This window comes from Trifolium pratense, linkage group LG6, assembly GCF_020283565.1.
Source record: "Trifolium pratense cultivar HEN17-A07 linkage group LG6, ARS_RC_1.1, whole genome shotgun sequence".
NCBI lineage: Eukaryota > Viridiplantae > Streptophyta > Magnoliopsida > Fabales > Fabaceae > Trifolium > Trifolium pratense.
Window position 1 is genome coordinate 5,423,699 of NC_060064.1, and position 72,089 is coordinate 5,495,787.

At 34.0% G+C, this 72,089-nt stretch overlaps 4 protein-coding genes across 9 annotated transcripts in view; 2 read left to right on the forward strand and 2 right to left on the reverse strand.

The window, feature by feature from the left end:
- The first annotated feature begins 8,731 nt into the window (after positions 1-8,731).
- Positions 8,732-12,048, forward strand: LOC123890315 (BTB/POZ domain-containing protein At3g05675). Of its 2 annotated transcripts, none has more exons than XM_045939898.1 (3): positions 8,732-8,790; positions 9,973-10,031; positions 10,468-12,048. In XM_045939898.1, exons 2-3 carry the CDS (start codon positions 10,020-10,022, stop codon positions 11,776-11,778), a joined length of 1,323 nt encoding a protein of 440 aa, XP_045795854.1. In that variant the 5' UTR covers positions 8,732-8,790; positions 9,973-10,019; the 3' UTR covers positions 11,779-12,048. The 2 variants fall into 2 exon arrangements, with proteins under 2 accessions (XP_045795854.1, XP_045795853.1); XM_045939897.1 differs by lacking the exon at positions 8,732-8,790 and adding an exon at positions 9,635-9,889.
- A 2,568-nt stretch (positions 12,049-14,616) lies between these two features.
- Positions 14,617-21,372, reverse strand: LOC123890316 (BEL1-like homeodomain protein 1). Of its 5 annotated transcripts, XM_045939900.1 has the most exons (6): positions 21,002-21,224; positions 20,557-20,607; positions 19,157-19,999; positions 16,268-16,641; positions 15,864-15,924; positions 14,617-15,773 (listed from the first exon to the last, which is right to left on the reverse strand). In XM_045939900.1, exons 3-6 carry the CDS (start codon positions 19,952-19,954, stop codon positions 14,988-14,990), a joined length of 2,019 nt encoding a protein of 672 aa, XP_045795856.1. In that variant the 5' UTR covers positions 19,955-19,999; positions 20,557-20,607; positions 21,002-21,224; the 3' UTR covers positions 14,617-14,987. The 5 variants fall into 5 exon arrangements, with proteins under 5 accessions (XP_045795856.1, XP_045795859.1, XP_045795857.1 ...); XM_045939903.1 differs by lacking the exon at positions 20,557-20,607 and having other exon boundaries at positions 21,002-21,372; XM_045939901.1 differs by having other exon boundaries at positions 19,157-20,607; positions 21,002-21,212.
- A 39,411-nt stretch (positions 21,373-60,783) lies between these two features.
- LOC123890317 (aluminum-activated malate transporter 8-like) lies at positions 60,784-63,790 on the forward strand. The gene is made up of 6 exons (XM_045939904.1): positions 60,784-61,161; positions 61,427-61,567; positions 61,771-62,043; positions 62,278-62,384; positions 62,471-62,614; positions 62,848-63,790. The coding sequence occupies exons 1-6, from the start codon at positions 60,873-60,875 to the stop codon at positions 63,337-63,339; spliced, it is 1,446 nt and encodes a 481-aa protein (XP_045795860.1). The 5' UTR covers positions 60,784-60,872; the 3' UTR covers positions 63,340-63,790.
- Positions 63,791-67,522: 3,732 nt separating this feature from the next.
- Positions 67,523-72,089, reverse strand: part of LOC123890318 (digalactosyldiacylglycerol synthase 1, chloroplastic) — a 6,847-nt gene continuing 2,280 nt past the window's right edge. The window contains exons 3-7 of the mRNA XM_045939905.1: positions 71,247-71,334; positions 69,714-70,183; positions 69,172-69,438; positions 68,662-69,011; positions 67,523-68,409 (exon numbers count right to left, since the gene is read on the reverse strand). Of these exons, the coding sequence (XP_045795861.1) occupies positions 67,875-68,409; positions 68,662-69,011; positions 69,172-69,438; positions 69,714-70,183; positions 71,247-71,334 (1,710 nt within the window). The 3' untranslated portion in view covers positions 67,523-67,874. The remainder of the gene's footprint in view (positions 68,410-68,661; positions 69,012-69,171; positions 69,439-69,713; positions 70,184-71,246; positions 71,335-72,089) is intronic.

Here is a 72,089-nt window from a genome sequence, read left to right on the forward strand (position 1 = left end):
TTTTCTTGAAATAAGTTTCATGGGAAGAAGTAAAAATAATTTTTATTTGTTATTGATTATGGGGAAAAGAAGATAGAGAGTGAATTAAATGTAATTTCTATTTAATTTCATGAGAATAAGTAAAAATATATCTTGAAAATGATAAAAATTAGTTTTTTTAATTGCTTATAATTTGAGATATGAAAATGTGATTTTTTTTCTTCTTCTTATAATACGAGACGGAGGGAGCATAGACATAATAAATGGTTCTGTATGTTTAATTTTTATATTTTAAATAAATTAACATTTTATAAACATTCATCATGTATAATTCTTTTTTTTTTATAGATACAAAATTCTATAAAAGAAAAAACTAATGAATGTCTATAAAATATTGATTTAAAAATCTTATCAAAGAAAAATATTGATTTAAAATTGTTTTGTACTAGACATTTGAGATGGACTTAGTCCAATGTCACATCCATCGACCTAGTGTCAAATTTATCGGTTTATATATACAACCTTTCGCACCTCACAATATATGTCTCACTTCTCGACCTCCACCTCAAGGTATAATGATTTTGGTGTCGAAGTGTTCTCTGTAGCTACCCCCTTTTTTTTGCATCGTCGGTCATTTTCACGCTCGAATTCCGACCTCTTGCTCAGAACATTCCTTCCATCGGTCCATCAAGCGAGTTCTATATCCTACAATATCTTTTATTTTCTTCCGATAAAACTTAAGATATGTTACGAACAAAAATAATAAAAAGAAACACCCAGAAAATATTTGATATATTCGTTATATATCTTTAAGGCTTTTGAACTCTCATAAATTTTCTACTTTATCATAAAAAAATCATTTAAATTTTTAATTGATATTAAAAAGTCCTTTTAATAAATTTTCTTAACAAGTTAACAAAAAATTCCTTCTTTTTTTTTTACAAAAAATCTATCAATTTTTTATTATAATTAATAACAATAACACTTTTTTTTTTCCTTTCACCATCAGTTTAATCTGATTCGAGGGTCAGTTATGGAATCAAGTGGTTTCAGTCCCTCCCGATCGCAGTTACAGGGGATCGAACCGTGATCCTCCCTACTAAGTTCAGCGTCAATCATCACTGAACCAACTAACGATTGATAAAAAACACTTTTTTAAAACAATTGAAGTATAAAAGTTTTACATAACAGATATACATTATAAATAAATTTTTAATTTTCTTAACCAGTACGTGTGAATTCACTAAATAAACTTTAATATTTAGGGTTTTGCTAACTAGTGCCCCCGGGACACTTTTTAAGCATTCCATTAAAAGAAACTTTTAATTCAAAAAATTAAACACTCCAATTTCCAATGCGTTGACTTTACGTATTTCCATAAAAATTCAATAAAAAACTTACTATTTAAGGGCTTAAAGAGTGCCTCGGGGGCACTATTTAGCATTTGCCTAATATTTATGCATGTGTGTCTATAAATATTTGAAAAAGAAATGTAATTAACTTCTTTAAGTAATAATACTAACTTACTAAGTATCAAGGCATATTTAGTCAAAAAAAGAAGAAGGTATCAGGACATATTGTTTATTCAAAAGGAAAAGTATCACGATATTGTTTATAAAAAAAAATAAAAAAGAAGAAGAAGTAGAAGAAAGTGTATGACGATTAGTTAAAAGGAATTGCAGTTTGATCTGAATTGTTTGTTTGTATTTGGCTGCTGGTCGACAAAGATAAAAGTTGATTGACTTTGTTCGAAAAATAAAAAACAAGTTTATTATAATTCCACCATGTTGTGTTATACGTGATGTACTGATGGAAAGGATAAAGAAAACAACAAAAAACGCAAGTGGCTGTGGAAGATTCCGTTTTACTGTTCCACAATCGGAAAGGCCGACTAAAATGTTACTCCCACCTTCCCTTAATATAAGTTGTCATGAGAGTTTTTCATGCATATTAAGAAAAATTGATAGTGTAATAAATATGTATTTTTTGTATATTAAAATTATTAAATTGTTTTTAATGAAAAGATGTATTTGTAGTTGACTTTTCGGATTTTAATTTAAAATAGAGTTATGTTCGGAAAAGTAATAATAAATGTGTCTAAGGAATTGAAAATAGACTTATATTTAGAAACAAATTTTATATTTGAAAGGATGCTTATTAGGGACGGAGGGAGTATTAGCTAGCTCATGGCATCAAATCGGTGTGCCTTGTTAGAAGTCACACATTGGCTAGAGATATGACATAGATAACATTTATAAGTGTAGTGCAAACCTCAACTCTCAAGCTAGCTTTTGTGTTTGAGTATATGCCTCCTAAATTCTAATATGGTATCAGAACCTATATCCTAGATCCATTTGTTGTTTGTTGTGGAGACCTCCCATATTTGCGGCACCCATTGTTGTTGATTCCACGTTCCAGCTTGTTCAGTCCTGGACGTGAGGGGGTGTGTTAGAAGTACCACATTGGCTAGAGATATGACATAGATAGCATTTATAAGTGTAGTGTAAACCTCAACTCTCAAGTTAGCTTTTGTGGTTGAGTATAAGTCGTCCAAATTCTAATATGCCTCTCAAGCTACCTTAGAGACTTTCTCCTTCATCCCTTTCTTGTGAGTTTGAGGTATCGTATTTTGTCCCGCATGTGATTTAATTAGTATATATGATAATTATTTTGAAATTTTTATCAGTTATAATTTGTCCTATCTGATAGCACAGTGTTTGATTTATTTAGTACATTATAATTATTTAAGTATAGATTAATGTAAATTTTGATATTAAAGTTATCCGGTATATGGTAGTTAAAATTTATCCCGTGTAAAATAGTTTTTTTTGGAAAAAATTAGTTAAAATTTGTCTCACATATGTTAATTGTTTTGAAATGTTTATCAGTGATAATTTGTCTCGTATATGATGGTTATTTGGAAATTTATGTCAGTTATAACTTATCCCATGTAAAATAGTTTTTTTGAAAAAAAAATTAGTTAAAATTAGTCTCATATATAATAATTTTTTTTGAAATTCTTATCAGTAATAATTTGTCCCGTATATGATATTTAAAATTTATATCAGTTAGAATTTATCACGTGTAAAATGTATAGATTATATTCTATTAAAAAAAAATGTATAAAATGAGAGAGAAATGAGAAGTTATAAAGAATATAATTCATGAAATTTGAATTCAAATTTCAAATTGTTCTTTGGTGGGAAAATAAGGAGTTGAATATGAGTATGACCCATTGAATAAGTGTATGACAAAGTTGAAAAGATGACAATGGTATGTGACAATTGCATTTAATATTTGACATAAAAAATAGTTTGGTTGATTTGGTTTCAAAAGCAACTAAATTTGTTTTCATATAACCATGACTTGCCAAAAAACAACTTTTTTTCTCACAAGTTTACAAAATGGCTTGGTTGACTCACAATATGGCTCGGTTTAGTTACACAAATTTTGGACATCAAATATCCTTACTTTATACACATAGCAACATTTGAAGCAAGATTATTTGTGAGTTTTTCAGAACAATCAACTTTCTTATATATATATATTAGATTTTGACTATTGTAATTAAAAGAACAAAAACTAAAAAACCACTTATATGTACTTAGGTTTTTAAAAGAAATAATAAGTTGAAAGTGCAAATGCATCCCTAGCATCCAACAAACTAACAGAGTAAATAATTTGAAAGTGCAAATGTTATGCTATTTTGTGTGCAATAAACACGAACAAAACGAGTTTGAAAGAAAAAGGATATAGTAACGATAAAAAGGAAAACGGCAGGGGAAAAGGAAAGCAGTGGGTAGAGAAAATTAAAGAAAAGAAAATTGTTGGTGATGATGATTCTATTAATGACGCAGGTAGTGACTGTCGGCTATGAAATATGTCACGTGCTGGCTAAACTAAAAGTCAACATATTAAACGCATCGAAATTCGACCTTATCCGGGATATGGATCATCATGTGTTGAGTTTGTTTTGAACATTACGATATTGCGATAGCACGACTCTATTACTAGTTATATTAATTTTTAATTTTTTTTTATTAATAAGTTTAAATCAATGGGCCATAAATATTGTTTAACATTTTTTTTAATAATATTATTGACCGCATGTAATAGATTAAAATAAGGGTCTTGTTAACATGTGCCATAAGGGCACATGAGGACACATGTTAAGATATACCAAAATAGAAATTCAACATTTAATGATACAAGAAATTTAATGTTTCAAAAGTCAAAATGCACAAATTAGCATTTAATAATTTCTATTTTTGTTTCCTTAACATGTGCCTTAAGGGCACAAGTTAACATTCTCTTTAAAATAAATGATTGAGAACATTCATTAGGTTCATCAACATTCGAATTATATTGAATGAGTTCATGTTCTTCGAGAAGTTAATCAATCGACAGATCAGATGGTGAATTATCCCTTAATGCTGATTTTTTATTTTTTGAACAACCCTTAATATGCTGATTTTAAAACTTGTAATGTTGTTCCTAGTTTTATTTCCTTATCTTTTTGGACTGACAATGTTTGCACCAGTTTTTTTTCGTGGTTTCCTATATTGTCTAGGTATGGGTACGACACCGGTATCCGGTACTGGTACTAGTACGCGGTACGATATTTTTAGAAAATTTAAGGTACGGGTACGTTAGTATAAAATATGAGAAAAATTATTTTTAAGTGAATTATTATCATCATGTTTTGGAGATTAAATTTTTTTTGTCTATTGTCTCAACTATTTTCATAAAAAATGAGAGATAATTGAAATATAATAAAAGATTATAATATTTTAATAGATTTTTCAACATCCAATATGTTTTTTCTGTATTCATCATCCTAAATCAACCAAATAAAAATGGGTACGGAATCGGTGCGTACCATACGAGTACCATGAAGTATCCGGTACTGATACGTACCTGGTATGGGTACTTCACCATTTTAGGAGTACTCATGCTACATAGATGGTTTCTAATCCACTCTTCTAGGGAGGTTGCCCCTTTTGTTCATAAAAAAAAATGGTTGAGAATTGAGATTGCTCAAAATCATCCAGCCACTTGTGAAAAATTGAATCCAAACTTATTCAATGCTAGGTTTTTTTAGAAACTGAGTGAATATTATTAGGGTTATGCTAACCGGTGCCCCCGGGGCACTGGTTAAGGAAACTAAAAAGGGAAATTTTTAAATTGAAAATAATACTTTTTAGACTTTCGAGGCGTTGACTGCACAAAGTTCAATGTCATATTACTATATTTGCTTCCTTAAATAGTGCCCCCGAGGCACTGTTTAGCATTTTCCATATTATTATCATAATTTTTTAGAAGTTGTTGAGGTGTTTGTTTGTGCACTTAGTGTAATTGTATCACAGTTTTGCTTTGCACCACCTAGTAGTTAAATGTGGTTGCTTTTCCTTTGTCGATTGGTGTTTTTTTTTTGTATGTGTACCTTAACTTAAGGCATATCTTATGTCTTTTAGAAATCAAGGACAGAAATCAAGGACACAAATGGTGCAATTCTATAGAATAAATCTTGTTCAAGTAAGGTAGTATATCTTATGTCCTTTAATAAAGTGACTAATTTATTTTCGGTATAAAATTCTTTGCAATACAAATAAGGAACCAGTTTATCTTCGATATAAAAAAGTTAAATTAAAGAATAATTTAAATATTATTTTTGTTATGAATTAAATTGGACGTCAAAATATTGTGAGACTTAAAAGAGTCTTGCCCATAATTAAAATTCTAATTGCACGTTTTAATACAAAGATAGTCTTTCATTTTTAAAACATTAAACTTTATAATTCTCAAGTGTTCACACTTATTAAAATTTTGGTTCAAATTCAGATTGTTGACCTCAAACATGGTGACATTAAACATGTTTTTTTGCCACCAAAAGTTTTTAAGCTCAATAAACACTACTACCATGGCACCATTAAACATGTTGGCATAATAATGCTTATAAAAAAAATGTTGGCATAGCAAAACCATTGTGATTGACATGAAGGAAAATATTAAAAAGCGTTCTTGGAATAATGGTTAAGGAAATAAAAATTGTAATATAATCTTGAAAGTTGTACACTTAAAAAAAAAAATCTTTTCTACTTAAATTATTTGTTTTTATTATTATTATTTTGTTTCCTTAATATTGTCTCTGACAAAATGAATAGATGTCGGGAAAGACGAAACTACAAAATAAATGCGTCGTATATAAGCGGAACACCAATGAAAAAGCTAAAAACAGACACTACCTAGTACACACTACACAGTCACCAGACCACCAAAGAGGACCATCAACCCGACCCAAAAAGATGCCCTAAGACTATAACTACCGATCTCGAATCAAAAGTGATCGGCCCATCAGAATACAAAAAGTAGTTTCGCGAGCCAAAAATTAATGGGGCAACGGTGGAATGAAATCATATGCAGCTAAGTCCCCAGCTTGCAGTCCGCTCCAAACAGTCAACACTGATGCGGAAAAAGTCGACAAGATACAAAGAAACCTTCAAATCTCAGCAGATTTGGAAAACATATCAGAGCTAAAAAACGAATCCAAGAATGATTTTTTTTTTCTTTTATAAATTCATTTTTTGTTTCTTTTACGGGCTCCCTCCACCAAAGATAATCTTATTCGAAACACTCACATACATTTTTCTCAGTTGGAATTCAAACTTTAATTCGACATATTTTGAATGCTAGTCTTGATCCACATTAGTTAATTTTATTTCTCTCATAAGTTGTTTAAATTTTTTTTTTCAATGAAAAAAGGAGAATTTTTTTAGCATTGCATATAAAATAAAGGGGATGCACAATCGGAACAGTTGGATGCACTAGAAATTCTGTTGAAGGATTTACCCGCCCATTTGATTACTCAAATTTTATTTTGTTGTCTATCATTTTTCAGTGTCGATTTTTTTAGATAGTTATCCAAACTTTTTGAAATTTAATTAGAAAATAAGCAAATATAATTGTTCATATCTTAGCATAGGAAGTTTGTATTATGGGTCTGTTTGGTAAAAATAAGCTATAAGCTAGCTGATAGCTGAAAAGCTAGCTGATAGCTGAAAAACTAGCTTATAGCTGATAGCTGAAAAGCTAGCTTATTGAAATTAAAGTGTTTGGTAAAATTAGCTTTTAAAGTGGTTATTAAATATAAAATTACATAATTGATAGTGGGTAGTTTATTTTTTAGAGTGGGTAGTTATTAAATTAAAGGGTAAAAATGGAATAAAGTGTAAAAAGCTATAAGCTATAAGCTCAAATGCTACTTGAAATAGCATCTGAAAAAAAGCTACAAGCTAGTACAAAAAGCTTGTTACCAAACACCTCTAATTTTTTGAAACAAGCTTATAAGCTCATATAATAAGCTATAAGCTAGCTTATTTGTGTTACCAAACAGAGCCTATGTGTTCATCACCACTGTTTTGACTTTTTAGTCAATGGTGGAACTATCTGCAGATTGACACGGGCCGAGGCCCACTCGGAGTTTTTTTATATGTGAAATTATAAAATTATCCTTAAACAAAACAAAAAAAATCATACGTCCTTGTCATCTCTCTCTCTCTCTCTCTCTCTCTCTCTCTCTCTCTCTCTCTCTCTCTCTCTCTCTCTCTCTCTCAATTCAGACAAGAACCATCAACAAAAACACAACTCATTCTTCTTCTCTTCTTCGATCGACGAGGTAACTTTGTTGTTAGGAAGTTAAATTGAATTATCGCTTAATTTATTGTTGGATACTTTCAAATTGAATTGAGTTATTGTTGATTTATTGTTTGTCAAGAACTTTGAATTGAGAATGTTGTTAATTGATTTGTTGTTGTTGGGTACTCTAAAATTGAAATGAGTTATTGATTTGTTATTGCTATGAATTGAATTGTGAACAATGTTGAATTGTTTATTGATGTTCTCTTTATTTATACAAGTGCTCATCACATAAATATGCTTTTAAAAATATAAAAACATGCTTTTAGTTTTTAAGTGTTTTTTTTTCTTAATTAATCTATTGGTCCCTTAAAGACATTTTAGGTTTTACAATGGTCCCTTAAAGAAAAAAGGTCCGGATTTGTCCCTTAAAGAAAAAAAGGCCCGAATTGGTCCCTTAAAGACATATATTTTTGTCATATTGGTCATTTCCGTTAAATTTTAACTCCAAATATAACAAAAAATTCCAATGGTTAAAATTTTAAAAATTAATAAGGTTTTTGATGGACCACTTACATTTAATGACATCCACAATTCAATCTACTAAAACTAATGTTTTTTGTAAAAAAATTGACGGAAATGACCAATTGAGAAACGAATGTGTCTTTAAGGGACCAATCCTGACCTTTTTTTTTTAAGGGACCATTGTGAAACCTAAAATATCTTTAAGGGACCAAAAGACTAATTAAGCCTTTTTTTTTACCGGCTTTTAGTTTTTAAGTTATAATGTTATAGTACTATTTTACGTTATTGAACTTAGTTTGTTACGTGATTTTTGATTTGGTTTGAATTAGAAATTTTATGTTTAATGTATCAGAGTTTTTATTTTATATTGACTTATGAATTTTTATTTTTTTTAGTGTGTGAAATTAGGGAATATTGAGCAATTATTTATATATTAATTAAAATATATATATTTAATTAAAAATGGTCCGACCCGGTTGAACTCCGGTCCGACCAATTGAACCTTAAATCGATAAGCTCATCGGTTCGATGACCGGTCCGGTTCTGACAACCTTGATGTTTATTGATGTTCTCTTTATTTATACAAGTGCTCATCACATAATTGTGAAAGGAGTTAGATTCAAACATGGATGTACGTAAAATGTTATTGAAGTAAGTACATATTAACTTGAAAGCCTCGTGTTTTTTCCTTACTGATACAAACTTATGTTGACCAGCTTGTTGAAACAAAAAATGCATTAGAAAACTTTGAAGATTTATTTGACATTGAATTTTACCTTAAGATTTAAGATTTACACATGATTCTTAAATAATCAGAAACAAACTTAAAATTTGGTATTGCAATTTCTTTTTTTTGTTTCTAAGTTGCATATCACTTAGATTGCCTAGTCTTCCTAAGAACATAACACATGCAAATTTATTGGTCGCCCTCTCGAGCTTTTTAAATCAAGCCGTAATACTTTGTCAAAAAAAAAAAATCAAGCCGTAATACCGATTTTATATGCTTGTAGAGAATTTATCTTTTATTGTGAATTAGGAGAGAATTTCGAGTTCAAATTTCAAAATCTGCATATATAATAGTGTTCGAGGGACATTTTGTCTATTATTTTTAATCATTATTTTTTTTATAAGATTAATCGCTACTTTTTTTTATCTATACTTATAAATAAAGAAGATACAAAAAAAATTTGGTGTGGATTTTTCATAATACCAACAATACCCTTAATTTTTATTTTTTTTAACGGTAAAAATCTTTTATTAACAAAACTCACCATAACATAAGACATGTCTTTTTTTTAGCAGCAAAAATTTTTTATTAACAAACTTACCATAACATAATGTATGTATTTTTTTTTTTCTAAACAACAAAAATCTTTTATTAACAAACTCAACATTTTTTTATTTTTTCAACTTAGAGACAAACAAGCGCGGAAGACGCCCTGTCTGATCTCTAGATAACATATTACCTAAAATTAAAAATGGAAAAGATTATCTCAAAATTTTGGAACAAGTTGGCAAAAAATAGCAATATAGAAATACCAAATGGGTAATAATAGGAAGGATATGCAAACGCCAGCACGAACCATGAGCTCATCATAAAGATCATCCCTTTGCTTCTTGAAATTCTCACTCACTCTCTCTCTCAAAGGGTTTTTGTTTCATCGTTTCATTTCACCTTTCCCAAACCTTATAACGATCTTTCTTGTAACTGCATTTCATCTTTCGACCTAACTTCTCCAAGATCCAAACGGTTTTCCCTTTCTCATCACTCTTCTACTTTTCACCTATTTCCCTATGTTTCAATCTCTAATCCTCGTTGTTTTTCAATTTCAGGTTACTATGATGTGTACAAAACTTGATTCATAGTCCTCTTCGTTTCAATGGACCCTACTGTAAGTTTAATTTTTCACCTTTCTTCAATTTTCTGTTAATAACAACTTTATCAGTTTATGATGCTTTTTAGAATAGATAATTAGGATCATCCTTTTCAGTTTTCACAGGTTAATTAATTAGGTTTATTCTTTATACTAGGTTAAAATAGTGTTTGTTAAAATTAGCAGTTAAACTAGCTAATTGAATTAGGATTATTCAATTTTATTATTACTTCCTAAATTTATGGTGTTAGTATTGGGATTAAAAGAGTGTAACTAACTTCAATTACTGGATGAAGTTAGTTGTTAGACGATAGTTGAAAGTTAGTTTCAACTATTTTCTAACTAACTTCTTCTACTAACTGAAGTTTGTTGCACTCTTTTTTAATCACAATAGTTAGAGCCTCTTCTCTTATAATGTAATTAGTAATTAGATTATTTATCGTCTTTAATTAAGGATAAAGAAGAGAAGGCTATCTGTGTAATTGGTGACCAATCAACTAGCGATGTTGTGGTGAGGCTACGTACGCAGGAAGGTCGAGATGATTGGTTGTATTGTCACTCAGCTATACTTGTTAAAAATTGCAAGTATTTTGCAGACCGTCTGTCTGAGAATTGGCCAACTTGTCAGATTCTAGGTTCGCGCAACTGTGTTGATGTTAATTGTCAAGAATCGGATTTTGATTACCATGTAAATCTTATTCGACTTCTTTACATTGTTGTGGATGGTTCGGTTGATGATTTGTGGCATGGTGTTAGAAATGCTCTTGGTATTCTCCAAGTGGCTGTTGAACTTGGATGTCCGAAAATTGTTACTGCTTGTGTGAGTTACTTGGAAGCAATGACATGGGAAGAGAGTGAAGAGGAGGAGATATTGAAAGTTGTACCTCGAATGGGATTACAAGCAGAGCCTATTCTAGCTAGAGTTCAACCGGTCAACCAGTTAGCTATTAGAAACATCTTTCTCTCGGCCGTTCGCTTTGCTACATCATCCCCTCCAGCGACAATGAAGGATCTGAAATCTTCAGCACAAGAGCAACTTGAGTACATGCTAACTGAGGATGATGATGCCCCTTTGTTGATCGCTGACGACAACATAAAATTTGAGGTAAAAGAATGTGTAAAAAGACTATTTTCCGGGTTTAACAACTCATTGATACATTTATTCTGTGGTTCCACAGAATCACTTTCTGAGGCAGGGAACATCCTGTTGTTTAAATCCTATTTGACTGATCTGTCATGGGTTTGTCAGATATTGAGTAAGTTGGAAATAATGGGAGATTTTGTTGAGTGTTGGTTTGATGCATCAGAAAACATTGTCAAAGCACTCGAACAAGGAAGTTCTACAAATGAAGTGGTTGAGGTAAAGTTGCGAGCCATTGAAGTAACATCAAAGGTTTTAGAGGCAATTGCTTATGGTACTGTTATACTGCCAACTGCAAAACGTCTTCAGGTTTTGAAAGTGTGGCTTCCATTTGTGAGGGTTACAAAACCAATTATTGATTCTTCTATGATGGAATGTGAGAATGCTGTTTTGCTTAAAATGGATGGCGAGATGTGGCAATCCCTGGAATCCAGCTTTGTCTCTATCATTCTTGCGTTACCATCAGGGGATCAGGCTGAGCTTTTAACTCAATGGTTGGAAAACGAGCATATCCGGTATCCAGATCTAACTGAGGCATTCGAAGTATGGTGTTATAGGTCCAAGGTTGCTAGGAGAAGACTATCATTGCTAGAGGATGATCATGTCATGACACAGTCAGGTTGATGCGTTCCAGAATTCTGTTCCTCAAGATTAGTGTACTAATCTGAAATTCCTGCCTAGGCATTTAAAAGAGAAGAACATCATTTTTTTGCATGTGATTGGAATATTTTTGTAGAGGCATCTAAGTGGAGTTTATCTCCATCTCCATTCACAATAAATCAATGTAAATTGCTTTGAAGAGTATGTAAAACATTGTAGTTCTAACTGTGAAATGTAGAGAATGTATTTTGAAATGATTGATTTCAGAACAAGCAAAATAGAGAATATTGCATAGCTGACTTATACTAATTGACGATTTTGCTTGGACTGTTTGAATTACATGGAGATGTAGCTCGAGTCTATGAGTGTTGCGTAGTTTGCCAGCCGCCCAACAGAACATAATGCATACGTATAAATGTTGTTTTCTATTACGGGAAAAAAGTTTTGACATTTACTTTTGACAGGAAAGGAGAAAGGTGAAACTATGTATCAGAGAACGTTTTCCTTGGTCCTAAGGAGCGTAAATCATATGAAGGTAAAAGATAAAATAGAAGCTGATGTTTGTTTGTGTGAGATGGTGGTGCAAATTTTTTGAATTGCTAGGAAGATTGAAGTTTAAATTTCAGTAACAATGTAACATGCAAACGGTTATGTAGCTGCTGACATGATCGATACATTTTTGGAACTTTGTTACAAATTGCTACTGTGTAGCAGAGAAAGGTTGGTACCATAGTCTATAAGTCGAGTTTCTTCACTACCCGCAACATGTATTGGATGATAGAGACCATACTTTGTTACACTTTTAAGGAGCTGTATGTAGGTGTAAAAAAGTGTTTTAACTCCTTCATTTATAAGTGGTACCATAGTCTATAGGTCGATTTTCTTCACTACCCACAACATGTATTGGAACGTTGAAAAGCCTCTTAGAGAATGTTCCAAATTGACTACTGCACGAATATGCATGCAAAGAATTCCAAGTTACAAAGGTAGTCCTGAAAATACTTTGTATATGAATTCACATGTTTTATATATGTAAAGAGCATGTTTCAAATTATATTTCTATTAGTCAAATGTTATGTGCACCAACTATAATCAAACATGGGATCAGTGTGGGAGTTGGTCTGGTAATTTATATTTAATTTAAGGGGATTTGGAAAGAATTCCAACTTGACCTTGTGGTTTCATGGATTCTTCGATGGTAGGAATTTGGATCCAAACTAAAGCCATCAAACAAGTAGTTGATAATTGAAATTGATGAAAGAGGAATACAACAATATCTCATGTTTGTGTATAATCTTCAAATGTATATGTATCCCCCTCCTTGTAGATACAAAAAAAATGCCACTACCAGGGACTCAGTTCTTAAAAATACAAAAGGTAATTGTTTCTTGATTATTCAACAAAGTATATTGCAAAATATAATTTACATATTCAATATTAGTGTCTCTAAGAATTCTTTGTTTTCAATTGCATTAATAGGAAATTGTAACATACAATATATATTTTAATAATATATTGCAATGCAATTAAAACAATAACATGATGCATCATTCCACCATTACTTGCAATTCATTTTTGTCTCAATTCAACAACAATAAATTGTGTTAGTTTTTTTTTTAATACATTATTATTGTTTATTATTTATTATTAGAGTATATTATATGAAATATGAAATTTTTTTAATAAAGATTGTAGATTTTTCTTATAAAGTGTCACATCATCACAATAACTTATATGTCTAAGTAGAGTCATAAAATTAGAAGTATGATCCCTTTTAATTCATTAGGCTAAGTAGAAGTATGATCCCTAATTGGTTTCAAGCAATCCCTTCTAAACAATATAAGTAATGAAGAATGATCCCTTTTAATTCATTTAGTATTGAAAGAATATATTTCAAGCAAGAGAGACACACGTTTTTTTTATTATTAAATTCAGTTCTTTAAGACATTGATCAAAGAGGTTTGGAATATCAAAGTGACTCACTCGCTTGAAATATAATGATTCCTTTTTTTATTAGTATTGAATGAATTCCAATAGTCATGAATATTTTGTGGTTATATAAATCTTATATATTAGTTGGTCCATTTTAATTTAATAATTTTTCATTTTAGTTAGTTGGTAATGATTTAATTAAAGGAGATAATGAAAAGGTTTTTTAATAGAGATTGTAAACTTTTCTTATAGAGTGCCACATCATCAAAATACTTGATTGTGAACAACTCAACATTCCTTTTACTTGTAAAAGATTCAGTTCTTTAAGACATTGATCAAAGAGGTTTGGAATATCAAAGTGACTCACTCGCTTGAAATATAATGATTCCTTTTTTTATTAGTATTGAATGAATTCCAATAGTCATGAATATTTTGTGGTTATATAAATCTTATATATTAGTTGGTCCATTTTAATTTAATAATTTTTCATTTTAGTTAGTTGGTAATGATTTAATTAAAGGAGATAATGAAAAGGTTTTTTAATAGAGATTGTAAACTTTTCTTATAGAGTGCCACATCATCAAAATACTTGATTGTGAACAACTCAACATTCCTTTTACTTGTAAAAGATTAGTCAAATGTTATGTGCACCAACTATAATCAAACATGGGATCAGTGTGGGAGTTGGTCTGGTAATTTATATTTAATTTAAGGGGATTTGGAAAGAATTCCAACTTGACCTTGTGGTTTCATGGATTCTTCGATGGTAGGAATTTGGATCCAAACTAAAGCCATCAAACAAGTAGTTGATAATTGAAATTGATGAAAGAGGAATACAACAATATCTCATGTTTGTGTATAATCTTCAAATGTATATGTATCCCCCTCCTTGTAGATACAAAAAAAATGCCACTACCAGGGACTCAGTTCTTAAAAATACAAAAGGTAATTGTTTCTTGATTATTCAACAAAGTATATTGCAAAATATCACAACATATATTCCCAATCAAAGATATATTGGTATGTATACCAAATTAAAATTTATGACACCAACCCATCTATCTTATCCCACCTATAAAAATTACAAAAATAATATACAACCTCAACCATATACCATCAAATCCTAAGCTATATGTCTAAGAATTCAAATGGTTCTATGTAGGGTATAAACCTATACTAAAGTAAAATTTCTTCTTTCTCTTTACACTACAAATTTTTCAATACTCCCTTTCAAGAGAGTGTGATAAGAAGAAAGAAATTTCAGTTTCAACAACCACATTGCTCACCCTTCAATGTCTTATTTATGCCACAAAATCTGATAACAATTGTGCAGCAAACCTTTTTGGGTTTTGCATGTTGATACTTTCATATTGAGGAGAGGAAGTGTTTATGGAACCAAACTCATTTGGTTCACTTATGTCAATGCTTCTTCCTAGTTGAATGTTTTGGTTTGGTAGAAATGTTTGATGTTGATGATTTCCTTGTATTGAGTCAAGACCAAGAGTGAGTGAAACACCATTACTTGAAAACCTTGGTGTAAATTGTTCTGAATCAAACCTACCAATATCACCAATTGGGTATTGTCCAAATCCACCCATGAAATTTGTTTGGTTTCCCATAAAAGAGTATCCATCTCTATTCTGTCTCTCATCACCAAATTTTATCTCATTATTTGCCTCATTGTGCTTAACATCAATGAAACTATTAGGATTATGGATAAGTTCATGGTTCCTTGGTTTTTTAGGACTTGTTTGTGGTATACCTTCTAGTTCTGATGATCCAATGAAGCTGAATCCTCCTGATTGGTTTCTAACATTTCCAACATGTGGTGATGTTTGTGGTCTAGAAACAGAAATTATTGATGTGTCTTGGCTTTGGGAAATGTCTTGTGTGGAATTGTAACCTTTAGGTTCTGTTTCAAGACCTTTCTCTTGAGGGGATGGCACTTTCATAGATGAATCTTCATTGCTCTTGCTTGATTTATCTTCTGATCCATTTAGTTCATTCTCCTTCATTTCCTCTAAGTACATTTCTTCAACCATTGGCTTCCAAAGCCTAACTCGAGCATTTATAAACCAATTTGAAACCTGTTATAATCCAAATTAAATTTTATTAACATTTTGAATATGCCAAAAATTGCTCATAAGAGCAAAGAGTTAAAAACTAGTATTGATTACCTGACTCCTAGTAAGCCCTGTTTGTTTTGCAAGCATGTGCTTGTCTGAATCCTTGGGATAACTGAAACCAAATTCAGTAATATTAGCATACAATTTACAAGAGTTTAAAAACTATAGACACTTGAAATTCAAAACTTTTTAAATATACATGATATTTGTTGACTAAGATACGTGTTCAAAAACTAAGGCGTTGGGCTCAAGTGGTTAATGAGCTTCACCAAAGGACGGATTTCGGGAGAACCCGGGATCGATTCTTGGGTGGAACAATTTTTTGATCAGACTTTACTTACCACGCGGCCGAACTCTGGATTATTAGGGTCACCTTCCCTTACGTATTAATCATTCATTGAAGAATATATTCAGAGTCTTTGAAGTTAGAGTAAAAATTAGAAAAGTGTGCTTACGGGTGGAGGAAGTGTTCAAAGAGCCAAGCACGAAGAACAGAAACAGATCTTTCAGGCAATCCTCTTTGGGGTCTCCAAGCATTGTGCTGGATCATTCCCAACTGTTGTAGAGCGCGTTGTTGACGTAGTTGATGATCAACATATTTAAGCCTTGAACCTTCAATTTTACCACCAAAGCAATCTTCTTCTCCTAAGCTCTTATTTGTAGCTTTAATTTGTCCTGTTATGGCATCTTTCAAACACCGAAATTGTTTCGAGATTGTTTGCAGGGCAAGAGCAGTGTATGTCCTCGCAGAACCAAGGCCGGCAGCTTGTTCGAATGAGGAGACCACAACCTCCATTTGATGGTGATATTGTCTGTACCTTTGTTCCACCTTCAACCAACAAAATACAACAAAATCTCATCAACTAACTATATTCTAAGTTACCATTATTTTTCTTCTTTGAGTCACCAATTTAATATTTGAAATTGTATAGATTTCACAATGTCAAGAATGAATTCGTTTTATATCAACATTTTCACGATAGATTCTATTTTTTATGCCATACCATTGATTTTAAAATATTGTATTAGAGTGGAATGTGGAAGTGCATGGACTCCTCTTGGCACTTTAAACAAGTTTTCTTTTGTGAGAAACCTTGCCTCATGTATTAGTTGAGGATTAGTTTAGGGATAGTCTCCCTAATTTTTGTTTTTTGTTTTTTTTTTGTTTTTTTAGGTGGGTAAGGTTTGGCCCCCACTTTGTAAAGTTTTTTTTTTAATTTTTAATATTAAATATGAGCAAAGAAATATAGGATTAGTGCTACTAGATGTATCTCTAATGTCTACTAATTACTATGATGTCTTATAATGCTCTTAATTTACCTAAAAAAAATTATATAAAATGAGGGGATGTGACCAAATAGTGTATTTTTGTTGATTGTTGATATGAAATCAATTTACACCTATAAAACATATCTTTTAAATCTTTGTATTTATTTTTTTATTTTTTTTAATGAAATTAACAAAATGTTAGAAATGATTTCTCACATTATAGTCCATATTTATCATGAACTAAATTGATAGTCAATAGTTTTTGTATTTTCAATAGCATTATAAAGTTAATTTCTCTAATTTTAACTATTGAATTACTCATCTTTTCAAAGGATAGATGATAGTACAAAACAAGAATATATAAATAGGGATTTGCGCCACCCACTATTATTGACTCTTCATAAAAATTTGACTTTTTTTTTGAGATTTGAGAGTCGATTATTTCTTGGGTAGTTGGGTCTTATTAAAACCATCATCATTCCGGTCATTCTCAATTAAGCGAAAAATAATTGGTCGGACACAATCTCAAATATATATCATTTAATTATTTAAAAAATATGTATTTTTCTTTTTCTATTTTCTTCTTTTTATGTAAGAGTGTGACCTTTTCCAATTAAATATCTAAATGAGTCTTGATTGTACACAATTATACATCTAATAGTAAGTAGTATTTCATTATCAAATTGAGCTTCCAATTATAATGGGTTACCAAAGAGCTTCCTCCTAATAGAATTAAGTAAGAAACTTAAGACTTAAGTACCCAACAGATGACCTAATTACTGTGTCTCTAATACCATTAATGGAGCACTATTAAATGGTAATTACCTATTAAATTTAAATAGACAGAGATCAAAAAATTCTTCTACAGTCACAAAATTTTGTTTATATATATTATTTTAGTCACCCTTATATATTTGAAAAAGTGTGGAATAAAAACCAAATTAAATAATATATACTTTTGTAGATGTGATTAAATAGTATGTTCAAATAATTGTGTCGGTCTAAATATTTTTCATAGATAAATACTAGCTCAATTAAATGTCAATTCACATAATTACTTGCAATAGTACCCGTACGTGTACTCTCTCTTACAATTTATATGGTCCACGCACGTACCATTTACTGTGGTAAAATCCAGTGATTACATAGCTCAGGCTAAAAACAAATTATTTGAGTGATTGATAGGTCAGAGAACAAATATCCACTCTATTAAAAAATAAGTGTCATAATTGTAACCAAATTTTTTGTTGTTGTCATAATTCCATTTTCATGTAAAATTTTAACCATCATTATAAATTGAACATCTTATATATATAAAAAAATAGTCAAAATAAGTGAAATGAGTAGTCATGTGTCAAATTGTGAAATTAATTTGAGAGGGAACAAATTTTGCGTGAAAATTTGCGTCGGAACAACATTTATCTTTTAAAAAAAAACAAAAAATGACATCGAGTCTAAGTTATACTTTGAAGAATTGTGGGTAATTTATAATCAATGAATTCAATTATTCAGGTGACTAAATTTGTAAGTGGTATCTACAAATTAACTTTACTTTGCTTTCAAATTTATGTATGTGATTAATTTTTATTAGTTGTTGGGTAAACTATTCACAATTGTCTATGTGAGTTTAACTCAGTTAATAGAAACACCATATTATAGTATATATATGCAAAGACGAGAGTCCGAATTTCGGATACTCCAATTATTCATCTCAATAGTATAATTTTTAATCAGGCTATTTAAAAATAAAAAAACTAACCACAAGTTTTTAAAAAAATATAATTTAGAAAAAATCAAATATTTTTTTTATATGCTAGAAAAAATCAAATATAAATGGTGGGTACAAGTGAAACCACTTAAATACTCCAATGATAGAAAAATGGGTTAGACATACTTTTAGTAGCATTGGATTTTCATTCATTGCATTGCATGATAAATCAATGAAAGCAAGATACGTCATAAGTGTAACAATTCTTCCACTTTAGCAAGAAGAAAAAAAATGACATAGTCTTAATTAATTAACTCGTGCAAAATTAATCACTTAATCAAAAAAGTTAAAAAAAAAAATGAAATACCTCATCAAGCATGGTAATTAGCTTAGCTTTCTTCATCTGTATTTCTTGTCTCTCCGCCGTTGATAGCTCAGTGCTACGCTTCCCACTTCCCTCCCCACCACCAACAGTTGATCCATCTCCTCCACTTCCAACTCCCGACGACTCTCCGATCACCTTATTCAATCCACCACTCTTCTTTCCCAATTCAACACCAACATTAACATTCACAACCTCTTCTAAAAGCTCGTGCGCCGCCCTCAAATACTTCGAACTCAAAACCTGAATCCCTGAATTCCCATTGTTATTAGTAGTAACACCAGAAGCCGGCGTTGATGGCGACCCACCAGACATAGCAGCACCCTCTCGAAATGACATAAACCGTGCTGGCTGTGAAGAGAGGGTTAAATTCAGTCCTTGTTGAGCGCGTGGTGTTTCACGCGCCGCTGTATTTGGGTCAATTGTGTTCCACTGATTGTACTGCATGTGAGGAAGGAAGCCATGCAAGGAAGGTACAACGTCATGGTGGTGCGCGTGGATTTGGTGTTGGTTTCCGAGAGGGATGCCAACGAATTGTTGTGTGTTGGATGGTGGCGCGTGAGGTGAGAAGGAGTTGTTTTCTGTAGTTGTTGAGTTGAGAAAAACAAAGTTACCGGCAGCGGCGGAGGCATGAGTAGGCTGTTGAGCTTGCTGTTGTTGTGAGTTGTCTGAATATTGCATATAGCTTGGATTCATTAGAACAAGTGTTTGAAGTCCGTCGGCGCCACCGCCGCCGCCACCACTTGATTGGATTTCAGAATTACCATGAAAGTATGCTGCCATTGGTGTCTTTATTTTTTGAGTAAAAATATGATGTTTGTTACTTCACTGAAATGAAAAGAGAGACAAGTACGTTAATTAGTTACAATAACCTTTCATACTTCAAATCCAACACACACAACACAACATAAACCACATGTTTCAACACAACATAAATAGAACACAAACAAGTACATACACAAACACATGCAATTGTATAATTTTGTTTTCTTTTTTACTATTAAATCGAATTCAGTACTTCCAAGTTTACAACACACACTCTGCACATAAATCACTCGAATTAGGCCTCGAGTTTCAATTGTAAGCAACTAGCACCGTACCTTCGGCTTTACGATGAATCTATATATAGATCAACACATTGAAGTGATGAATCTACAAATCAAGTTTGAGATTCATTTCTTCTTAATTTTTTGCATGTTTTTTCATGAAATTATCATATAGAGATACCTTAAAAATTGCAAGAAGAAGAAGAAGAAGGAAGAAAAAGAAATAGATGAAGCCTTTGTATAAAAAAAAAATAAAGAAAAGAGAAGAGATAATTGATTTTATAATATACTTTGTATATTATATAGTTCATAATATTAAATATATATATATGTTACTACATAGATGGTGTGACGAATATTGAAAAGCACACGTGCTTCATGATCTTGTAACTGGAAAGAAAAGAAGAATTTAGAATTAGAAATGACCCAAAATTAACCTATGAGAAACAGAATTTGGACACACAGAGAAATTAACATAGACAAACCACACGAACGCACAAGCTAGCACAGTTACTCTCACCTATCAAAGTAAGTAACATATAACATAGCAAGAACACATCAAATCAAAAGCACTTATATGTATATTTTTAGATCAATCATAACCACATGTCAACATGTATATCAAATCTATCTAACTATATAAAAAAAGATAATTTTTTTTATATATATATAAAATGATTATCAAAGACTTAAGAAAAAGATTGTATTTTTAAATATATGAAATTATGGGGCAGGGGGAAATTAATTGATTTTATGAAAACAATGAAGTTTAGTTAAATTTTACCTGAGAATAGATGAGTTGTTGATTTGACCCTCATCTTTTTAAATCATTTGATGCAAGCCAAGCATAAACAAAGCAAACTTTGATGAGTAACAGAGAGAACTTTTGAGGGAAAAAGAAAGAGAGAGTGAGAGAGAGAGAATGGATTTTTTTTTTTTTTTTGTGAGCTTAGAAATCTATATAATGAAAATGCAATCAAGATGTGTCAGAAGATACAAACAGCTGAAAAACGAGGAAACGTCTCCTTCTATAATGCTTAATTAATTAATTAATTTTATTTATTTTTTATTTTTGTGTTTAATTAGAAAAAGAAAAAAGGAGGATGATGATGGACAAGAAAACGGGTGGAGGGATCTGATTGCTCAATTCTCTCTATTAAATATCTCTTTGTCGTTTTCTATAATTTTCAATTTTTTTTTTCTTATTAACTTATTTGGGAATTTTTTGTGGTTGGATGCCTGAGTTTGAAGATAAAGCAATTAAATTTCTAAGGAATACAGAACCAACCACCGTAACACCAACTTTAATGCTTTCATTGCTCAAAATATATTTTCTCCAATTTATTTCCTTCACATATTTGCAATTATTGTTTTTAAATTTCTATCTGATTTAAAAATCGATTAATTCAGGAGACACTAATTTCGCTACATATGAACTAGCGGAGAGTTCATTTAAAATCAGAGTTTAGCTCCATATATGTATCCGTCTAATACAACAAGTTACAAAGTTCAAACTTTTTTTTTTTTTACTAATGAAAAAGTTCAAACTTAATTTTTTTAAAAAAGTACATGTTGGAACAACTAGTAACAAAAGAAAAGAATAACGAAAACAAACGATACTGAACACACAAAAGTTTGATAACAGAGTTTTTCAGGTGGCGGGTACGTCTTCGACTGTTGAATTCAGCACAACACGTTTCTATTAAATGAATGAATGAATTAGAGTTTCAATATTACCAACAATATTTATAATAATAATAATAAGAGTCAGGATCCGTTGACACCAACTAGTTTGACACCAAATGTTACACCTCTCAATAACGTTTTAACCGATATAAATTTTATAAAATCCACCGTTGGATTGAAAGTTTACATCATATAGATCATTTGTGTAAAATTTCAAATAAATCCAAAATCATTTGATATGCTATTGAGACACATAAAGATTAACGGCATTTAAAAAAATACAAAAACCGTTAATTTTGATGTATCTCAATAACATATCAAATGATTTTGGATTTATTTGAAATTTTACACAAATGATCTATATGATGTAAACTTTCAATCCAACGGTGGATTTTATAAAATTTATATCGGTTAAAACGTTATTGAGAGGTGTAACATTTGGTGTCAAACTAGTTGGTGTCAACGGATCCTGACTCTAATAATAATTCCATTCACTTCGCTCTATCATCAGCTCCTGGACCGACTCCAACCTCATACTAATGCGTATGAACCATACTCAATAGCACACTATAAAATCTCAAATCTTAACATATTCTTATATTTTCTTTCTTGTAAGGTACACCATTACATATATCTCTGGTAAACAATGATTACACATTTAGTTAGTTATGATTTATTTACTATATATAAATATGTAAAAGATACTAACACTAGTTTGTTTTTCCTATTGATTGATTATATAAGTTTTATTTATAATCAACACTCTCATTATTAATACTATTTGTTATATTATTTTATAGTTTTTCTTATATTTAATTTGATCTTAAATATAAATAAAAGTTAAAAAATATATAATTTAAATTTAAAACAAATATGTTTTGACTTTTTTTATATTTGAGAAAAGAAAAAATATGAGTCTTTTTTTAAAATAGTAATAATTACTATTCACTATTCAGTATATGATTTAACAGGTTAAAAGTATAATTGGAAAAAAGAGAAAAGAAAAAGAGGGTTTTGACAAAAGCAAGGGGTCCCAATCAAGTGCATGTATGATGTGTATATGAATCATGACTCATGAGCCCCTAAATAAGTGGTCCCAAATACCTTGGCTCTCATGCATCACACATATACTTGCAGACATCACCACAGCATAATTATTCAATAAAATTAAAAATTGTGGGTCTAGAAACTTTCTTATATTATTAATATTTCTACTTTAATTTGTTGTCTTATCCTAAAAAACCCCTAATTTCAAAATCTTATCTCTTTAATCAATTTTTGACAACACCCAAAGGATAACTTACTTAACTTATATGTGTAACAAATAAAATAGAATAACCATTGAGTAGGAAAAAAATGTACAAGGAAGGAAATAATAACCCACTCATGATCAATAAGTAATTAATTAAATAATTAATAATAAACCCTTTCAAGGTTGTTTGAGGTAATCCCATCATTTGCATGGAAAGACATGGTATATTAAAATTGAGAATTTCTACATCACAAAATAGTTTTCAATCACAATCAACAAGTAACTATTATTGTGTAAGAATGAGCAGTGACAAATTTTAGGCATGTGATGTTAATAGGACTAAAATTTTGGAAGTGAGGGACAATATTCTTCATGTAGCTATAAGGGTATAAATAATCCATCAAGAAAGCAATACACAATATTGGTAGGCGCTATTTAATAGTACTATTTATATATATGGTCTTTTATAATTTATATTTATTCACAACACAAGGTGTCATTCTCATTGAGATCAATGTCAATTTATTTCATATAAATAAATATACTACTTGGGTGCATTTGGATTCTTTCATGAAAATTGAAAACTCTATGGAACTTTTTGTTCTTAATATATTTGGTTTCAGTTTTCACAGTTAGAGTAAAAGCATATTGGATCTATAACATATACTGACACTATGAAAACGAGAGTAAAAAGGTTGTGCTCATCATTTACTCGTGAATATTCATATGTCAGAAGCATTGATAGTTACTGGCTAGTGTACTATTTTTGTTGTTGGTGTTGACAATTACTATACTAGTAGTTACTAGTGTACTTGATATAAACCTTAAAGTTGAAAGCAATGTTTTAAAAATCAAAGAAGATCTATAACACTTTTAGATCATGCATGGTTTAACAATTCAATAAATTAAACTACAATTGAATTGGAGTAACTAGTAGTATTTCTGAAGTACTAGTCAACAAAATTAAATATGGTATATATATTTTTGAATTTGTGTACTTAATATTTTAAAAACATAAAATATTATTTTTAATATAAAATTTACCTTTGAATCGTCTTAACTAATATCGAAGTTGAAATTGATTTAATTAAGTTCTACGTCAGAAACAAATATTTGAGTTATCGTATTCACATGAAATCGTGTGATATTTAAAACCGTTCAACAATTAAGAACTTGAATCAGCCCAGTCATGTCAAGTACATGAAACTTGAACAAAATTAAGAAAGTCAACCAATTGGAATAGAATTGTTTGTAATTGTTGTATGTGAATTATCAACACATCTTGTGTGTTCCTAAATCTCCAAAGTCACACAATGGTCTATTAGGTGTTCCTTTAACAAGTAATTCCATTCTCTGCACCCATAACTTCAATGCACCAAAATTGTGTGCAATCATATGTTACTCAACAAGTGAGTATCATGATCTTCTAATTCAAATAAAAACACACCAAAGTGCTTATGGCGTGAAGTACACGCCTTGCATCTTAGGATGATGACATAATAAAAACACTTTGATAAATATAAGAGGTATTAGAATAAATATATATATTAATGTTAATCTTAATCATTCAAATTCTTGATATGAAAAAGCCAATGTTAATTTGTTCCCTTGGGGAATTGTAAAAGCCAATAACATATGATCTACAAGCTTAAGTTTAATCTTCTATGTTGAGAGTTACTTTGTACATCAACTAAGTTTCTCATCAATATACAAGCTTAGATTGATGTAGAATATTCATTGTATATCCTCTCTTAGAGAGGTAGAAATCTCGAGGTGAAAACTTTGAATACTATATATATTCATTGATTATATAGTGAAGTTAAATATCCTTTTGAGTATAGAGGGCAAAATCACTAAGTTAACGATGGACCGGACTAACTGACCATTTTGATAGTAAACCAATACAAAAATATCTACTCATTTCTCTCCTTCATTATCTATCTGTTTTAGTTTTGATTATATATATTTTTTATGATTTAATTTCAACTATATTGTGTTTAGATTAATATCATGTAAAATTCATATTTTTTAAATGTATTTATCTTTTTATATATGGTCATTTCTATATTATAAATTAAATACATCAATTTTTATTAAATCATTTTTTTTATAAAAGTTGTTGGCGCAGCAAGAAGCACTCACACACACACTTGAATCACAGCAGGCTTGCAAATCACACACACTCTGCACAGGCTCAGGCTTGCCAATGAGCACAGTTGCAGGTTCACAACTTTTGCAAGCTTTGATCAAATTGAATGGAAAAGAATGAAGAAGAATTGATGATATGAATGTGTTGAAGAAGATGATAAAATGTAGAGAAAAAGAGAGTTTTTATTCATCCACTTGGGGCACAAAAGAAAGGGTTACATCCACTAATTGATGCATCTAATGCATTTATACTTTGCTTGACACACCAAGCAATTACAATCAAAAATTAAAACTAACCCCTAATAAACTCTCTAACTAACTCTAGAGACACTTCTAACTAACCACAATGGTTTGTTAGCTTAACTAACTAACAAACTAACCAATTACTTGCCACCTAAGCTATTGGTTGTAACAAACTTATGTTTACTTACTCAACAAGTAACAACTTAGAGATATGAATTACACAATGAATTTCACAAAATTCAACACTCCCCCTTAATTCATACTCTCTAAGGATCTTATGCACATCAAGCCTTTCAACCTTAAGAAGGTTTCCACTGTCACAGCCTTGGTTAGCACATCTGCAATCTGCAGCTCTGTCCTGCAGTGTTCTAGCTTGAGCCTTCCATTGCTTACCTGCTCTCTCAGATAATGGAATCTCATTTCTATATGCTTGCTCCTGCCATGAGCCACTGGATTCTTAGCCAAATTAATTGCAGATAGGTTGTCAACTTTGAGTGTTACTGAACTACACTCCACATTGCTTATCTCTGTGATCAAATTGCTTAACCAAACACCTTGACAAGCACTTAGGGAAGCAGCAATGTATTCAGCTTCACAAGTAGACAGAGCTACCACTGGTTCTTTCCTTGAGCACCATGAAATTGGTGCACCACCATACAGAAAGATGTAGCCAGCTGTGGATTTTCTGTCATCCTTGTCTCCACACCAATTTGAATCAGTGTATCCAACCAAATCAAAGTTGCTTCCATCTGGTGTTTGAAAAACAATTCCATTGTCTAGTGTCCCTTTAATGTACCTTAAGATTCTCTTTGCTGCAGACAAATGAGACATCTTAGGCCTTTCCATGTATCTACTGACTATGCCAACACTATAGGCTATATCAGGCCTAGTGTTGCATAGATACCTCAAAGATCCAATGAGTCTTTTGTACTCAGTTGAATCCACATCTCTTTCATCTGTTTCTTTAGTCAACTGAAGCCTTGGTTCTGATGGAGTAAGTGCTGGATTGCATTTATCCATTTCAAACCTCTTCAAAATCTCACTTGCATACTTTCTCTGATGCAATATTAAGCCTTCACTAGTTTTCTGAAATTCAATCCCTAAGAAATATGAAATGTGACCAAGGTCAACCATTTCAAATTCCTTCATCATGTCCACTTTGAATTTGCTGATTTGAGCCTCATTGCTTCCAGTAATTAACAGATCATCAACATATAGGCACAGTAAAATTGTATCACTGGTTGCAGACTTCATCACATACACTCCATGCTCAGTTATACATTTACTGAAGCCAATATCACTCAAAAATCTGTCTATTCTTTTGTTCCAGGCCCTTGGAGCTTGCTTAAGCCCATACAGTGCTTTGTTCAGCTTGTATACCTTTGATTCATTTTCTTTATCTATGAACCCTGGTGGTTGAACCACATATACTTCCTCTTCAAGTGGACCATTCAGAAAAGCACATTTTACATCCATTTGATGCATTGACCATCTATTGTAATGTGCTAATGCAGTCACTAACCTTATTGTCTCCATTCTAGCAACTGGAGCAAACACCTCATTGAAGTCTATTCCTTCTTTCTGCAGGAAGCCTTTCACTACTAGCCTTGCCTTATGCCTTGTTATTTCACCTTTAGGGTTCACTTTCACCTTGTAAACCCACTTCACACCAATTACTTTCTTATCATCTGGAAGGTTAACTAACTTCCAAGTGTTGTTTCTTTCTATTGACTCAATTTCTTCATTCATAGCAGCTAGCCATTTCTCATCTTTTACTGCATCTTCAAAGTTCACTGGTTCAGTTTCTACATTGAATGCCAAGTGAACTAAATCACCCTCAGTAGTGATCTCATTATCTCTTGTAATGATGCAGTCATTGAGTCTTACTGATGGAACTCTGGCCCTTGTTGATCTTCTCAGTTCATTGTCACTAGCAGCTTCTTCTGTCACTACTTGATCATTATCAAACACAATGCTTACTGAATCTTTTCTTTTGTTATTTGACCAGTCCCATTCTTTCAACTCATCTATGATAACATCTCTACTAATAACTATAGACTTGCTTATAGGATTGTAGAGTCTGTATCCACCAGTTGAATGATATCCAACCATTATCATCATTTCACTCTTGTCATCTAGCTTTCTTCTTGTCTGATCAGGAATGTGTCTATAAGCTATAGAACCAAACACCTTCAAATGACTCACATTAGGTTTGTTCCCAGACCAGCATTCTTCAGGAGTTACATTGTTTAATCTTTTGGTAGGACATCTGTTAAGCACATAGCAGGCAGTGTTCACTGCTTCACCCCACAATTCCTTTGGTAAATGCTTACCTTTAAGCATGCATCTTACCATATTCATTATGGTTCTATTCCTTCTCTCAGCACTTCCATTCTGTTGAGGTGTATAGGGTGGTATCACTTCATGAATAATGCCTTCTGCTTCACAAAATTCAGTGAATTCACCTGACACATATTCACCTCCCCCATCAGTCTTTAACACTTTCAGCTCATGACCACTTTGCTTTTCAACCATAGACTTGAATCTCTTAAAAACATTAAACACTTCACTTTTCTTGTTGATAAGATAAGTCCATAGTTTTCTGCTGTAATCATCAACAAATGATACAAAGTATCTATTTCCACCTGTTGAATCAACTTGCATTGGTCCACATACATCAGAGTAGATCACTTCCAATACACACTTGGTTCTACTCATCACATGCTTATTGAAGCTGTCTCTGTGTTGCTTGGACTGTACACAATCTTCACATATTTCATTTGGAATTTGAATTTTAGGCAAGCCAGATACCATGTGCTTACTATGCATCATGTTTAAATCTCTAAAATTCAAGTGTCCAAATCTATAATGCCAATTCCAATCATCTTTCTCTACTGCTGTAGCCAGACACTTATGATCCAATACATTGAGTTCAATTTTGAAAGTCCTATTTTTTGACATTGGAGCTTTCAAAATTAACTTTCTGTTTGAATCCATTAATCTCATCATATTGTCTTCTATGGCTATCTTATAATTCTTCTCTAGCAGTTGGCCTATGCTAAGAAGGTTGCATTTCATACCTGGTATATAGAGTACATCATTGATGAAGGCTTCATCACCATTCTTGCTTCTGATGCACACAACTCCTACACCTTCTGAGTTCAATGTGCTATCATTTGCAAATTTCACCTTGTTTTTGTGTGATTGGTTGAAGCTGGTAAACCAATCCTTTCTTCCTGTCATGTGTGTTGAACAGCCTGAATCCAAGTACCATTCCTCACCACAGCTCATATCTTCTTTAGTTGTTACCATGAACATCACAGGATCATCACTGTCATCTTGCTTAGCTATCTTTGCCTCATCATCTTGTGACTCTTTCTTGGACCAACACTCATCAGCAAAGTGTCCATATTTCTGGCAATTGTAACACTGAACATTGCTTTTATCAAATCTTTTCTTGCCACCTCTTCCACCTCTTCCATTAAAACCACCTCTTTGATTTTCATTCTTTTGATTTGTGTTACTAGATTCTGGTTTATCTTTGTTACCAGCATTGTTGTGCCCTCCTCTCCCTTTGTTACCATTCCATTTACCCTTTCCCTTCTTATCTTTGTAATTCTGTTGAGCCTGCAGAGCAATTTCACTTTTAGACTTGTCAGAATTTCTCTGATTCATTCTTTGTTCATGTGCTTCTAAAGATCCCTGTAATTCTTCAACTTTCATGCTATCAAGATCTTTAGATTCCTCTATAGCTGCTACTACATAATCAAACCTTGGAGATAATGATCTCAGAATCTTCTCTACTCTCATTGAACAAGACACAGTTTCACCACATGCTTTCATTTCATTAACCAGTTTTGCAACTCTAGTAAAGAAATCACTTACAGTTTCTTTATCCTCCATTAGCAGCTGTTCAAATTGTCTTCTTAGGGTTTGTAATTTCACTTTATTTACCTTCTGATCACCAGCATAAGCTGCAGCCAAAATATCCCAAGCCTGTTTTGCAGACTCACAGTCACCAACTTTCTCAAATATATCTGGACTTACACTTTGATGGATTATGAATAAGGCTTTGAAGTCCTTCTTCTTCAACTCTTTGTGCTGAGTTCTTTGATTTTCTGTTGCTCCTTCTGTGAGTGGATCCACACCATTCGTAACTTGATCCATCACATCTTGATAGTTGAACAAGACTTTCATCTGCTTGCTCCAACTGTCATAGTTCTTTCCATCCAAGACTGGTAAATTTGCAGGGAATTGACCATTGTTGAAGGTTGCCATGGTTATAGCACGAACCAGGCTCTTGATGCCAGTTGTTGGCGCAGCAAGAAGCACTCACACACACACTTGAATCACAGCAGGCTTGCAAATCACACACACTCTGCACAGGCTCAGGCTTGCCAATGAGCACAATTGCAGGTTCACAACTTTTGCAAGCTTTGATCAAATTGAATGGAAAAGAATGAAGAAGAATTGATGATATGAATGTGTTGAAGAAGATGATAAAATGTAGAGAAAAAGAGAGTTTTTATTCATCCACTTGGGGCACAAAAGAAAGGGTTACATCCACTAATTGATGCATCTAGTGCATTTATACTTTGCTTGACACACCAAGCAATTACAATCAAAAATTAAAACTAACCCCTAACAAACTCTCTAACTAACTCTAGAGACACTTCTAACTAACCACAATGGTTTGTTAGCTTAACTAACTAACAAACTAACCAATTACTTGCCACCTAAGCTATTGGTTGTAACAAACTTATGTTTACTTACTTAACAAGTAACAACTTAGAGATATGAATTACACAATGAATTTCACAAAATTCAACAAAAATGACATGAGATAAATACTTACTTTCACAACAAATCTTTGATGTATCCGAAACATCAATCTCATTACAAAAATTGTACAAGCCCGTACTTTTGTCTTCTAAATGGAATTAGGTTTGTATATATTGATATCTACTAAATTAACCAAATAGATAAGTGACACATATCACATCATAGAAACCGCAAGGGTCTCTTTTACTTGATACTGAACTCATTCTCTGTCGATGTTTATGGGTGTGACTGCATATATTATAAAAATGGATATTATAAATTGCATTATATTGTCCCTTTAATTGCATATATATGTGTGTGCTCTATCCATTTCAATATTGTTATCATGGGACTTGATTTGCTTGCTGATGGTATTGTCTCACCCTTTTCTTGTTCCAATTTCTTTTATCAAGAAAATGACTTCAAAAGAACAATACACTTGAAAAAGTTCCATGATTTTTTACTTAAACAATTCTATCTAGTTGTAGTACGTGTCGATAATAGACTAAGAAAAAATTTTAATTAATTCAAAATAACACAAAGGTGAAAGTCAGAATGTGATCATATGTATAATGTATATGCACCAATCATAATAATTAAAGTCTCGCTCATTGTCTCAAAACCATCGTTATATATATATACACAAAAATATGTCTAGTTGGTTCAATGATGATTAACGCCGAACTTAATAGATAATAAAGTTCGATTTCTACAATTACGATATGGAGAAGGTTGAAATCAGTTGTTGCCAAAACTGACTCCGAACTAGATTAGGTGGTCCAATAGACCAGACACTTATGCTGAAAACAAAAAAAAAATACATACACTTGAACGAATTGAATTTCTCAAACTATAGGGGTAAATTACAGAAAGTGCTTAGCGGAAATTAATTTATAAAACGTCTAATCTCAAAATTAGTTGAGTTTTAATTAACATATTCAAGATTTAACTTCAACAATGTAAGCCTATGTTGTACTGTGTCACGTGATATTGAAAGTTAAATGACAAAAGGGGGTCCCGGGTGCATGTATTTCAATAATGGACCTATGTTTTGATTGATTAAGTAGGAAAAAGATAAATTTGTACTAGTACGTGATAAATGTATTTTCTTGACCATTTTTTTTAAATAGTCCTTTAAAGTAACTTTAAATATACACAAAAAAAAGATGATGGATCTATAATTTGTGATTCTCTTATTTGATGAATGAATGAATGAAAGGAACAATAGTTTGAAGACGCAACTTAAGAATCATTGAGGTTTTGATACATGCACTCGGATGGAGAATGAGTGAAAGAGTAGTGAAAAAATTCTAGCATTTAAAGAGTCATAATATTGCTAAAAAAAGTAAGAACAATGTCATCACACTATACCTACTCACGACCCTACTCATCCCACTTGCTTTCTTCCTCCCAATTATATATCAATCTCATCTTCCACTCTAGCATATTGTGTAATAGTGTAGTACAATATATAATAATATAATCATATAATATAAAATCAATACGTGTTATAAGTTGTAGGGGCTTATCCAACAACATAACATATGGATTATACCGTTTTTATTTTTTAATCCTTTGCTCTTTATATATATATTTTTTTTTAAAATTAATTATTGATCTATGTTTATGGAGGAGATCTATGTGTGTAAGGTAAGGTCTTGTAAATCTAAAGCAGGCGGCTATTATGCTCCAACTTTTTGGCTACTTCAATTTCACACACCTTTTTCTTTTGATATATCTTATCTCAACTTGTGTTATGTTGATTGGTCTGATGTAGGTATTTTCCACACTCAAAAGTCAAGATATTGACTTGTTGAAACAAGATGTTTGAGAGAGCCGTGTCAAGTTCATTTAATCTTTTTGACATGACTCCATCATGTTCATTCATAATAATAATATTGGAATTTATATGTCATTTTATAGTATTTATTGTTTATAGGTAAAAGTTGTTATGTTATTAAATTAGTAGCGGTTGTGTTGGTTTGCAATGTTAAGGTAGTCTGGATTAAATCATACAAATGAGATAAGTGTTGTATTTGTATATAAGGATTCAAATTAGACGCAGTCAAAACTGCATGCAGTTAAGATAGATTTGGTCGTCTGATCATATGATCAAACGTTGCTGAATCCCATTTTATGTTTATGCATAGAAAAGTCTAGATACATCATATCAATATAATCACAAGCACGATTCAAAGTCAACATTAAAATTAGTATATCATACTTTTTTTCCTTTTCACCTCATCAATTATTAGTATTGATTTGGTTGTGTATTAGTAATGCTTTGGTTAATAATAGTTCTTCTCATCATATTAGTAATGCCTTCATTCTATATGGTCGATATGGAATGTACCATAACCAAGTGTAATATAACCATCAAAAACAAAATTTAGGTTCTTTAATTCGATAGGGTCAAACTTCTAACATGGTCATGAATTATAGTAAATATCGTTGGTTTCTCTCATGATTACTGCTCCTTCCGTTTTCTTAAAAATGTTCCGTTATAATGATAACACCAAGTTAAGAAAGTAAATTTTTGCACCATATCTTCCTATTATACCCTAATCTTAATTCACAAATAAATTCTTATTTTTTTGCACCTAATACTCATCTTATTTAAATCTTGAATGACAATGAGCCAAGTTATTATGCATAAGTTTTTTTTATGCATGGTGCATAAACCAATATGCACCATCAGATTGTGATCTCCTCACTTCATCTTCTTCCCTTCTTCCAAACCACACAGCAACTTCATCTTCTTCTCTTCTCAAACCACCAAACCGCCATTAACACTTCTCAAATCTTCACTAATCTTCATCCAAACTTCTCCAATCTCATCAATCTCAACCTAAATTTCTCATACCCAACCACCAATTCTCACAAAAACCTCTCATTCTCATAAAAAATCCAAACCCATCGCAGATTAAAATCATAAACCCTAGAATTTGGGGAAACGAAAACGAAATCGTGTTTCTATTGTTCCTATTACGAAATCGATGGTTTCCGATCTGGTTTCCGCAGCGTTTTCGATCTGGTTTCCGATCTGTATTTCCGCAGCGTTTTCGATGCCAAAACCATTTTTGCTGTGGAATGGTTTCAGAGGGTTGTAATCCAAAACCATTTTTGCTGTGGAATGGTTTTGTGTGTTATTTATGCATGGTGCATAAACAATTCGCTTATGCACCATAACCAGACCCAATGACAATTATTATAGGTAACAAATTCTGTTTAAATATGAATATATCAAGAAAGCAACAAACTTTCCTATCGTAAATCTTTTTTTTTTAAAAAAAATTAGTTTTTCAAATATATATATATAAAAATATATTGAAAAAGATAACAATAATTGACAAATGGTATAATTGACAAATCGTATCCTTAAAATATAAACTGAACCGTTCATTAGAAACGCTAAATCTGATATAACGGGACACTTTTAAAAAAAAACGGAGGAAGTATCATAATAAAAATACACAACCTCTTAAATGTTTAGTAGTGGTTATTCTTTGACGGTGGATTTAGACTCTCATTTATAATTTTAGCGCCATTATTTTGATGTGCTGCTCAAGTGGAGTCCTTCGAGCAAGGAAAAACTTTGTGTCGAACTCTCAAGTTGAGTTTAAAAATGAAAATAAATTGAATCCAATAAGTTGAATCAAATTGTTCGTGAACTTTAAACGAGTCAAATTCAAACAAAAAAAAAGTTCGTGTCAAACCCGAGCTAAATCTCAAGCGTTGAACCGATTCTTATCGAGTTGAGGTTAGGCGACTCAACTCATTTTCTGTTTTATTTGCATGCGTAAATTGGTCAATTGTCACACTTATTTTATGATAGAGGGATTAATTTTTTAAAAAATTAGGACAAAATAAGACTATAAAAAAGTGGGTTCCAGTTTGAAAAAAAGCCAAAAATCAACCGATCACAAAGAGAGCTGGTTCTGTCCGCAACCCTTTGTCTCTTTAAGAGCATCTATAATGGAACTCCTCATTTTTTGGTACTTAATCGGGCCTCACATGTATACACCACTCATTTATAATATTTTAATAGTAGTACTTAAGAAGTATTCAATCCCTCCAACCCAACAATTCTTAAAAAGTTTTAAATAGGTCCCACCAATAACACATCTAACCAATAACTCTACATCATTATAAATTGGTCCCACAAAAAATGATATAGGTACTAAGTCTTATTTTAGAACCTATATTAGGTACTATTTTGATTTTACTCTAATGAAAGTACCTATTAGGTACTAATACTTAAAAAAAATAAAAACCACCATTAGAGATGATCTAATTAAGTTAAAGAAAATTCTAACAAATGTCCACAGAATATTTTTTAAAGACTTTATTTATTTACCCGCGTAAATATACCTCAATGGATAGGAATATTACATAGTTTTGAGATTTGAACTTGAAATTTTCACTTATTTACTTTAAGGGTAAACTTTTTGTCACTGGACACTAATTGATTTTTTTTCTTCTTCTTTTTATTTTTTTAAATGGAAACTATATATTTTTTTTTTGGTTTGTAATGGAGATGAAGATCAAACACACGACCTCTCTGACATATTACTCAAACCCCTCACCACTTGATGAAACCCAATAACTTAATAATGATGGAGTAATTGATTTTTTTTTTCCTTTTTTTTTACTAAAATAAAAAGATATTCCTTCAAGTTGATAAAGTACATCAAATTAAAATAAAAACTCAACAGCGCTAAAAAAAATGATGAATATAAGAACAAACACACAACATTCAAATTAATAGATAAAATGACTTACTCATACCTATAAATAATGTAATAAAATTAAAGTGACAGAAATTCATATACCTGTTAATCTACATCATTGACGAACTTAATTAATCACTGTGTAAATCAGTAGTTGATCTTGAAAAAAATAAATTAAAATATTACTCTAATTGTTTACAAAAGACAATTAACCTTTGCAAATTCATCGACATAATTGGTCCAAATACATTAATAAATCTTAAAAAATATATATGAATGTCTTTTATGAAAAGAACTAGAAGGGTCTTGTATGATTTTGGACTAGGACTATATACATTTTAGCGTTTTTGCCCCCTTCATTTCAGGATTATTTTTGCAGACATTCGGAGCTAGCGCTGCCGCTTGATTTTTTGTCGGGATTGTAACATTATGGATGAATAAGATGATTGTGATGTGCATAAGTATTGTGAAATTGAGATGAATACGCAGCAGGGTATTATTTTAGTGTAAAGCAAGGCGTGTTGTAAGAAAGATTTGGATATAGTGACGTGAGAGGAACGCAGTATCCAAAATCACAAAAGTCCAAATGGTTGTTAATGTGTGTGTCGGCTGCAGTGGATGTTCCTATAAATTCCAGAACAAAAAAGGAGAGCCATATATCCTTAACTTCATTACAATAATTATAGTGAGATGACCTAAACATCATGCACATTTCTTATGCTAAATGAGTGCTTTAACATTGAGTCTAACAGAAGTCTACACTCTTATAATACGGTAAATTAATATTCTAACAGAAGTCTACGAAATATCAACATGATTGGGTCTAACGGAAGTCTACGAAACATCATGCATCTTCTACGAAATATCAACAAGATTGGGTCTAACAAAAGTCTACACTCTTATAATACGGTAAATTAATATTCTAACAGAAGTCTACAAAATATCAACAAGATTGGGTCTAACAAAAGTCTACAAAACATCATGCATCTTCTACGAAATATCAACAAGATTGGTTCTAACCGAAGTCTACCCTCTTATAATACAGTAAATTAATATTCTAATCATAGTTGAAAGATGTATTTATATTTAGTCTTATACATTTTTCGAATGATATTATATTCGATAGAAGAACCCATCCATTGCCAGACGAATCAATTCCACGAATTTTGCTTTCCATATTGAGGGATGCAATGTCTCTCTCATTCAAAAAAGAGATACACATTAACCAAATTGTTCGATTCAAGTATGAATAGTGAATTTTAGTTAATTGTCGAGTTCAATTTTGATTAAAATTGTCTCTTGTGAAATTTTATTTACTTCGACTAAGACAATACGTTCAATTGGTTAATGAGTTCTTGAAAAAAATTCGTTCGAAAGAACCCGAATTCAATTCTTAATGAAAACATTTTTTTATCAGACTTTATTTATATCTCGATTAAAATCTAAAATACTAGAATCTCATTTCGCTAAAATCAAAGAATTAACAACCAATATAAATAAATTATTTACTTCTCGATCAAACTCCGCATTACCAATACCAATCAATACCAATTTTTTGCAATATTATCCATATGATTGAAAAATAACAATAAAGAAGAGGCACACAATTAATACCTAATTAAGGCTAGATGATACACACTAAAGGGGCAGCTACCGTGCTATTCGGACAAATCGGACCACCATGACACTAACTAACCTATTTTAGGGCAAGGCCAGCTGCCACAGCCAGCTAAGCCATAATAAAGGGTAGGTTACTTGGGTCCTCCTTGTTTCTTCCTTTTTGTTTTGTTGCTCTTTACTTTCTTTTCCTCGTTGTTTTAAGACCTTACAATTTTCATACTACCCAACAAAATTCGTTGGACACTTGGGATGATGTAGGGGCTACTACCCTCTATACAGCTCCTTTCCTTTTAAATCTCATTTTTCTTTGTTCATCACTTTCTTTGTGGCCTATCCTAAAAAGTGCACTCCACACAAACTTATGGTAGGAACCTCATTTGATTGATATACAAATCGTTTTCTATGTTTTAGTCGGCACTAAGTATTTAACCCAATTGACTTGTTACTTTTAGGAGATGTATATATGGTTGGATAGATGCTGTCACTATTCTTTGTGTGTGTTGGTTAATAATGGTAAAGCTAGTAGTACTTCTTCTTTAGAGTTATAGTTTGTTGAAAAGGATGTTATATATATGAACTCTCATTGGTATAAATAAAAGGGGTGATGAGGAAAATTATTAGTAGATATTTCTCAATAAATGTTTAATGTTTCACCATGCATGCCTTAGTTGACTACTACAATCCTACCATTTAAATTAATTCTATTGAATTTTTTTGGTCAACACTCAGCTACTCTATATTTTGATTGAGTAGGATATTCATATTCAATATCCAATCTCTTATTGTCATGTTATTTTTTTAATTAATTAATTTTGCCTATAGGTAACTATAATTACTATTAATTAATGAAGACTTAAGGTTTTTTAAAAGGATATTTAACTAAAACGACTAGGCCATATGCCATAAAAAAAAGTTTCGTGCAGACTTATTTTAATAAATATGAATAATTTTATTTATTTTATTATACTACCTCTGTTCCGTTTTTTTTTAAACTAAAATTTCGTTTAATAATATATAAATTATTTTTAAGATTCATTGAATAATTGATATTATGTTTTTATTTATGAAGTGATGTGTGTAATATATCTTTTCAATGTTTAAACATGTGTGTACTTTGAGATTGTAATGTCTTGATCTTGAACATGACCATTGAAGTATCTTGGGTACCTCTTTAAGTTATACTGTAATTTTGTGTGAAAAGTTGAGTTGTTGAAACTTTTAATAATTTGGTAATTAAAATTGAGTTTTTGAAAATTTTAATACTGTTAATTAAGGAATTCAACCGTGGACAATTCTAATTCTTTCAATAAATACACCATAATAACTTGTAATTGAAAAGTTGGGTTAGCTTCAAGCTGGAACATTGGTTGAGAGATTCCTTAGGACCATGTATGTGTGTTCCTTCTTTGTTAGTCTTACAACAAAGCTAACTACAGACAATGGGCCATGTGTCAATTAGAACAACCTCTATGTTAGCTGCAACAACTAATTAATTAAATAATTTGTGTTGAAATTTTATTTTTATGGTGACATATATATTAATGCTTGTTTACATATATACACACTACCAACCTATAACTAGGGGTCCTATAAATAGTCTTTTCTTAAGTTAGGCTCCAAAAAGACAGTCAATGTTTAGCACATACATTCCTTGGTAAGATCATATAAGGACATCTTGTTCTAAACTAAAAATGTATGCATCACTTAAGAGTTGGTTTTCATGCAAAAGGTATCGCCAAGATTTGTTTATTTTCTTTTAGGTTAATAGATGAAATAGTAAAGTCATTATAAACTTAAACATAAGTGAAGAAATTGGGGTGCGAACCCTGGTCAGGATCCAATCTGATAATTTCAGCATTTTTTTGTCAGTTGAGTTATTGTTTAGATGAGAGTAAACAAAGTATTAATTAGTTACCTAACAATTTTATGTAGCACTAAGAGATTGAGGAAGGGATTCCGGTAATCTAAAATTCGGTCGTGAGGTTCATAAAATCTGGCTAAGAATTATTCGTACAAGGAATTAAACTCAAATTCTTCTTAATAATGGGGAGTTTATTATCTTCTAAAAAATTGTAAAAGAGGTGTCATGTTTTCATTTGTTTGTACATTATCTCAAATATTTTAATTGTTATAGAATTCAAAGGCATGCTTATGAAAAAGACTAAAGACCACAGAACCATATAGATAGCCCGGTTTAGTTCAAGTTATATCAAAACTATTTTTAAATATGTTTTTAAGTCACAATCAAATAATTTCTATCCTTATCTCTAGAGCTTATTTTTAGAGTTGTGATAGGTATATAGTAAGCATTCTATGAAAGATACGTGAGTAACATCATGAAAAATAGCATCATGAAAGTATATAAAATAAAATTAATTAAAATAAAGCAAAGAGGCTTTTGAATCTTACTAAACCAATCTATATTGAATCTTGGTTGGAATTATGGACTCCATTATTAATTAGTATTATATACTATATGTTGCTCTTTTGCTTTTTATTTGTTTCATGGGTTTATGGCATATCATGCAGAATAAACAAATTAAATATTTCCAAGTTTAATGCCTCGGAAAGTATGGACAACTACATACTGATCTGATTTCTCTTCCAATATTTCAATTCCCTTCTTTATATTGAGAAATAATAATTTGTCCATAAAAAAAAATTGTGGTTTTAATTCTTATATTAGGTCATCTAATTAAATTTATATTGGAATGTGTTTTTCTTGTGAATTCTCTTACAAGCAACAAATTAACATCCACATATATTAAAAAAGTTTGTGATAATTGAATTGCACAATTGGAAGCTCAAAGAAAATTTAGTCATTTTTTTTAATCAAATATAGATAGGGAGATTTTTTTTTCTTTCTTTTTTTGATTACAAAGATAAGTAAAAAGAAAAGAACAAAGGCAAAGGAAAAAAAATACTATTCTCTAAGAAAAAAAGTTTCAGTCGAGTCGCTTCTTAGAAGATCAAGAATGTCCTCTAGAGGAGAAGCGTGAATAAACAAATCAACATCTGAGAAGGCTCCAAATTTTGCAAAGAAATCAGCAGATTGATAACTCTTTCTAAGGGTGTGGCAAAGAGAAACATTATTATGAGAAAACAACTCTTTTATATCTTGGATCAACAGTGCGTGAACTTGATACTTGACATTTGGATCTGTGATGAGGTTGATATAATGTAAGGAATCTAAATAGCAGACAAGCTCTTCAATTTTGTGTGTTTGGTAAAAAAAAAAAATTGTGTATATGCCTCAATATTAATTGCTTACTTGAATGTCTTGGAGTGGATAATGAGTTAGTTATAGAAGCAATTATAAAACTGAAGTGCGTGTGTATGAGGGAGAGTGACCCTTAAAATTGAGAGTGTCCTATACTGGTAAGTAAGAGTGGCTGGCCCATATGAGTCAACTTGTTGAATTAAATTCTGAAACAATAATGGAGGGGTATGATATGATAATGATATGGGTCCTCACTGTTCTGTTGCTTTTGCTCATAAATAAACCATTTCACTGTGTTGTCCAATGATGAGATTCTCAAATAAATATTATATTACTCATTACCTTTTTTTTAGTTGTCGATTTATTATTTGAATCAAGATAATCAATAAAATTTGTTATTTTTTTATATAAATATTTGTCTTTTGTCTCAAGATAACTCAAATAATTAATTTATTACTATTTTAATTTACTTTTATCGATCTCTCCAATAATAAAAAATTATAATAATTAATATTAGATTATACTTTGAAAATGTTAAGTATAACAAATTTTTTTTGAATGACTAATATTTTATATACTAATATAAAAATGAAAAAAGTACAAGAGGTTCAGAAAAAAATAAAGAGGTACTAGATATACACTCGACCAGAACCCAACAATCTCTACGATAAGACAAGAAAACAAACAGACAAATAAATTACAAGGAAACAAAGATGCACACCACTAACAAACTAAATTTCCTTAAAGACACACCGTAAGAAGAAGAATATCCTTAGAAAACAAGACACAAAGATCAACTACTAATATGAAAAAACAATAGGAGGACATCTGATCCTCCTGATCCATCGAGACCTAACAAATACAAGGCTTCCCACACTACTTTATAAGCTCAAATAACAACACTACAACTTAAACTTATCCATTTCCCCTAGGGCTACCGTTTTTTAATTGCATTCTTTTAACTGCTCCATAAACATTAGGGTGGAAAACAAAAAAAAAACCTACTATAAACACTTTTTTTAAGAGCTACTATAAACACCGTTAAGTCCTAAATTCTAATAAACACATCAGCTCCTAAGCATTGATTATAATTACCGTTCAATTATTGATTATAGAGAGTACTCAAATTTGATTCTTGACTGCAATAGTTTTTATCAATTTTTTTTTTTATCAAACTTCATATTAAAAAGAGCCGGTGATGGTCCACAAATCCTAGCTCAACTTGAAGAAATACCGATCACTCCACTTTGTGTGTGAGTTTTCAATGACTTTGTAATTTCGTCTATCAACCAAAAAAAACAAAGAGCTGGTGATATTCCTTAACTAATAAATAGAAATGTTTATTGTTGCCAATATCATCGTGGATGTCAAATACTAGTTGCCTATATTAACGACAAATCCAAATTCATTGTGAATTACTGAATGAGTACTATAAATTTTATGTGACCATTTTATTTTGTTTTACTTTTTCATCTCATTTTATAAAAATGAGAAATTTGAGAGGAAAAAAACACCTAACATGAAATTTTAAAGATTTTACACATCCGTTACTTAAGTAGTTTACACGTTTGCTACTAAGTAGCAGAAGAGGTATTTTGATAATTTTATGGGGCGCAAGAAAACTCGGGGGCGCTAAAAGAAATTCTCTTTTATGGGTGCGTTTGATCTGCTAAAAAATAGGGGACTTAACTGGACAACTTTTTTTGTACCCTGTTTGATTTGAAACTGATTATGGGACTGGACAAATTAGGTAGCAAGGGACAGGACAAAAACAAGAATTTTTGTCTCTCAATGAACCACAATACAACTTTTTGTCACAGTACAACTATAAAAAATAGGAAAATATCCATTTTATTTTCAAATATAAAAATATTATCGTTCTATATCTCTTCGGTACAGTTTTGTCCTGTCCTGTATTATCTTGTTCTTTCATGTACTGTTCTGTCAAATCCATACTATTTTACGAATCAAACACAATAGTTTTTTTGTATGCGCAAGAAAAACAAAATCAAGTCAAAAGAAGAAGATGTTTTCTCTTCCCACCCCCAGTGAATCTTTTATCCCTCTTGAATTTCCAATTTTGCCCTTGAAAAACTTCGGTTCGTAGAAACCGAAGTTTTTTTTGCCTTGAAAACAAATTTCGATTTCTAAAAACCGAAATTTACTCTGAATTTGCACTAGTAAAAATTCGGTTTCTGCAAACCGAATTTTTCTGCAAGGACAAAATTGGAATATTGGGGGGTATAAAAGATTCATGGGAGGTGGGAAGAGAAAACATCAAAGAAGAATAGTTACTAACTGGCCCATCAATTTTGAGCGCTCCTTGGCCCAACTTAGGGAAACAACACAAAATCTAAAACTGACTTCAAGGATTTGGGCCATACAGATATGGTTTTTATGATGATGTTTTCTCTTCCCCATCCCATGAATCTTTTATACCCCCAATATTTCAATTTTGCCATTGCAGAAAAATTCGGTTCGCAGAAACCGAATTTTTTCTAGTGCAAATTCAGAGTAAATTTCGGTTTTTAGAAATCGAAATTTGTTTTGAAGGCAAAAAAAAACTTCGGTTTCTACGAACCGAAGTTTTTTCAAGGGCAAAATTGGAAATTCAAGGGGGATAAAAGATTCATGGGGGTGGGAAGAGAAAATATCTTTTATGATTGAGTTATGTTCAATCTAAAATTTCACTAGTATCAGAATTTTTTCAAGATATGTTGGGTCATGTGAGACCAGATTTCTAGAACTTTTCTCTCCCGACCCCCCTCATTTCTTTTCTACCCCCCAAAATCCAATTTTGCCCCTTGCGGTTTGAAAAAATTTTGCCAACAAACTTCGGTTTTTACTAACCGAAGTTTTTAAACATGGAAAAAAAATTCGGTTTATATAAACCGAAATAACATATACCCCCCAAAAAGAAGAAAAATTTATGTGAAAATTCATGTAGAGCTACCTGTGGTAAATTTAGCATCTCTCTCTGAATATAAGTCGTATGCTAATGATTTTTAATCCAGTGTAAAGAAGACAAAATTTACTACACGATTGACACCGGAATTGTTAAATTTCATTAAGTATAGTATGAGAAAATCTACCTACAAGTTTGAGAAAAGTTTCTGCAAAATGTTGTAGAGATACCTGTGGTAAATTTATCATAGCTCTCTGAATATAAATCGTATGCTAATGATTTTTGATCCAGTTTAAAGAAGACAAAATTTACTACGAGATTGACACCGGAATTGTTAAATTTCATTAAGTATAGTATGATAAAATCTAGCTGCACGTTTGAGAAAAGTTTATGCTCTGTTTCTGTACCAGTACCCATTATTTGGTCAAACTGAACCAATTGGATAGTTAACCCTCAAAACAAAAATTATATTTGTATTCTTGACACCCTAAGCTTTCCAACGAGTGGTCGTTTACTCAAATCGGACATCGTTTAGTATTTCAAATAAATTGTGGAAGTTGAGGGTCTCATGCAGAATTTATGTAGGAAAGCTGGAAAAAAATTTGGATCACAATATTTTGGTTTATATAAACCGAAATTTTTTAGCATGACAAAAAAATTCGGTTCGTATAAACTGAAGTACCCCCCAAAGGCAAAAACGGAAGTTCAGGGGGTAGAAAAAAAATGAGGGGGGTCGGAAGAGAAGAGTTCAAATTTCTATTATCAGATCACTTATTATTCATATTCACAAACCATGTTTAATAGTGTTTAATGTGAAGGCATTTATGTTGCCCGGGTGCGGATACGGTACCGGTATCCGATACCGGTACCGGTACGGGGTACGTTATTTTTAGAAAAATTAAGGTATGGGTACGTCCCTATAATTTTTTAAAAAAATATAATTATATATATCAAATAATATAGTTATATTGTTAAAACAAATAATTAAACATAAAAAATATCACAACACACTTTAAATGTAATTTAAATTGTTCGAAACATCAGAATATGAAATTAAAAACCAATTAGCTCAAAAAGAGTCAATTATTTCCCTCTTCATCATCACTAAAGAGTGACCTCTAGTTAGGTTCACCGCGAGAAAGACTAGCAATTTCAAGAATATCAATTATATCTTAAATAAATCTCATTCATCTCTACGAATATCCCACATTTTTGTTGCACTTTCATTATAAGTATTAATATTTATCTTTCTTGAGAGAAGACGAAGATTGGTATGAATAAAAACTAGATCTTCATCTCTCTTTGAATTTAGTTTAATCCTTTTCAACGAACGAGTGAATAATTCCGGCGGCTACTTTGTTATTGTTTTTTAGCAATAATTGCTACTTTATATTATAAACAAATAAAAAACGTAAATCTTCCTATAAAAAAAACTAATAATAAAAGAAAAAGGAGAAAAAAAAATCGTGTTTTTTTGAATTGGTGTACCACGCGAGTATCACAGGTGTACCACGCGTGTACCCGTTGCAAAAAACAAAAAAAAATTAGGTACGGCGTCGGTGCGTACCGGGGGAGTACCACACGCGTACCAGTACCCGGTACGTACCCGATACCGGTACTCGATCTAAAATGGAATACCCATGCAACATATTTGTTTAAAGTTTCATATTGGACGAAAGGTAACATAAATAAATGTTTATATAAGTGATAGCAAATTAGTAATTATTAATTTTGTAAAGTTGAATTAAACATGACCTTAAATTTCAAGATAGAAATTTGATTTCTTGTTTAAAAGAAATTGGAAGCCACTAAGTTTGGTCCGAATTGAGGTTCCTTCCATTAATATTTTATTATTTTTTGACAAAAATAATAAAATTAAAATAATAAAATTAAAATTGAAATAAAAGATAAATATTATAAACTCAAACACGACTTGAAATAATATCTCAAAAAAGCTTTAAGTCCGAAAGAAATGTTTTTTTGCCAAGCACATTTTATTTTATCAAACAAACTTATAAGATAATCTAATAAACTATAAGTTAACTTATTTGTGTTACCAAACAGATACATACTAAATATAATTAATTTGAGATTGTGCCCATGAAAGAATTGCTCGTAAGTCATATATGTGTATGACATATTTTGGACAAAATAAAATCTATGGAGTTTGAACACAAAAAATAAATCCGCCCATCATTTTTTTTTGTACAATAGAGACGTTGAATGATATTGTAGTGGGTATAGTTTAGTGGTAAAAGTTTGATTCGTTCTATAGACTTCACAAACGGACAGTGAGATTGGTCTCATTGAATTAGTCAGTTTTAAGGCCGGATACCAAGCTTTAAAAAAAATAGTTAAGGGGTCTCTTGCATGATTCATATCACGATCAAAAACTTTATTTCTTACGTAAAAGGGTTTTAATCCTTTACACCTCTCAACGATTGATTCGAGGAATAATATACATTATCGTAATTTGTATCCAATTTAGATTAGAATTAGAACTGATTCTAAAATTATGAAACATAAGTTTTTGCAATTGGATCAAGAATCCTAATTTTTGAATATGATCATAAAGGATCCAGGGAAAAAGATATAGAAAATTTGTTTCCAATCATAACTAAATCTTCCATTTTTTTTTTATTTCTTTTGGATAGGAGAGATTGAAGCAAAATATCTATTAAACGGTTTTTTTAATTTACTAGAAACATCGACATATTTTTTTAGCTAGACGGAAATTTTATGTTTTTCCTAAAAAGCAATATGTTTTACATGGACTCATAACGAAAGACTAACGTAGATGTAATGGATCATTTTTTTTCATGTATTTCATCTATCTCTTAAATTATGCTGTATTATTATTATTATTATTATTATTATTATTATTATTATTATTATTATTATTATTATTATTATTATTATTATTATTATTATTATTATTATTATTATGTAAAAGAGCTGAATGAAACAAAAGTTTCATGTTCGATTTTGAATTAGAGACGTTCATTCATGAACGTCGACTATAACCCTTAGCCTTCCAAACTAACGATGCAAGTTTGATTCCCGCTACCCTCTTATATCATATTTCTATATATAATTCAAACCCTTCATCACTCTATCAATCTTAATTGGCACTAATCTAGAACACTCTTCCCATTACAAAGTTGGACATTTTCATTTTCCAAACATGGTAAAAGTCTATATCCATATGAAATATTTGGAAACGTCTCATTTGAAAGTAACATATAGTGAAAGCATAGGATTGAGTCAGATCCTATCACTCACTAGTGGCTGCTGACACTGCTACTAATTCAACACACATGATCAAATAATTTTATATATAAATTATCAGCTTACTCGGATAATAAAGTCAAATATATAGATTGGAAAATTAATGAATTTAACTTAAACATTTTTATTTACAATATTTATTTAAGCTCACAAATAATAAAGATAAAGATAATGTGTGGAGGGGCCATTATCAAATGTTTAATAACTTGTTGTGCTTATACACCACCCTTTTCAACTTTTCATTTTCTTTAAAGGGCTTATATTCTTCTGTGCTTGTTTACATTATTTTATTGGCTAGCTATGACAAAAATTGCAATGATGTTAACTTCACTTTAATTGGCCTTATTTGAGATTCAGAATTGATGATGCAAACATGTTTCTAACTTATCTTTTTTTCCTTTTTTGTATCATTTCTTATATATTATCAGCAGGATTAAGACACTATATATTGTTGGATTCAAAGCATAGTTTCTAATTAATAGATTTGATCTTAACTGTTGATCAGAACAGGTAGAAGGCCAGCTGGAAGTCCGTTGAGCAGGTGGTAGGCAGTAATCCGAGCAGATGATCCACGGAGGGGGGGGTTGTACCTGCAGGTGCTCCGATGCCTAAGTCAGTAAGGGTAGAGAGCAAAAGAGATACTAGAGAGAAGTTAGAGAGAGAGAGTAATTGCAATAATGAATAATGTCTACCTTGCTCTCCCAAGAGGGAGAGTATTTATAGCCCCCAGCTCTGGGCCAAAGGTCCTCTTAGTGGGCTGGACTAGCCAAGGCCCATTAAGAGGGACTGCCAAGATATCACCCTTAGATAGTGGGTAGAGTAGTAATTTTACCCTATCTTGGTGGAGAGGTTGTGCCATGCTGACATGGAGGTGATTGGGCAAGCCATGTGGACTTTGTGAGGGTCTAGGTGGACTAGCATTAGTCTAGTCCAGAACAGGAGCCCCCCAAGTCGTTGCTCCTAGGCATAGGAGTGATGACTTTAGATGTGTGCCCAAGTGCAGAAGGAAATCTCCTTGCAACCTCTCTTGAACAAAAGTGGACGAGGAAGTTGCTCGTCAAAGCCTTGCTCGTAGCAAGTATCTGCAATGTTTTGCTCGAATCGATTTTTCGAGGGTGTTTAATACCCTGCTCGTGATTATGGTTACGAGGACGTATGTGTTGCTCGTATCTCCTGCGAGGAGATATTACACAAGATGGAACGGTTGCTCGTTGTTATCGCGAAGAGATACCAACGAGAAGTTTTGTTGCTCGTAATGATGACGAGGAGATGATTTTTCAAGAAAGCATTGTTGCTCGTTACTATGACGAGGAGGTTAGTAACGAGGAGGTTTTGTTACTGGGAATGCGAAAGGGCGCATTTACTGCTTTGATTTTTACGAGGGAGTGTAAGGACCATTGGATCAAAGCGTCTCTTCACTCCCCTGGCTTGATCTATATAACAGAGGAGAGTGAACTTCATTTTTACTTTTCACTCTCTCTCTTCAATTGTGAATCTCTCTGAAGTTTCAACCTACTAGTCAAATCGTTCTTCAGATCTTCTTCATATTCAAGGTAATTCTTTCAAATTTTGCTCTTTAGATCCATTTCTTGTTGTTCCTGCCCAGTTTTGGGCGTTTTTACATGAAGATTCCATGAATTTATGAACATTAGGATGAATGTGCCGGGCACCATATGAATTTAGTGCCGGGGAGCCTATCTCCCCGTTTCAAACTTTAGGTTAGATGACTAGCGACGGGGAGCCTATCTCCCCGTTTAAACTTTAGATAGTTTATTTGAGTGACGGGGAGCCTATCTCCCCGTTTAAACTTTAGATAGTTTATTTGAGTGACGGGGAGCCTATCTCCCCGTTTTAAACTTTAGATAGTTTTGCATGAAATGTGTTGTTTAAATTTCATGCCGGGGAGCTTATCTCCCCGTCTTTCACCTGGGCTACCCTCCTCGGTTTGATTTTAATTGCCATTTGAAAAGGGCTTTGGTCGGGGACAGCGTCCTCGTCCTATCCTGCGCCCTTTCACTTGAATTGCGGTGAAAGGGTGGATTTGATCATCGAATTCACTTTGTTTTTGCTGCATTTCAGGTTGTAAAATGTCAGAGTCCGAGGAGGTTGTGGAAAGCCAGGGTGTGGAGAAGTATACATTGGTCGACTGCATAACCGACCCTGCGCTGGACTGGGTTGCTCCAGAACCCGGGGGAATAGCCTCGGCGCTTAGTTTCCAGGATCCAAGATTATTTATGACCGTCGAGCAGCAGAGAGCAGACGGGATTCAAAACTGGTCGACCCATATACCCGGGGAGGGTGAACGGGTGTGCTCGTCCTTTGACGGGCATGGTTTCGCTATGTACGAATTTGTATTTAAGGAGATGGGGCTCAGGCTGCCGTTCAGCCCCTTTGCGGCCAGCGTGCTTAAAGCCTTGCAGGTGGCTCCGTCGCAGCTGCATCCGAATTCATGGTCTTTTATCATGGGGTTCGAGCACCTCTGCACGTATAGGAGTGTTCGTCCCACTCTTCCTCTTTTCTTTAGAATTTTCAAGATTCAACGTAAGCCGACGAGGGAAGCTGGGCGTGCCCCTCGTCAGAATTGGGTTTCCTTAAAGCATCACGAGGATGTCAAATTGTTTAAAATGTTTGTGGATTCTATCAAGGACTTCAAGGAGAGGTATTTCATCATCCGGCCAGAATCTCCAGCTGCCCGGGAGAGTTTGTTGGAATTGGAAGAAGATAGGGACGGGCAGGGTGTTGCTCGTAAAGATGACAACGGGCAAGTTATCTTCCGAGCAGTTCCTAAGTTCCCCCTTAGTTGGTCGTATGATCACTTCCGGAAGGAACCTAAGGAGTATACTACCGGGGACGCAGATTTGTCTCCCGAGGAGATGGCTGCCTTTGAAAATTTGAAGGCCTTTGTGGCCGGTTTTACTCCGGGCATCTGGACGACTCGTAAGGGAGTCACACTAAGGGACGAGCATGGGAAGGCGAAGGTCTCTCCCCGCTTTATAAATACTAGGAACCTCCTCAAGTGTAAGAATGCCGGGGAGGTTAGGCTGTGCTTGGGTATTGCTTCTTTTCTATTTTTAACTTAGAAAAAATTCTGCTATTGTTGTGTGTATTCCTCGTACTTTACTAACGTGTTCGTCATTTATTTGCAGACGAAATGGAAACCATTGCCGAGCGCATGCTGAAGGCCAAGCAGGATGAGAAGGCGAGCAGGTCTGGCCGAGGAAAAAAGAAGATTGTTGTCAGAGCTTCCCAAGAAGTGAGGCCGGGGACCCCTTCCGTGCAGGTGATTGGGACCTCGGGTGTTGGTTCGGGCACCCCTACCTCAGCTCCCCGGCCTCCTCCAGCGAAGAGGACAAGAGAAGAAGATTCCCCGGTTGAAGATGCGGGCATGGGAGGATGCAGAAATTTTCCAGTTCCTCGGTGCTTTACCGTGGATAGATTTTTTGAGAAGTATCCTCCGGAGGTCTTTGAAACTGAACGGGCTGCTATTCTTGACCAGGAATCAGAGGTTCGCCGGCAGCAGCATGCTCGTGACATGGCTGCTATGGTGCGAATGGTCTCGAGCAGCCTTGTCCTTGGTGACGAGCGGGAAACGTTAGTCAAGCAGCTGGACACTGCCCGGACCAAGCACGAGCGGGCCAAAGGTCGGATCAACCAGCTCGAACTTGTTGTGGATGACCTCAGGGAGAAGCAAAAACATTGGGGTGACCAGCTGGACGAGCACCGCAAAAGGGGAGAAGATTTGGATGCTGCTCGGGCTGAGATTGAAAGGCTCACCGCTGCTATGGCGCCGGGCGAGGACGAGCACAAGGCTGCTGAGGGGTTGACCACCCGGGCAGACTTGGTCAAGGTGATTGCCCAGCTGTCCCATGATTTTGTGGAGGGCACCGAGTACGCCTTTGAGAATGCCGTGCAGCAAATTAAGTGTCTTAATCCAGACGTGGAGTTGGTGACCCGGGGGATGCATGTGAACGGGCAGGTCAAGGATGGCCAGATTGTTATCCCGGCAGGTCTGGCCGACTCTGATGAAGAAGAAGATGATGTTGACGTGGCATTCGAGGAGGGTCAAGAAGACGAGCAAGGTGACGGGCATGAGCAGGAGGATAGGGACGAGGAGTAGATGTCCCCGGCCTTTCTTTTGTAATTTATTTTGTCTTTTTGAATTTTGGGGCCTTTGAGCCATGGTTTGTATTTTTGGAACAAGTGGGCTTTTGTCCCCGTATGATTTTTATGACAATTCCGGGCAGGTGCCCGTTTTATTTATCTATGCTCGTTTATAACTGCTCGTCTATATTTGCTATGTATGTTTACATTTTCTGCTCGCGTGTATGTTTCCTCCTTTTTTAACTTAGAAAATTTTACAAACTTTCGTTGTTTATAATTCCAACCGGGGAGCTTCCCCGTCTTTTTAACTTAGCAAATTTTTGAGAAATTTCGTTGTTTGAAATTCCAACCGGGGAGCCTCCCCGTCTAATAACTTAGAACATTTTTTGACGGAATTTCATTGTTTAAAATTCCAACCGGGGAGGTCTGGTCCCTACCTTTAACTTAACGAAATTTTATGCTAATTTCATGCTCAAAATCTGAGCCGGGGAGCTTATCCCCATTTTTAACTTAACGAAATTTGTTGTTTAAACTTCGTGCCGGGGAGCTTATTTCCCCGTTATTGAGGTGCTCGTCTGGGCATGCTGGTATGCTCACTCGAGCAAGTTGGTGTGCTAAGTTTTGCCTGTTTTGTATACTTATCATATTTTTGCATGTATGAATGCTGTGCTCGTTGTTATTTTGCCGGGGGGTTTCCCCTGCTTGGTATTGAGCATGTTTTATTGAGGGTAGTCTCCTCTGTTTTGACTTAAACAGTTTGGGGAACTGTATAAGCACTTAGAGTTGTTTCTAAGTTACGCGAATACAAGCACGCTAGTGTACCCTTCTTCGCAACCTGAACCTCCCATCGCGAGCTGGGTGCTAGGTCGTGGCACGGGGACGATGGGCTCGTTTCAAGAGTTATCCTCGTCTAGCAGGAGTTCCATTTCCCTTCTGGTGAATTAGTTCCCCTGCTATGGTTTTAGATAAGCACGTGTGCCATGGTGCCCTCCGTTGTTTAAGGTGCTCGATTCGTTGTGTTCTGAAGTGCGAGCAACCTTTTAGTGTGGCAATAACTTAGCTGTAATATTGTTTCAATTTCTGGGCATTCCAGGGTCGAGGAAGTTTCTTCCCTCGAAGGTCCTCGAGATAGTATGCACCATTTTCTGTTTTGTCAATGACGCGGTATGGTCCTTCCCAATTGGGTGCAAGTTTGCCATCCTGGGAGTCTGCATTGCGTCTTAGGACGAGGCTGCCCACCTCGAATTCTCTTTTGATGACTTTGGTGTCATGACGGGCAGCTATTTTCTGCTTCAGGGTGGCTTCCTTTAAAGAAGCTCCTGTTCGAATTTCTTCGACGAGGTCAAGCTCCTCTCGAAGTGCTTCGTCATTTTGCTCCTCGTCAAGAGGCTGCTCAGTCCGACGAGATGGTTCCCCAATCTCTACGGGGATAACTGCCTCCGTTCCGTATACCATTCGGAAGGGGGTTTCTCCAGTTGTGGAGTGTGGGGTTGTTCGATAGGCCCAGAGTACATTGTCAAGCTCTTCGACCCATTTCTTTTTGTTCTGGTCAAGTCTTCTTCGTAACCCTCTCAGGATTACTTTGTTGGCTGCTTCAGCCTGCCCGTTGGTTTGGGGGTGCTCGACCGATGTGAAGTGCTGCTTGGTGCCCAGGGCAACAAGGAATGCTTGAAAATCTTTGTCTGTAAACTGTGTTCCATTGTCTGTGACTACCACCTGTGGTATTCCGAATCTAGCTAGCACATTTCTTTTGAAGAAGCGCAGGACTCTGAGTGATGTGATGTCGGAGAGGGGTTCGGCTTCCACCCACTTTGTGAAGTAGTCCACTGCTACTATTAGGTAGCGATTTTGATAAAGTCCTTTGGTAAAAGGTCCAAGTAAGTCCATGCCCCACCAGGCGAAGGGCCAGGGGGAAGACAAAGATTTTAGTTCTCGAGGGGGAGCTAAGTGCATATCCCCATGCCTTTGGCATTTGTCACATTTTTTGACGTGGTCTTTGGCGTCCTGTTGCATAGTAGGCCAATAGTACCCTGCTCGTAGAGCTTTCCTGGCAAGTGACCTTCCTCCCAGGTGTTGGGCGTTAATGCCCTCATGGACTTCGCGCAGTATGTAATCTGCTGTGTCCTCGTCCACACATTTTAGGAGAGGAATGGAAAATCCTCTCCTGTATAATTTTCCATCAAGGATGACATAGGAGCAGGCTCTTCGTCTGACTACAGCTGCTTGTTTCTGGTCGTCAGGGAGAGTTCCGTGCTCGAGGAAGTTGTATACTGGAGTCATCCAGCAGTCTTTGTCGCCAATGACGTTTATGTCCACAACCTTGCTTGGTTTTTCTATACTTGGACGAGGGAGTATCTCCTGGATGACAGATTTGTTTCCGCCCTTCCTTTTTGTGCTTGCCAGCTTGGACAGGATATCTGCCCTTTTGTTATGCTCGCGGGGAACATGTAATATTTCAACAGAGTTGAACTTGGTGATCTTTTCCTTTACTAGCACTAGGTATTCAGAGAGGTTATCATTCTTGGTCTGATACTCTCCTAGCACCTGTGAGGCGACCAGTTGCGAATCTGTGTAGATTTTTATCTCCTTGGCTTGCAAGTCCTCGGCCAAACGTAGTCCAGCGAGGAATGCTTCATACTCTGCTTGGTTGTTTGAAGTTGGGAAGGATAGTGCTAGGGAGACTTCGATTAGTAAGCCATTCTCATTTTCAAGAATGATGCCTGCACCTGCTCCTGTAGCGCTTGATGCTCCGTCCACAAAGATTGTCCACTTATCTGCTCCGTCCACTGTAGGGGAGGAGCTCGTCATCTCTGCGACGAAGTCAGCTAGGACTTGGGCTTTTAGAGCTTTTCTGCTCTCGTAACGAATGTCGAATTCTGAGAGTTCGAGGGACCATTTGAGCATCCTGCCCGCCATATCTGGTCGACCAAGCAAAGACTTGATTGGTTGGTCTGTTCGGACCACAATTGTATGGGCCAAGAAATAATGTCTTAGTCTCCTTGCAGCATAAACTAGTGCAAGGGCTATTTTTTCAATTTGTTGGTACCTTAGTTCAGGACCCTGCAGGGCTTTACTTGTAAAGTATACTGGTTTCTGCCCTTCGTTTGTCTCACGAATAAGAGCTGCACTTACAGCCTCTGAGGCGACGGAAAGGTACAGGTATAATACCTCCTCGTCACTTGGTCGTGAGAGGACAGGTGGCTCTGATAAGGCCTTTTTCAGATGTTGGAGAGCTTGCTCGCATTCATCTGTCCATTCGAAGACTGCTTCTTTCTTTAGTAGTTTGAAAAAGGGGAGTGCATGTTGTGCTGATTTGGATACAAATCTGGAAAGCGATGTTAGCATTCCATTGAGAGTTTGTATGGACTTCTTATCGCTCGGAGTGGGGAGCTCGGCAAAAGCTCTGCACTTGTCAGGGTTGGCTTCAATTCCTCGCTCGGTTAGGTAAAATCCCAGGAATTTACCTGCCCGGACCCCGAAGGTGCACTTCTCTGGGTTGAATCTCATGTTGTATCTCCTGGCCTGCTCGAACACCTTTCGAAGGTGCACGACATGGTCGAGTTCCTCGGGGGATTTTACGATCATGTCGTCCATGTATACCTCGAGCATGTCTCCTATTTGTCCTCGGAAGACTTTGTTCATCATTCGCTGGTATGTAGCTCCTGCATTTTTGAGACCGAAGGGCATTACGTTGTAGTAATAGTTGCCCGACTCGGTCATGAAAGCTGTTTTTTCTCTATCTGCTACTGCCATTGGAATTTGGTTATAACCTGAATAAGCATCCATAAAAGACAATAATTTAAAGCCAGAAGAATTATCAACAAGTCTATCAATGCAAGGTAAGGGATAAGAGTCTTTAGGGCAAGCCCTGTTAAGATCGGTATAGTCGCAACACATCCTCCACTTTCCATTAGATTTTTTGACGAGTACAACGTTGGACAGCCAGGTTGTATACCTGGCCTCCGAAATAAAATTTGCCTCTAGGAGGTCTTTTACACATTTTTCTGCAGCCTCCGATTTCTCAGGAGACTGCCTACGCCTACGTTGTACAATAGGAAGTGCAGTGGGATCAATAGTCAGCTGGTGACATGCTATGTTGGGGTCCAAGCCGGGCATCTCGGAGGCGTGCCAGGCGAACAGATCAGCATTTTCCTTCAAGCAGGCTTCAAGTTGCTTCCTAGCAAGTTCGGGGAGCCCAGTCCCAATCTTCACTGCCCTGCTCGGGTCTTCTCCGAAGGGCATCAGCTCAAACTCTCCATCCGGCACTGGACGACGGTGCTCTTGGCTCGCCTCGTCGTCCTCCTTCATCTCCTTGCGGAGCTTCTTTTCATCCTTGCTTTCCTGCTTGGAAAAGCGGCTGTCGAGGTCAATAGAGCTGATTTCTGGCAAGGGCAGTGAAGCTGCTGCCTTGGACTTCTTTGGTTCGGGGAGCTGCCCGATGTACTCGTTTCCCTTGGAGGAGGCATTGAAGACTCTCCTTGCTGCTTCAATGTCTCCATGTAAGGTTGCAACTTGGCCTTTATGCGTGTAGTACTTCATTTTGAGATGGGCGGTTGATGGGACAGCCATTAAGTCAGCAATGGCTGTCCGGCCCAGGATGCATTGGTAGAGAGACGGGCAGTCCACTACCAGGAATTTCACCTTGATTGTTTTTGCAGTTTCTTCGGAGCCAACGGTGACTAGCAAGTCTACGTAGCCCCATGGCTTGGTTGTTGCCCCATTGAATCCAGAAAGATCGGATCCAAAATAGGGAGTGAGGTAGGTTTCATCCAATTGCAGAGTTTTAAAGAGTTGGGAGTACATGATGTCGCAGGAGCTTCCCTGGTCGACCAGTACCCTGCGGACGTCCATGTTTGCCATGTCCGCTCTGATGAGCAGGGGTATCTGGGAGTTTGCAGTTCCTCCGGGCAGCTCTTCCATATAGAAAGATATGGGCCTTGACTGCCCTTTTGGTTTGTCTAAGGTTGCACTCATGTTAGAGGAGCCATCCAGTAATTCTTCAAATTTCCTTTTGATTGATCCCACAGTCTGTTTGTCAAAACCCCCAACGGAGATCACCATAGCGTGGGCAAGTGCGTCCCATTTGCTCAGCGTGGGAGCAACATAGGTGTCGTCCAAGTAGTCAGGGACAAAGAAGTCTTCAGTTCTGGAGATGGCAAGGGCAACTGGCTTGTGCCCGGATTTTTCTGGTGCAGCTTCTTCATTGTTGCTGGTCTCAGCAGCTTCTGCCCGGGGAGCATTGCCCCTCTTCACGTACTGTTTGATTTGCCCATTTCTGATCAAAATTTCTATGGCGTCTTTCAGTTGGATGCAGTCGTCAGTCAGATGGCCGTAACCTTTGTGGTACTTGCAGTACCTGCTCTTGTCTTGGCCAGGCTTTGTGGGTTGTTGTCTTGGAAATTTAATTCCTGCTTTGGTGAATTCAGCTGAGTTGCACTCTTTCCAAATTTCTTCCTGGGTTCTGTTAAGGGGAGTATAGTTGCTGAACGTGCTAGGAGGTCCACGGGGTTCCCTAGGTCTTTCGCCTCTTCGTCTTCCTCCTCCCCGGCTGGGCTGTTCAGCATTTGAGCGAGGAGCAGGTTGACTGTTTCCTGCTCGCCCATAGCGGGCAGCATCTGCAGCTTGTTGCTCTTCATATTGGATGTATGGTTGAGATTTGAGGAGGAGGTCGCTAAAGGTGCGTGGTTTTTCGATTCCCGCGGCTTTTGCAAAGTCAGTATTCGGTCTGAGGCCCCTTTGGAGCAGGTATTTCTTCATATCATCAGTTGTTTCTACCTGGACGGCCTCTTTGTTGAACCTCTCTATAAAACTACGGAGAGATTCATTATCACCTTGGAAGATGGCGTCCAGGACTGCCTCGGTCTTTGGCTGCTTGCGGGAAGCAGTGAAGTGTCTGCGGAACTGGTCGGAGAGGTCCATCCATGAGACAATGGAACGAGGAGGTAGGCTGTGATACCAGGCCATAGCTCCCTTCCTGAGGGTAGTTGGGAAAATTCTGCATCTTATAGCTCCGCTGACCCTTAAGAAGTTCAGGGTAGCGTTGATTGAAGCAATGTGTTCATCTGGGTCTGTGAGTCCATCGTAGGCTGGGAGAGCAGGTGGTCGCTCGAATCCCTTTGGCACAGGTGCTTGGAGAATGTCATGAGACAAGGGGCAGCGAGGATCCTCCTCGTCACTCTCATGTGAGTTTAGGGGAGGTGAGTCCTCACGATCAGGAGTTGGGCTCCTGGAGAATTGGCTGCGAGGAGGTGTTCGGTCCACCGTTTTTCCTTTCTTCACAATAGGAGAAGATATACCCTCGCGGGGAGGGGAGACATGGTCTCTTTTCTTGCTAGGCTGCTCAATCCTCTCAAGGGCAGGTCGTCGTTGTCTGACAGTTTCCTGACGAGGAGGGGATTGAGAAGTAGGAGTTCTCCTCGGGGGAGAGTTGTTCCTTGAGAGTCGCTGATTCCTTTCCAAGCGATCAAGTCTCAGATTCTGCTCGTCCATTCGGCGATTCTGGCCTTGGAGAGCTTCGGTGGTTTGTTTCAAGGCAGCTATGAGTGCTGCTAGTTCAACATTGGTAACTGAAGCAGCGGACAAGTCGGTTTCTGCTGATCTGCCCTGCTCGGACTGAGGGCGCTTCCCTGCCTGCTTCTCAGTCAAGACGACCAGGTCGCCGTCCTCAGAAGTCCAGGAAGTTTCCTGCCCGTCTCTAGGGTCAGACTCGGGGAGGGCCTGGAGGTCAGTGATGAGAACAGGAGGCAGACGGGGAGAAGAAGGAGGAGCAGCGTCCTCAACGTCATTGTTGAAATGAGATGCACTGGCCATGATGAAAAAGTGATTGATTGGTTTTGTTCTTTGGTTTACTTGCTCGAAACAAAGAAGGGGAGAACTCAGATCCCCACAGTCGGCGCCACTGATCTTAACTGTTGATCAGAACAGGTAGAAGGCCAGCTGGAAGTCCGTTGAGCAGGTGGTAGGCAGTAATCCGAGCAGATGATCCACGGAGGGGGGGGTTGTACCTGCAGGTGCTCCGATGCCTAAGTCAGTAAGGGTAGAGAGCAAAAGAGATACTAGAGAGAAGTTAGAGAGAGAGAGTAATTGCAATAATGAATAATGTCTACCTTGCTCTCCCAAGAGGGAGAGTATTTATAGCCCCCAGCTCTGGGCCAAAGGTCCTCTTAGTGGGCTGGACTAGCCAAGGCCCATTAAGAGGGACTGCCAAGATATCACCCTTAGATAGTGGGTAGAGTAGTAATTTTACCCTATCTTGGTGGAGAGGTTGTGCCATGCTGACATGGAGGTGATTGGGCAAGCCATGTGGACTTTGTGAGGGTCTAGGTGGACTAGCATTAGTCTAGTCCAGAACAAGATTCTTATAATTTATATATCTTGTTCAATGATGGGTGCTTCAAATATATATTTTCGGTTGATGAGTGCTTGAACAAGTTGCTAATTAGTTATTCATATTGAAAATTATTATTAGAAAGTGCAATTAATTTTTTGCTTATTGATATATCAAACATGAAGACCTCATGTCAAAATGAACTTAAATGTCTGCTTCTAAGTGATTGATGAATGTGGCTGCTGGCTACTAGAAGTTAAGATTGTAACACCATTTTGTAGTTTAATTTTTTATGAAACCATTAATTTAATTTATCTTTTTTTCCTTAATTATCTTCAAGAAAAAATAATTCTTTGTACTTTTTGTTCATTTTAAGTCCCTATGGCTGGTCTAATTCTTTGATGGATTTTTTTATCTTTAAATGTCCATTGAAGTGGCTGACTTATGCATGCTTCGTCATTTTTCCACTTTCTAATCAACCTAAGTGTTTTTTTTTTAATTAATATATGAATTGAAAAGCTGACCTCTGATGTATGCATTGCCAAGGGGAGGAAATCAATTTAGGTATACATGTGTAGGTTTTCATAGCCTTTAAAAAATATTAATTTTATTTTGTAGGGTTAGACAAAAAATTTATCAAGTTTTTACACTCGGGCCAACACTAAAATGAGGACTAAAACTAACTCTAAAGTGAAGCAAACTGTTTAAATTTTTGAAAAGTTATAAAATTGTTGTCTTATTTTTATAATTTGATTTTTCATAGGCCTTGATGTTTTTCTCCAAAAAAATTTTCTACCATAACTTAATGAACTTATGACTTAAAAGGGACCCTTTTTCCTTAGTAAATTTTTTCCTTTTCGGGCGCTAAAGTTCTTGCTTGTGTTGCCTTCTTCTTTAGTGGAACTTATAAACAATAGTCTCTACTTTTAGTTCAAATATATTTCATCACAACTTTTAGTCTCTACTTTTAAATAAACTCATGTGTATCATCCGAAAATTTAATTTTTCTTCCGCAGATATATTTAATACATTATAAAAATCTCTCTTACAAAAAAATAATTTGTTTAACAAGTGATGAATTAAATAAGAATTTTTAAGTTTTTGGTGCTTGAAAATTCATTTTAAATTTTGTAAGAATTTTTTAATTTTGTCAAAAGAAAAAATTCATTTTTAATACTCATTTTTAATTCATCTTTTGTTAAAATATTCTAAATTTTTGTGGGAGATATTCTTATAATATTATGAACATAAATACGAAAAATTCATTCAAAAATGTGTTGTGAGTTGCTTAAAAGTATAGACTAAAAATTGTAACGTCAAATATTTTGGGAGCCAAAATTTGCTGAAATTTTTTATATGAACTAAAAACAAAATTTGAGATATTTATAGGGACCAATAACTTATTTAACCCTATTTTAAATTATTTTTGTCTTAACCATTTGAATTTTAGATGAAGGGGCTCTTAATGATTCAAAGTTCAGTCGAGAGATAAGTAAAATATCATCAATATGATTATTTCATACTCCAAAATTCGAACTCAAATTCTTCTCAAAGATTTGTTCCTAAGTATGTTTGGTTTCAATTCTAAAGGGGTCAAAATTAATTCTAGAGGTATAGAATTGATTTTGACATATGTTTCTACTTTCTCTAAAGTAGAATTGATTTTAACTTCAAAGTTGATTCTATTTGAAGTTAGAAATTGTAACTTCCGATTATAAAATTGAATATTACATTTAAATTTTTGTTCAACTCACTTTTACATATTCTTTCCTCGTTCAATTGTCTATAAACGTAAAACAAAGAACAAAGAGACCAGAGTAAAATGTATCTAAACATAAATATTTTACCTTCAACTCAATTTTAGTCAAAATCAATTTTTTTCACCGCACAACCAAATATACACTTTAATCAATTGGAGCAATTCTAATAATAACATTGTTATTTTATATTAGTGTTTGTCTCATTCACACTTTTTTTCTTCTTATGAGAGGAGAGAAAATGTTTTGTTAGTTTTACCATTTTTTACCACCCTGTTTTCTCTTTACAACCAAACTAGTAGAAAATAACACTACATTGCATTCCTTTGATTTTCTTTTTACTCAACTTGTGTCTGCTTCCTATTAATGTCTTACTTACAATTTATTCAAAAGCCATATCTAATACCTATTGCTCAAATTGTTTTACTAAAATGCATGTCAAGTGGTAAAATCAATCTATAACAGCTGTTATTTTCAATGCTCTTGGGTCTGGATGCCACCTTATATAACAAAAAGAAAGTAAAAGTAAATGAGAGAATTAAAGTGGTATAAGAAGACATATATTTATAAAACATGAAGGGTAATAAAATTTAAACTAAAATTGAAATTTATCAAGACAAACACTTAAAAAGGTTAATACAAGCGATCCGAGGTGGACAAAGAACGACGATTAGAGTTAGTGCAGCTCGCCAGAGAATCACCCTGGTAGGCTGTTATACTTGCAAGCACTCCAACATTCAAGTACGTGAGATGTGTGAAAAGCTTAACAAAATAGAACTAGTTGAGGTCCTTTTATAGGGTTTCAGGCGAAATGAGTGAGGAACTAGCCAGTTGAAGTCTAGGAGGGATTCGAACCATGATCAGCGAAAATTTGATGATAATTTGTTGAAGCGTTACGCTCGAATATACCGACAATGCGACATTTTTTGCGCGTACCTTCGTGGTAGAGTCCACTATGTTTACCAAAGAAAAAACCAAAAATATAAAAGGAGGTGGGATACAGCAATTGAGGGTGATAGTGACTAGAGTATAAATTTCAGTTACTTCTCCTAATAAATTACTGCCATATTTTATCTTTACTTATTAAGGAACTCTAGTAAATTAACTTTGTTTAATCTGATTTTAGTACTAAACAATTCCAAACTAGAGGTATATCTCCTAACATTCCCTGTCTATGCATGTTTTGGTACATATTATTTTTGGTCAGTGTGAGATCAATTTCTAAAAGTATAACACTTTTAGTCATGGGCAAGTGTATTTAATTATAATATATTTTCTGTGACCAAAGTACTTTATCAAAGAAAATTAATCTTTCAGTTTCAACAATAGACAGCAACTCATGTATCTAATTCATAAAAAATTAATTATGGCTGCTTCAAACAACTATATGCTTTAATTTTTGCACCTATAAATATAACTCTTCAAACTCATTTCTACCTCAAGTCTTTCAAGTTTCAACCTTATTTGCTGATTGCTATTTGCACCACTTCATATTTTGTTCCATTTGAAACTTAACCATTCTTTGGTAAAATTGTTATTCACTCTATATCTTACATCATGGATATTGAGTCAACAAATCAAGTAAACAAGATTGGAATTTTCTCTCGTTTGAGTGGATTCTTCAAGGATTTACCTATGAACTTCAAGTCCAAGGTTATCAATGCAAAAAATAGTGTTAAGAAGATTGGAAAAGATGATCCTAGAAGAATAATTCACTCATTGAAAGTAGGATTTGCTCTTACAGTTGTGTCATTGTTTTACTATTCAAGGCCACTTTATGATGGCTTTGGAGTTGCTGGAATGTGGGCAGTTCTTACTGTGGTAGTAGTATTTGAATTTACTGTAGGTAAGTTCAATATCATACATATAATAAAAATCATAATGTATTATATATTGCTACTTAATTATTACATACTATTTCGAACTTAAATATACGTAAAAAAATTCATGTATTTGGTCTAAATTTGAATCAGTAACATTACATGTACTTTTTTTATATGTATTTTAAGTTCGGAGAAAGTATATACGATAATTAAATATGAAAGTTTAAAGAGTTAAAGGATAATAATGTATTAACATATATGTGGTTTTTTTTTGTCCTAATGAATCAGGTGCAACCCTTAGTAAAAGTATAAATAGAGGATGTGCTACATTAATAGCTGGTGCTTTAGGGGTTGGAGGGCATCACTTAGCCACTATTGTTGGTGAAAGAGGAGAAGCTTTTGTCCTAGGGACCCTTGTCTTCATTCTAGGTAAATAAAATTACTATAAACAAAAAACATTTACTACTCCGGACTTAAATATAAACAAAAAATGTATGTATCTAGACTACATTTAGATCAGATACGTGTACTTTTTGCTTATATTTAAATCCAGAGCAAGTACTTCACAAACAATGTGTGCGCCTAAATATTTGAAGTTAATTACTAAGATATTTAGTGTTTTGTGTTTGCAGCTGCAGGGGCAACATTTTTTAGATTTGTTCCAAAGATCAAGGCAAGATATGACTATGGGATGGTGATATTTATATTGACATTCTGTTTGGTTACTGTCTCGGGGTACAGAGTGGAGGAACTTCTTGAACTTGCACATCAAAGACTTTCAACAATTATTATAGGAGCTTCAACTTGCATGGTCATTTCCATATTTGTTTGTCCTGTTTGGGCAGGTGCAGACCTTCATAACTTGGTAGCTTCCAACATAGAAAAGCTAGCAAATTATCTTGAAGGTAAATATAATAATATATATCGATTTCTCTACGTGAAAATGGATTACATGCAGTCAACAGTCAACGTTTGAGATTATAATCTTGGTCTTACGTTGAAGATTCAATGATTATGACTTTAAAAGTTAAAACACCTATCGCGTGATCTCCATCTATTGATTGATGTTTACTGACTGCGGTCAATCTCGATGCCTTTGTTTAGGGTGTGAATTAATATTTAAAACTATTTATTTTCAGGATTTGAAGGTGAATATTTTCACTCATTAGAGGATAAAGAAAAATCCAAGTCACTTCTACAAGGATATAAAAGTGTTCTCAATTCAAAAGCAATTGAAGAGTCTTTGGTAAGTATTTTCTTTCTTTTGAGATTTATTATTAAATAACATTTTTATTTTCTCCATTGACCTTATATTTTTCACATCATTTTCAGACAAATTTTGCAAGGTGGGAACCAGGACACGGTGGTTTTAGCCTTCGCCATCCTTGGAAGCAATACTTGAAAATCGGAGTACTTGTTCGTGAATGTGCATACAAGATTGAAACTTTAAACACGTACCTTAACCCTGAAATCCAAGTAATACATCATTTTTACTTTTCTACCTAAAAACATCAAATATACTCCACTCTGTCTCAAATATAAACAAATATTATACGTACTTGATCAAAATTTAGACTGAATACATGAAAAAGAAAAAACTATTATATTTGAGACCAGAGCGAGAACGTACTTTTCCAAATTTAACTTTAATGCATGTCTATTTTATGAATACCGTTTTAAAGCTGATATATGAGTTTTGGTTATTGCAGGCTTCTTTGGAATTCAAGTGTAAAATTCAAGAACCATGCACAAAGATGAGTTCAGAATCTAACAAAGCATTAAAGGCAATATCATCATCAATGAAAACAATGACAAATCCCTTAGCAGCTAAAAGTCACATAGAAAATTCAAAATCTGCAATTGAAGAACTCAAAGTTACACTAGAAGTCATTTCCTTAGAGGATGTTGAACTTCTAGCTATAATTCCAGTTGCAACAGTTGCTGCAATACTTGAAGAAATCACTTTTTCTGTGGAGAAAATCTATGATTCTGTTTCTGAGCTTTCTAATTTAGCACATTTCAAGAGTGTAGAGCCCAATGTCTCACCAGAAAAGCCACCTCTACTTCATAGAGGAATCATAAAACCTGTTGTGGACATTGATAATAACACGCCGCCGCATGTTGAAATCACAATCCAAGATTTAAGTACAGAGTCATCGGAAAAAGCTCGAAAAGACACCGCCGAAATCCTTCAAACATAACTATAAATTTAAGTAGTTGTCACTATAACATGACACTAGGTAGTAATTTGTGGCAAAATTGGGTTGCCTTGGGTCACAATTTTCATACATTCACACAATTAGTAACAATGATCCGTTAGATTAAGATTGAACGATTGTCGTTTAATCTTTATTCAATAACTCTGAGTAGCTTATTAGGTTAATGTACGAAAATTGTGACCACAGACAATCTCGATTTTACTGAACTTTTTATTCCTTGTTGGGTAAATAGTTTGATCCAACCCTCATTTTACCCTTTGTAAAATTAAGGTGAGAATCTTTTTAATATTCCTACCTTAATTTAATTTCTTCATTACTTTTAGTTATGCTAGCTATGGTATGAGCCACATTTGGTGGTTTGAATCCTTTGTTACTCATAACACTTGTGTACTTTTTCTTGCTTTTTGATAAATTTTCAATACAAAGCTACAAATATAGTGTGTACTTTTTCCTAGTAGATGCATGGAACGTGTTAAATTGCTGGATGGCAATTAGTAAACATTGGTCCTTAAACATTTAACGACAAAGACCAACTTAATGGGAAAGTCATAATTTTACTTTATAAGAATAAAAGGAAAAATAAAGGGTGGAAGGAGAAGAAAGAATATTTGTAACATTAAAGAGCTCCACTAAGATAGAGTAATAAATTAAGATTTTAATGTTTATTTTACTTTTTTTATAAACTAAAATATCAAATTTTAAATTTTAAATATGAATCATCTGATTTCGATATAGGTTATGTTTGGTAAAAAATAGCGTATAGATGATAATTTAGCTTATAGCGAAAGAACTTATAACGGATAGCTTATAAGTTGCTTTTAGCTTATAACAAATAAGCTAACTGATTGAATTTGTAGTTTTGATAAAATTAGCGGTTGAACTAACTTATAAGAATGAAATGACATAAAAAAGATATGTTTAATTAAATATTTAATTTTTCTCAAGGAAGATGATAGGGGTAAAATTGGAAGAAAAAATGATAAGCTATAAGTTATAAGCTCATAAGCTACTTGAAATAACGTTTGAAGAATAAGCTATAAGCTATTAAAATACTCCCTCCGTCCTATATTATAAGAAAAAAAATCACTTTTTCATGTCCCAAATTATAAGCAAGAAAAATCAACTTTTATCATTTTCAAGATTTACTTTTATTTATCCTCATAAAATTAATTGCAAATTGCATTTAATTTACTCTCTGTCTTCTTTTCTCAATAATCAATAACCAATAAAAAAAAATTTACATCTTTCCATTAAACTTATTTCAAGGAAAACACAAAAAATCATACTTCAAATTATCATATTTCACTTTTTTTAATACATTAAGTGTGTGAAAAAAAATTTGTTTATATTATAGGACGGATGGAGTAAACTATAAGCTTTTAAAAAAAAAATGTTACCACACAGAACTTTAACTTATAAACTATAAACTATAAACTAACTTATTTGTTTTCGTGAAGCTCTCGTACTCCTAAGGGAATCATGACTAGAATAAAGTGAATTTATGCGTACTGGTATAAGACAAAGTTGTGACCAAGTGTTCTGTCTTCCAATAACTCAACTCAAGACAAATAGAGTGCAGAGGCATCAGGTCAGGCATATACTACTAATTCTCAAAAGGCTCTAGCCTCAAGGTTCCAAACTGAAGAAAGCTGCAGTTACTGCTATAAAATCACTTGGATCTGTAAAAATGACGTGGAAATATATAATCACTAGAGAACAGTTTTTTATATGCAAAATCCGAATGTGTCAAAAAAAAAAAAAAGACAATAGAATAATATGGAGTAATAAGAAAAAGTGGACAGTCGTCAACAACGAACTATCAAGGTTAAAGTTGGTGAAGTTTTTAAAAATATTCTGACATTCAAGTCAGTATGAAAACGTGTAATGAAAGATTTTAGGATATGAATTATATATTTTATAGGAGAAGTTGCAGTGTTTATAGAGTATTGAAATGTGACCATTACATGACGCATTCATCAATGTCGAGCTCCAACGTCATTGAATGTCGTGGAGGCGTTATAATTAAAGGGAGTCTGAGGGCAGCCATTGCGGCTTAGAACATGGAGAGCCTTTGGTCCTTTATGCTTTGTAGGACCAGCTCAAGGGTCAAGTAGCTCAAGGGCCAAGTAGCTCAAATAAGAGCTGCACAAAAATAGCTAGAGAAGATTCAAATCCATCTACATGTTAGAGACAAACGGCGTGACATTTTTTAATTTGTTTGAGAACAAAGGGCATGTCCGGGGTTCAAACCCAACTCCTGTATACATAATGTGATGTCTCTATCAACAAGAGTTTGAAAGAATTTCTATACGCTATATTTGGTTATTTAGTACATGAATCTTCTACATCCAAAACAGGAGTTTTAAAGTTGACGAAACATGTATCTGGACATATACATCAACATTAGTATGATTATTAATTAACAATTCCAATCGACCTTTAGATCATCATTAATTTTACCCAGATAATCAAAGTATATATATATAGTACATGCATTTGAGCATCATAGGTAGTATATACTTATAAGGTACAGAATAACAGATTCAAGCTAGTATGGGCTAAATCAGATTAATTCCAAATCAAGACAGAAAGATTATACTCTCCTTCCTTCTAGTACCTTAACACATTATATTATATCAGACTTAGTCAATGGTAATCACATGCTATTGCACGCTTAGTAGCTAATTCACTGCACGTGAAGTGCACGTACACTATGTAACAACATTTCTAATTTACCCTGTGTGAAGTCCTTTTTTTGTGTGGCTTACATTGGCCTAAGTTTGCTCAGATTTATATTAATAAGAGTTTGTCAACTTGACATTTAATTAGTACAGAATATAATATATTGGTGGTAAAAAATTAATTGAAAGATTGGTGGTCATGATGAGGCCTGCCATGTTAATCTGGTTTACTGATCCAAGAAGACTAACAACCACTTAAGATTGTTTTCCTTTAGAAAATGTAATTAAATTATGAAGAAAAAAAAAATGAAAAATGAAAATAACAATTTTAGCAATTCAATCGTAATGTATCATCATGATAGTATTATCTTAACAGTAATCAGCTTAGCTGCAGTTATAACAGGACGCAGTAACTGGTTTGGAGTTTGGACTGTCCGACTTTTATCGACAGTTGAGATTATTTTATAGTATAAAACTGAGATTTAAATCAGAATTGTCTGAACTAAAATTAACAATTAATATTAATTATTGTGCGTAACAGCGTGCTTAATCTACGGTAGCGAATCTGCATCCATCTTAAAAAGAGACACCACATACCTATACTCTCTACTCAAAGCACGGATACTGAGGCGTACATAAAATATTAAAAAAACAAAGTGTACATACTATATCGTAGCTTTTGTTGTATATTTGTTTGAAAATTGTGTTTAAATAACATTTTCTTTTCTGAGATTGCAATTATCTTTAGTCTCTTTCAAAAAAGAAAATAGTGTTGTTAGACATCGGACGATCACAATTGGATATCCACGTTCAAGGTAAAACTTCTACATCAAGCAACCAAATAACCACTCATTACATTTTTTTATTTTTTTTATGTTTTTTGGAAGAAAAAAACAAATAAATGATGAGAGGGGCCAGAGCCAGAGGCCCTCTAAAGCAACAAATATACACATCAAATTTCAAGGAAAAATGATATTCCCTCGATACCAAATTATAAGTCGATTTACATTACAATTAAGCGGTATTTTAAAAACTGGACCGATCATCGAACTGGCGATGACACTAGTTCACTGGTTCATTGATCGAACCACTGGATCATTGGTTCATTCTTAATATGCATAAAAGTGTCAAAGTAACTTATATTATGATGAGACATTCTTGCATAAGCAAAAGATATAGACACAAATTATAGGCACAGATACATCAATGAAAAAAATTAAAACAAAAATTAAACAATCACATCAATTAATTCATTTGTTCTTTAATTTTTTCCTCTCATGTGAGTGTGCCTAACAACAATTTATTTGTGTTTGTGTCTATATAAGTTTTTCTCGAATCCTTGACAGTTTCATCCTTACTTTACCAAAGACATCTCAAATGCTCTGAACATAAACCATGATAATACCGTTTTTTGTCACTAAAATTTTAGAAAGAAGGAAGATTATCCCACATCAAGCTCACGGCATTGCCATTACACAGAGCTATTTCAGGTTAAACTGATCCATGTTTAAGCTTACTCCCAGAGTTACATGGATGAACGATTTTTTTTCCATTACACAGTAAAATTCAACGTTAGCGTAGCGTTCTACATGTATTTTGAAAGTAGTAGAAAACTACATCACTTAACAAAAATACAAAAACAATTATAGCTACAAAATTAAGGATTATAAACTGAACAGGCACCTAATTACAAGCAAACTATAAACAAGCAGAAACTAAAAATTTGAAACACTAAAGCTACACACCAGCCATTTATAACTTTTTTACAATGCTGCTTGTGTCTTAATCTGGCGTCACAAATAGTTCTTAGCCACATATTCAAACTAGTCAATCCATTTACCAGCCATAGATAGGATTTTCCACCTGTGGGGGCAAGAGATTAAGGTCTTTACAGTGCTGCTTGTCAAAAATACGTGTCCCAGGTGTTGCTCCAGTACATAATCTCAGGAACTCGTTCCCAGTGAGACAGTAGTGAGCAAAAGCTAAGCCTCCATCTGCTAGTTCTGAAAGATTAGGCATTGACGCCGACTTGCCAATGAGTCTTCCCTTATCTCTACCTGACTTTGCACTATCATTTTCCTTGTTCAGGATTTGGTCAAGCTCGGAATATTCCATAAATCTTTGAGTTGCCGCTTCCCAAGAAAGTTTATATCTCTGTTCGGGTGTGAGAGGATAAGGCTCATTTGCTAACGCTTCTTTTACTTTTACTACAAAGTCTTCAGGTGTCTTGTAAACCAAACAGTTGGGAAATGACGTAAAGAACTCATTTGATGGATGATCAGCACAAACTACAAATTTTCCCATTGCAAGTGCCTCTGCGGTAGCTGTGCATAGCACATCACTGATACTAGGATTTATGAAGACTTTGTACCTTTAAATAAAGTTCATAAACAGTGTCAAAAACAGAAGGACCAAAATTTAATAAAAACAAGTACCAAGTGTATAGGTACATAAAGCATGAGCAATTACCATCTGTAGCTGAAGGTTACACATACATGAAAAGAACAGTTTTGGAAATTTCATTTTCTTAGCATACAATCAATCTACTTTATTTTTTATTTTTTGATAGAACTGTCTATCTACATTATGAAGATAGTTTGAAGCATTTTCAAATTGTTCTTACCTGTGAAGGGAATCATCTGCGTGATCTCTTCCTTTCTGAAAGTTGAGATTCAAATCCAACCTTTTAGCTGCACTCTGAACTTCATGAGCATCCTCTCCACTTCCAAATACATCTAACTTGAAGCCATTAAGGTCTGTCTTATGCTTTCCTAATAAATCTATCATCTCCTTGTATCCCTTTGCCCACACCATCTTTCCCAAGAAATATGCTCCTTTTGTGAAAGCTTTCTGCCCTAGCTCCCTCTCTGCAGCAACCATTTCTCCAATTTTTAAGAACTTGGGATTCACGCCATGAACATTGCAAATTACTGACTTGGGTACATCCTGAGTAGCCGCCGAGAGACGGAGAACCTGAATATAAATCATAAATAATTTAGCCCCCTTTGTTTTGTTCAATTCTCTTTTGATAATAGAACCCCAAAACAAATTAATCAACCAAAACACCATAATCATTTCTAATTATCTCCCAAGCTAATTCAAGCTTACATGCTATGATGTTAAATTCTCATACCTTGTCACAGTATGCTCTTGTAACCCAGTTGTTGATGTGTTTCACAAAAAATGCCTGGAGTGCTCCATTTTTCTCCCTTTTGATGTATTCTAAGTAATTTGTGTGAACAATGCCAACAACATGGTTGAATTTATCGGTCCAACGTTTCCCATGATGATACCAATTCAAATGTTCTGGTTCTTCCAGGATAGCAATGTCAGCATCCTTAGATGGTATAAATTGAGAAGTATCTCCAACGGGCATTATACTACGTCTTGACTTTGAAAACTACACCCAAAAAAGACAACATGTTGGAATGGACAAGACAATAGTGATATGAAACATGATAGAATACAGCTACCAAGCAATTCTTATGTGAGCACAATGCCTATAGACACAATCAATCAAAAGCTTAAGATAATATTAAATTAAATTCAGCACAGACATTTCCTTTTTTATTATGATTTTAATATATTTTGACCTTTTAATTCGCAATGCTTATAGGCAATGTGATCATGCAACTACGAAGAATTTATCTACAGCTAACAATATCATAAAGTTACCTTCCCGGGATAAAAAGAAATCTTGAAGTCTGCCTTAAAACCAATCCTTTCCTCAAGCCAGTTACGAATATAACCTTCCTGCTCTTCTGGCGAAGTAAAAGTGACGTTGCTGGGATAAACTAGTTCCTGATCCGATTCACAAAGCCATGGAACCAGCAGAGTGACTTTCTGCTTTTTAGATTGTGATAAATATGCAGCTCGAAATAGTGGGTTTACAGCTGTTCCTGTCATCCAAGGAAGACTAGCGGTTGTGACAATTGCAACATGTCTTTCCTTGTTAGACAAATCCTGCTTTGCATGACCTTCATACCGGTGCCCTGTGCTCTGAAGGACACTAGCTATTCGCAAATCCAATTCATCATTTATGTTTCCATTCCCGAGTAAAGAAGATTCTTCCCCAGAAAGAGATTGCAGTAGAAATTGGTTCTTGCGTTTGCTATACAAGCTTTCAACTATCTTGTCGCATGTATCTGCAATACAATCGAATTGGGAGAAATCAACAAAATTGAAAGGAAGATAATGTAAAACAAACACTTGTAGACTAACTAGAAAACTGTAGTAAAAAATGAAAGACACAATATTTCATACTCACAGACATTAAAGTGTTTGGTTTGAGAGAAAGAAAATGGGAAGAGAGAAAAACACGGAAACCAATGGATGTATTTGATGGACTATAAAAAACAAAATTGAAATCATGGTAAAATTTACATACAAGACGTTTGACGAGTGCATTTTCAAACCAAATATTGATTCATAAACTAGTCGTCCTCTAAATGACCCATCAGTTGAAATATAACCAATTAATTATGCAGATTTACATGACTCTTTTCCGATAATGTAAACAATAATAAGTATGTGATGACATGCTTGGTATTTTATCTGAAAAGGTATGCTCTCTACTTAATTTCAAGGTGTTTTGATGGAGTACAAGATGATCGTGGATTAGTGAACTTTATAAGCATGCTATACACATTGTATACTTTCAACCCATCAGCAAATTTTATATGAAAATCAAAATTATATGACGTTATTGACTGACAGCAGAATTTTGGAGAAATTAAATGGTGAATAACTATAGAGCGAGTGTTTTGCAAAATCTACAACTGGATTGAAAGTATCTGTATACTGTACACCATGCTCATCAAATATCCTATTAATCCCAGATTGTTTTGTATTCTCTCACGTCGTATTGAAACTAGTTCATAATGTTCTTTCAAGCAAATTAGAATATTAAATCTTCATTACACACTTGTAGTCGTTTGAAACCATTGCATTGCATTGTTTCATGTAGATAAGAATGTCAATGCCAAGAGTTAACCGTAGAGATATTACAGATTCTTTGCTCACATTTTATTATTCCATCAACAAAAAGTTATATAATTGTTGAGTTAAAGAAGGAAGGGGCGAACAAACTTGGTGATTTATGAAGATTAGAATGCAGAAACAGAAAAGTTTCCATTGCAAGAGAAGATATTGCCAAACAGCATACATACTGGCAATGAAATCTCATATAAGTTATGCATAACAAAGTACCTCTGCTGACTCCAAGTTGATCCAAAAATGGCCCAGACTGTTTCACAAAGTAGGCCAGAAGTTCAGGTACATCCAATGGTGGCACTTCCTGCAAAATATGTGTGAAAATTTCAGCCATAGTTCGTGATTCAAATCAATTCCCCAAGTCTGGAAGATACAAGAATCAGTGTCCAAGAAAGTTGATTACATGCATAGAATTATAACACCCTTATCATAGAACCAATTATTTAAACATAGCATAGCATATATTTTGTCAATAGCACCGTTATAGCACGATATAGAGGAATAGCGTAGCGGTGGCCAGGTCCAGCACAATGCTTTTGGCCTGCAAAACACCGTCAGCAATAGCAGTGCGGTTGCTGATTGCGACCACAAACCCCTATCGCTTGTTCACTGTTAGGGTTTCAGGGCAAAATTTCTCAGATTCTTTTTTTAAAACCTGTCTTTTTTAAGGGTATAAATGTCAATTTGAACCCTTTACGGGAAAAGTTCTGTTCTTCATTCTGTTATGTCCTTGCTCACAGTCACAAACAATCGTTCTATTCTTCTTCCTACTTTTAGTTCAGTTTTGTTATGTTCTTCTTTATTTAAGTTTAGTTGCTTTGCACTTTAAGTTCTTTATTGATTGAGTATGACAGTCTCTTTAATTTTGTGTATTTTTATATTTTTCAGTATTTATGTTTATTTGTACACCGATTTTTGAGTATCATGCTATCCGCTATACTGTTATAGCATTATAGGTGGGTGCTACGTGACACTATCCGGGATTAACAACATAGGGCATTTATAGGTCTCGTGCTTGAGTGGCTTAGCCCTTATTTTTTTTAGCATATCTTTGCATCT

What these genes read in the sequence shown, in the direction of transcription:
- LOC123890317 (XM_045939904.1), top strand. Translation starts at nt 60,873, where the DNA reads ATGGATATTGAGTCAACAAATCAAGTAAACAAGATTGGAATTTTCTCT. An exon ending in AAGCAATTGAAGAGTCTTTG is followed by an intron (nt 62,385 to 62,470) that starts GTAAGTATTTTC and finishes CATCATTTTCAG; the next exon opens with ACAAATTTTGCAAGGTGGGA. An exon ending in ACCTTAACCCTGAAATCCAA is followed by an intron (nt 62,615 to 62,847) that starts GTAATACATCAT and finishes TGGTTATTGCAG; the next exon opens with GCTTCTTTGGAATTCAAGTG.
- LOC123890316 (XM_045939903.1), bottom strand. Translation starts at nt 19,954, where the DNA reads ATGGCAGCATACTTTCATGGTAATTCTGAAATCCAATCAAGTGGTGGC. An exon ending in TAATTACCATGCTTGATGAG is followed by an intron (nt 16,642 to 19,156) that starts GTATTTCATTTT and finishes TGTTGGTTGAAG; the next exon opens with GTGGAACAAAGGTACAGACA. An exon ending in CAGGGCTTACTAGGAGTCAG is followed by an intron (nt 15,774 to 15,863) that starts GTAATCAATACT and finishes GGATTATAACAG; the next exon opens with GTTTCAAATTGGTTTATAAA.